Raw genomic sequence first — 64,904 nt, forward strand, 5'->3', positions numbered from 1 at the left:
AGTTTGGTTTCAGGAAAAATTTGTGCTGTAATCTACAACTCCTACACTGCAGAAACATTTGGACCACACAACTCAACCAGGGTAAAGCAATAGACAAAATTTACATAGACTTCTGCAAAGCCTTTGATTCAGTGGTACATGACAAACTACTGTTAAAACTACGCTCTTACGGCATTTCTGGAGCACTGCACAAGTGGATAGCCATGTTGTTGTGTACAGGCAACAAATAGTCAAAATAGGGAGGGCCCAATCAAATCCGGCACCTGTTAACAGTGGTGTCCCTCAAGGCAGCATTTTAGGACCCACTCTCTTTCTACTTTACATAAATGACCTTTGTGATCATATTACAAGCAGCTGCGTCCTCTTTGCTGATGACGTAAAACTATACAACATCACAGACAATACTGCTACCCTACAAAGCAACATTGACTATGTGTCAGAATGGTCGAACAATTGGCAACTCCAAATCTCAACCAACAAATGCTCTGTCTTACACATTGGCAACAAAAATCAGAATACCAAATACAAGCTGGATGGATACAACCTCGTAGACGATCCTCACTCTGTCAAGGACCTTGGAGTACTCATCTCAAATGATCTAAGCCCCAGAGCTCACTGTAGCAGCATTGCCAAAAAGGTATTAAGAGTTGTTAGCCTAACCTTGAGAAGTTTCTTCTCCGATAACATTGTACTGCAAACTAGAGCATATAAAACCTTTGCCAGACCAATTCTTGAATACAGCTCATCCACCTGGAATCCACACTGTATTTTGGACATTAACACAATTGTCCAGAGATATTTCACGAGAAGAGTCCTCCACTCCTCTGCTCACAACAGAATCCCTTATGCCACCAGGCTTGAAATTTTGGGTTTGGACAACCTTGAACTACTCCGCCTACAGTCAGAATGGAATGGAATGGAATGGAATTCAGAATAGAATAGAATAGATTTTGGATTTTGGATTTTGGATTTCAGATTTCAGATTTCAGAATGCAGAATGCAGAATGCAGAATGAAGATTTCAGATTTCAGATTTCAGATTTCAGAATCCAGAAATCCAGAAATCCAGAAATCCAGAATCCAGAAATCCAGAAATCCAGAATCCAGAATCCAGAATTAGAACAGAACAGAAGAGAACAGAACAGGTATAGGTCTTCTAGTCCAACCCTCTGCTCAGGCAGGAAATGTGTCGGGGATGGGGATGGTGAATCGGATTGAGAGCAAAGCTGCCTTTGAAGAAAAAGAGAAAAGGCAGCACACCTTCAAGTCTCACTTTATGAAACCAAATGTGTATTAGAATTTAAAGCGTAGCAACCACCAGGCCTAGGCTACAAGGCACTTACATCACCTTGCAATGAAGGTCAATTGGACAAGCGGTCAAGGGGTTGGCTTGAGGCCTGATTCCCTATCCAGCATTTCATCCTATACCTTAAAACCACAAGGCATGTGAGTTTCAAGATTCTGCCAATGTGTCCTAGCAGGAAGGGTGGTTTGCCATTCCTTTAACCACAATGTTACAACATGGTTATTTTCACGTCAACTTTCACCACACGCTTCCCCTTTGCCCACAACATCTTGCAAGCTAAGCCAATGCCAGTGTTGCAAAGCACAATGTTGAGCCACTGAAAAGTCACAAGGTCAGCACACAGATTAGCACTGATTTTATTTCAGGCCCTCCAGCCCTTCATATACGTGATCGTGCAGGTAAATAGGCCTTGATTAAAAAACAACCCAAATGTGCACGTTAAGATATTTCTTCTTACAAACCTATTCTGGAAAAAGGATGGTGTGAAGCAGCAGTCGTGCAGTACTTGTGGGCCTGTCCTCGGGTGGAGGAGGTGTCAACGTTTTGTCCGAAGTGCCTGAAAGCAAGAGAAGAAGAAGTAACACGTGAAGGCCCATCAAAGAGAGAAGCAACCTGGAACGAAGGGGAAATTTCCTGACAGTGAGAACAATTCACCCGTGGAACGGCTTGCCTCCAGATGTTGTGGGGACTCCATCACTGGAGAACTTCAACAAGAGATTGGTCAGCCATTTTCCCATAAGGGATTTCATTGAGGGCCGCATCAGGGTTGTGCTTGAACTTGGGGGGGGGGCAGGGGGGGCGTGGCCAGTTTGGCATCACTCATGTTGGGGGTGGCTGGGGTGGCCTTAACACTCTGCCAGCGAAATGGGTTCCCGAGCTGTGTTTTCGCTGGCAGAAGCACTGCAGGCCGGTCCTTCGCTGTTTCCAGAGCAGCCCCATGGGCCAGATCTAAGTACCCCACAGGCCGGATCTGAGCCCCGGGCCTTGAGTTTGACACCCTTGGCATAGGGTCTCCTGCTTGAGTATGGGGTGGGACTAGAAGACTTCCAATATCCCTTCCAATTCTATTGCCTATGGAGATCCTCAGTCCTTCAGGTCCTGGTTGCCCCAAAGGTGCTTTTTTCAAGAGGCAGCTGGACTTTCTGGTTTTTCTTTGGAGATGTTTCGCTTCTCATCCAAGAAGCTTCTTCAGCTCTGAGACACAGGCCATTCTTTTGAAGACAACAAAGGGCATATTTTGGACAGGCAGGATTGCTGGTTTGAAAGAGGGGTCAAAGAGGCCGTCTATGTCAAAACTGAACTTCCCTCTCTCAACAGAGGGGGAGGAATACAACATCATCCATCTCCAATCTACAACATAGTTCTTTCAGCAGTTCCAAGAAGGCTCCACACCAATTTCCACCACTCAGGTGTGCCCCTGAGGACACAAATGAACCTCCAGGTGACCTTAATGACTCACAAAAAGAATGCGAATGACCAGCTGTCTGCAAGGATTATAAATCCTTCCGTTCCCTACCTTTCAGTCAGAGCTGAAGAAAGCTTCAAGAGAAGCAAAACGTCTTCAAAGAAAAATCAGAAAGTCCAGTTGCCTCTTGGGGAAAAAAAAAGCACCTTGGGAACTTCCAATTCTATTGTTCTATTACTGTCACACCTGCCCCAACTTGGGTTCCTAGGTAAGAAAGACCCTTGACTCCATGTGTACAAAAGGTAGAGCCAAGTGGTTTCAGTACAGCGAAGCCAGAATGAAAAGTTTGCATACAAAGGATCCACAGTTAAATTTCCCTTTCCGGTTCTTCCCCCCTGTTAGATGGTACATGGAAGGTACATGGACCCTCATCTACATGGAAGGAAGGAAGCAGTGGGGTACCAAAAGTTTCCATCTTAAACTCAGTACTCTTCAATATCCTCGTAAACAACTTAGATGGGGGAATAGAAGGGTACCTTACCAAATTTGCAGATGATACTAAGCTGGCAGGAATAGCCAACACCCTAGAAGATAGGCTGAAGATCCAGATGGATCCTGACAGACTTGAACCCTGGGCCCTATCTGACAAAATGAAATTTAGTGTAGAGAAAAGTAAAGTCTTACACTTAGGCAAGAAAAATCCAAAGGACACATATAGACTGGGTGAAACCAGGCTTAATAGCAGTAATGTCAGCACTTCAACCTGCATTTACTCTAGTGCTGACATAAGAAGAGGGGCCAGCTGGCAAGAGGAGGCTTGGCACTTCACCTACTTATTTTCCTTGAAGATAATATCCCCTAGGAGATGAGAGGGAGGGGGGGCATTCCTGGGAGCTTAGGTAGTAGATATGGGGAGAGTGATTTGGAAGAAGGCCAATGAGATGCAGAGATTTGGGGAACGGAAAGGGAGGGTTTGGGGTCAGGAAGCCAGAGCTGGCTACGCCACGATTGGGGCCAGATTGTCGTGCTTAATAAAATGAAAGATTTCTTCAAAGACTATCTGTTTGGAAATGCAATTTATTTTATTTGAAGACGATATCAAAACCTGACAAGTAACTCTTAGAAGGATCTTGCAGTGTTAGTGGACAAACAACTAAATATGAGCCAACAGCGGGGCACTACATGGGGAAGAGTAGGACAAGGCAGTCCCGGGTCTCTCGGACTTGGGACGACTTCTCAGCAGGGAAGAATGGGGGCAGGACGACCGAGAGAGGGGGGAAGAGAGGGCAGGCAGTGGAGATGAGGAGCAATGGAGCTCAGGTGACAAGCAAGGACCGCCCCCTCCTGATCCCCAAGTACAGAGAGGGGAGAGGAGGTGGGAGCAGTGCAGGCCGACCCAACAGCTCAGGTGGAGAATGCCCCGCCCCTCTTCACAAGGCACACCCGGGGAATGAGACTTAAGGAGACACTGTGGGGAGGGAACAAGCACTTGTTGGGAACAAGCACTGAATTCATGGAATTTTGTGTGTCGTTGCCAATGTCTGGAGTTTGCTGGACTTCTTGCCTTACGATCACCTTGTTCCTTTGCTTTGTGGACTCATTGCCTTGTTCCCTTGCCTCGCTGGACTTCTTGCCTTGAAGCCGTCATGCTAATAGCATTTTACCGGACTATTTGCAGCCAGAGGCTGCTGGAGGTGTGTGTGTGAGTGCTTTGCTCCAGGACTTGCCATAAATGTGGGAGCATTTGGGGGAAAGTTGGAGCAATAAAGGGGAGGTTGAACTATCAGCTGATGGTGTTGCCTCCGTGCCTTGCCCTGGGTCATCACAACAAGGCTGAAGCTCAGAAGGCAGTTCCAACAGTTAAAGACCCTGAGGGTGGGTGGGACAAAGGACCCAGCTTTTTGGGTCCTGCTTTTCTTTGAAAAAGAAAGTTCCTATCAACAAGGACAACCGCCCTCCCCAGGGGTGAAATGTTACCAGTTCACTTCTGTTCGGATGAACCAGTAGTGATAAAAACTACCGATTCGGGCAAACCGAATGAACCAGGGTGAACGGTAGAAACCCACCACTGCTGAAGACTCTGTGATATTTCTCTACTACACTGTCCAGCTTCTAATCCTCGTCCACCCAGGGGCATTGGGATGATGACCCAGCTGCCCCAGAGTCCATTGGAAGTCACACAGGTGTTGTTTTGTTTCCCCCCAAAAGGACTTTCTTGGCCTTTTCTTTGAAAATGTTTTGCTTTTCATTCAAGAGAACTGAAGAAATGTCTTGGATGAGAAGTGAAATGTTTTCAAAGAAAACACCAAGAAGGTCCAGTTGCCTTTCGGTGGGGGGGGGAGGGAAGAACACCGTTGGGACAACCATGATCTGGACGATTGAACATCTCCATAGACATTTGGTCCATCAGGGACTGTTTTGGTTCTCCAGCAGCCCTAGATATGTCCGAGCCGCTCCCTGGGTCGTCTAAACCCCAGGTTCTCTGTTCTCCCAGTTTCTTACCTTTCAGAACTTCACAGTTGAAACGGTTGAAAACGCCTTGGGACTCCAGCCTGATGAAGACCCCCTTTGGAGTGTTCTGGTGGCTGCTCACGGTGAACATCTCATAGGGTGGGATGATGACTTCCATTTGGTACGGGCGCAATGAGAACTCAGAGATGGGCACACCGTAACAGATCCTGATGGAGGAGAAGGCGTCCTCGCCAAATCCTTGGGTCACTTCTTTGATCATGGACGAGGAAGCAAACTGTCCGAAGTGCACCACCTTGCTGGAGAAGGTGAAACGGACGCCTTTAATCCCGCAGAAGACTTCATAACAACTGGGCACCATCTTCTTGGCCTGAAGAGCCCTATTTAGGAGTAAGAAGTAGTCCTTGAAGGGAAATTGAAGGTAAGAGTGTTTGGATCCCCTGGCTTTGCGTACAGCGACATTGAAATCACGGTACAGGTGGTCTCTGATGGTGTAGCCATAATTGCAGTGCCATACATCGGGTTGAAATAGCTGAGACCGTAGCCGAGTTTGGCCACATGCAAGATGGCCGTTTTCCAGGTTGTAATGTATTTTTTCGGCACAGGAATATATCCCGGCTTCTGCAGTTTGAGCTCTCTTAAGGGGATGCAGCCAAGATATGGGTCATCCACAGAATTCTTGGCCATGCTGAGTTTGGAGAGACAAGACCTGTCCAAGAAAACAGAAAGTGTGAAAGGACATGAAGGAGAGTAAAGAGCCCAAGGCCTCAATGGGCTTGACCAATTTCCCTGTCCATGAAAATGCCCCTTTTTGTGAGAAATATTGGATCCTGAACTTACAACAGAGAGGCAGTGTGATGTACAATGTAGGGCAATGTAGTGAGACATGTACAGAGCTGTACAATGGAGAAACAAAACAACCACTTCACAAATGTGTGGCACAACATAGGAGAACAAACCAATCAGGACAAGATTCAGGAGGCCATCTGCATTTGAAAGACAAAGCTCACTCCCTTGAAGACAGCAAAGTCCACGTTCTGGTTTGAAAGAGGGGTCAAAGAGGCCATCTATGGACTTCCGGTCTGGAACCGTGGCGATACAGTCGGGGGAATGATGGGCTCTAACGAGCCCAGAAAAACACTGACTGACGATCCATCCTCCGATCGGTCTTGGACCGACCCCATCCTGTAGGGATGGGGGGAGAAGAGGAGCACCTCACTGGGCAAAGAGGAACAGGCAAGTTCCTTGGAGGCCAGAGGAAATCCTCTAAGTTGGAGATGGGGGGAGGCAGCCATGGCGGCTGTCGCAAAGCTGCGGTGGACCGGGAAAAAGATTGTGCTGGAGAGAAGAGGAGAGAGCAATACCTTGAAGCCAGGTGAGTGACACCAACCCAGGCAAAGCAACAGAATTAAATGGATTGAAAAATAAGACCCCAAACCTTAAATAGCGGCTGCAGATTTATGGGGCTTGAATATTAAGGAAAAAAAAACTTTTGGAGACAAAGACCCATGACAGACTTTGAAATTCGATTTGGAATAATTGGCACTTAATCATTTTAAAATTGGATTCTTTTTTTACTTATTTGGAGTTGATTGGAGAAATGTTTTTCTGGGAATTTACACCTTTAGAAAGTTAACGAGGCTAATGAAGAGTGACAGTCGGGTGGCTACATAATTGCCATGGAGTCTGCGGTGACTAAGCAGGAGAGTGGATTAAAGAGATTTCCCTTTCGTTTGGAAAAGAAACATTGTAAATGGCTTTATACCTTGGACTATTTTGAAATTAACATTAAATTTATGGATTTTGCAGATTCCTACTCTGTCCCTGGGTGAATCTATGAAGAAAGAAAAAATATTTTGGATTTTTCACAATGGAATTTAACAAGCCTAGCAAAAAAACTGGGTGCGGCGTAGGAACAAAGACAGGAAGTTGATGCATCACACATGGACTAGATATTCCAAAAGCATTAAAGTGACACACACAATTTTTAAATTGAGCAGATAGACTTTTTTTTATTGAAAAGTTTTATAAAAGATACAAAACATTTTCTCCCCCCCTCCCCCCTCACCCCCTCCCACCCCCTTGCCCACCCACCCACCCTTTCCCCCTCCCCCTTCCCCCCCACCCCCTCCCTCGACTTTCCAGAACAAGCACAGGGTATAGCATTCACAAACATATAACTAAAATAAGCTAACAATTTGTAGACTTCAAATTCTCCCTAGGTCTTTAACTTCTTATAACTCAAAACAATATAAACATAAACTAAAGATTAAAAATGTTTTATTCATAAACTATGAAACTTCTTAGTCTGATACTTGTTTTGAATATAGTCAATCCATCTTCTCCTCTCTGATATGTATCTTTCGTTTGAATGGTCTTTAAGATATGATGAGATTTTCGCCATCTCTGCCAAATGCACAACTTTTAGTGTCCATTCCTCAATGGTGGGTGGATCTTCTTTCTTCCAATACTGAGCCACCAGTAACCTGGCAGCTGTTATTAAATTTAAAACCAACTTAGTCTCTGTCACAGTACAATCCGTAACTATTCCCAACAAAAAAAAACCTGTGGTGTAAATTTGATCTTTTTCTTTAAAATATTTTGAAAAATCCACCATATTTTTATCCAGAAAACCTTAATTTTTTTACATGTCCACCATATATGAAAATATGTAGCATCTTCACACTCACATCGCCAACACTTAGATTGTAAGTTTGGATACATACAGGCTAGTTTTTTTGAATCTAAATGCCATCTATAAAACATTTTATAAAAGTTCTCTCTTAAATTTTGGGCTTGTGTAAATCTTACATTTCTAACCCATATCTTTTCCCATGTTTCCATCATTATTGGTTCTCCTATATTTTGTGCCCATTTTATCATACAATCCTTGACTAGCTCTGTTTCTGAATCTATTTCCACTAATACATTATACAACCTTTTTATATGCATTTGACTTTTGTCTCTTATTTGTTTTATCAAGTTCTCATCCTGTTGCAAAATACCAGTTTTCTGATCTTCTCCCCATCTGGCCTGCAGCTGTCCATACTGAAACCAAGTTCTAATTATTCCTTCTTCTCTTAATTGTTCCATAGATTTTAGTTGTAATCCAACTCCTTCTTTATAAAGGAGTTCCTTGTATGTAGTCTTATCCTGCTTTTGCTCCAAATTTATATTCTCTATCGCGTATCTGGGTACTGTCCATATTGGTAACTTATCGTTTAATTTGTATTGATACTTCTTCCAGACACGCAATAAAGCATTCCTTAATATATGACTTTTAAAAGTCTTATCTACTTTCTTATACAATAAATAAGCATGCCAGCTGTAGACCAGACTGCATCCCTCAATGTTTAATATCCTTTCCTCCGTTAAATTTATCCAATCAGTAACTGCTGAGAGGGCAGCGGCTTCATAATACAATCTTAAATTGGGCATTTTAAGACCTCCTCTTTCTCGTGTATCTTGCATTATCTTTTGATTTACTCTCGGTTTCTTCCCTGCCCACACAAACTTATTTATGCCCTTCTGCCATTCCTTCAAGTTTTCATCTTTTTTAAGTATAGGTATCATTTGAAAACAAAATAAAAACCTTGGTAAGACATTCATTTTTACTGCCGCTATCCTTCCCAGCAAAGACAATTGTAATTTTTTCCATTTTTCCATCTCTTTCGGTATATTTTGCCACAACGGTTCATAATTGTGCTGATATAGTTTCATATTTGTGGTCGTAATATAAACCCCTAAATATTTAACTTTCTTTACTATCTCAAATCCTGTTATCTCAAATCCCATAGAAGTTAAGAGGCCTACAGCTGAGGAGAAAAAGAGGGGTGAGGTTAACGTGGCAGCAAGTAAAATAGTCTCTTCTGCTTGCTTTCTAGTTCAGCCAAATGGTTGTCCAATCCTTGTTTGAAGATCTCCAGTGTTGGAGCCTCCACACCTTCTGCAAGGAAGCTGATCCACTGATTAATTGTCCTCAGTATCAGGAAATTTCCCTTTAGTTCCAGGTTATATCTCCCTCTGATGAGCTTCCACTCATTGCTTCTTGTCCTGCATTCTGGCTCTTTGGAGAATAAGCTGGCCCCCTCTTCCCGGTGGCAGCCCTTCAAATATTGGAAGGCTACTATCATGTCTCCCCTGAGGGGTGCAGTGACCTAGAGGGGGAGCTTTTGCCTCACAATCAGGAGACTGTGAGTTCGATCCTAGGTAGAGGCAGATATTTCTCTCTCTGGGCACAGTGAGAATATATCTGCTGCAAAAACTCCCCACTGGTGACAGGAAGGGCATCTGGCCAGTAAACACTTAGCTCCATTCAGTTGCCCTGACACAAGGGATTACAGGGTAATTAAATAATGAATGACAACAACAACAACAGCAATTCAGTGATGGGTTCCTCCCACCGGCTCAGTTCGGCCGAGCCAGTAGCGGTGATAATATGATGTCACCAAACCCGTTCTCTTTGTTTGGGAGCTGGGCCCTCCTGCCCCCCTCTGCCCCCCCACCCCCGGGTTATTCTTACCTTTTATTTGGCCCCACCCCCAATCTATTGCTGCCTCCCAAGTCTCAGCTGATCGGCTAGAAGGAAAAAAACTGTTTAAACTCTTGCCGCGGGACTTCAAAGGGCCGCCCTACAGCTGATCAGTGTTAAAAGGCAGTGTGGTGGTAAACTGGTGCCTCCAAAAATGAATGAGTAGACGGTGTCTCCAAAAACGAATGTGTAGACTGGTGCCTCCAAAAACGAATGAGTAGACGGTGCCTCCAAAAACAAATGAATAGACTAGTGCCTCCAAAAACGAATGAGTAGACTGGCGCCTCCAAAAACGAATGAGTAGACCGGTGCCTCCAAAAACAAATGAGTAGACCGGTGCCTCCAAAAACAAATGAGTAGACCGGTGCCTCCAAAAACGAATGAGTAGACGGTGCCTCCAAAAACGAATGAGTAGACCGGTGACTCCAAAAACAAATGTGTAGACTGGTGACTCCAAAAACAAATGAGTAGACCGGTGCCTCCAAAAACAAATGAGTAGACCGGCGCCTCCAAAAACAAATGAGTAGACCGGTGCCTCCAAAAACAAATGAGTAGACGGTGCCTCCAAAAACAAATGAGTAGACTAGTGCCTCCAAAAACGAATGAGTAGACCGGTGCCTCCAAAAACGAATGAGTAGACCGGTGCCTCCAAAAACAAATGAGTAGACCGGTGCCTCCAAAAACAAATGAGTAGACCGGTGCCTCCAAAAACAAATGAGTAGACCGGTGCCTCCAAAAACAAATGAGTAGACCGGTGCCTCCAAAAACGAATGAGTAGACGGTGCCTCCAAAAACGAATGAGTAGACCGGTGACTCCAAAAACAAATGTGTAGACTGGTGACTCCAAAAACAAATGAGTAGACCGGTGCCTCCAAAAACAAATGATTAGACCGGCGCCTCCAAAAACAAATGAGTAGACCGGTGCCTCCAAAAACGAATGAGTAGACGGTGCCTCCAAAAACAAATGAGTAGACTAGTGCCTCCAAAAACAAATGAGTAGACTGGTGCCTCCAAAAACGAATGAGTAGACCGGTGCCTCCAAAAACAAATGAGTAGACCGGTGCCTCCAAAAACAAATGAGTAGACCGGTGCCTCCAAAAACGAATGAGTAGACGGTGCCTCCAAAAACGAATGAGTAGACCGGTGCCTCCAAAAACAAATGTGTAGACTGGTGCCTCCCAAAACAAATGAGTAGACCGGTGCCTCCAAAAACAAATGAGTAGACCGGTGCCTCCAAAAACAAATGAGTAGACGGTGCCTCCAAAAACAAATGAGTAGACCGGTGACTCCAAAAACAAATGAGTAGACCGGTGCCTCCAAAAACAAATGAGTAGACCGGTACAGCTCTGCAAGCAGTTAAAAGCCTGGTAGACAACTTCCTGTGCTCTGCGAATGCCGATGGACGCTCCTTCGAGAGGTCCAGCCCCGTGACTCTGTTAGCCGCTAGAACAGCAAAAATCTGCTGTCTAGCGACTTAAAACTCTCCCCCGACCCCCGAGCAGGGGAAGAAGGGGGAGAGAAGAGCAGAAGGGTCTGGGTAGAGCTCCCCTAGACCCCCAGGTTTTTCTTTCTAAGCCTGGGATTTGCAGGGTGAGAGCTCCCTGAAAGCCCATCAGTTGCTCCGGATCCGGGACGAGTCTGCTTTATGCAGACCAAGGCGTTCGTGACCACACCAGCAACGCAACTTTAAGGATTACAAAAATTTTGACCATGGATGCTGGCAGAGCAAACTCAGGAGAACAAAAAAATGCAAGTATTTTGAAACTCCGTTTTAAAGGAGAAGAAATGGCGCCTGAGGGTATGGAGACGAGGGCTGGAAGATTACTGCTGGGTGAGTCAGCAAACTCACAAGCTGCGACTGTAAAGGGCTTTCAAGAACTTTTAAACTTCTTTACTTCTGCTCTTTTGGAATCAATTGATAGAACTTTTCAAAAATATAATTTGCAGCATAACAGGGATTTGCTGGTCGGGAAAGAGGCAGAAATTATCCAGCCTATTTTGGAAGACAAAGAAGTCGTTAAGACAAAGAATCTTAAAATGGAGGTTGATGGCGAAACAAAGGACTTGGCAGAGGTTTCCATACAACTAATTGAAAAGCAACAAGTAGATTCTTTATTGCTAACTGATAAATCTTATCGTGACAATCTTTGGTTCTACAGACAAAGGAATGGATTGATCGACCATACAAGCAAGAAGAGTCGATATGGGGGTTTCAAACCAGAGGAAATAAATCTAAGAAGGGAACGGGTTTTAAAGATTTTAAAGATACATCAATCGCAAATTAAAATTCAAAAACTCTCCAAAATAAAAGCAGAGGGGAAGAAGAAGGACTGGAAAAAATATAGAAAGAAAGGAATGAAGAATGTTTTATTGATGTATTAAGATTTTAAAATGTTTGAATCTTGAGAATAATAGCAGGAGGAAGAAAGGAAGAAGAGTAAAATGGTTAATTAAAATTTAATGGATAGTTTCCTGAAGGTTGTGAATTTATATTTTGAGAAACGAAGTAAGAATATTTTATTGATGTATTAAGAGATTTTTAGAACGTTTAATATGAGATTTTAGCATTTTAATTGTTGAAATAGACTGGCGTTTGAGGGTTTGAATGAAATTTATCAGTGTTTGTTAATGTTTCTAAAACTCTAAAAGTTATTGGATTATATGCTAAGAAAAAGGCTTTTATATTTAGGAAGAAAGAATTTAATTTAATTGATTTTCAGAATTTATAAAGGGAAGGTTGATGAATAATTTGTAAAATGTTATACCCTGTTTTTGCTCTGGGAAGTCGGGGGTGGGGGGTGGGGAGGGGGGGTTGAAGGTTGGGTTAGGATATAAAACAGAGAGACAGATAATTGTATTAACAGATAAGTAAATGTGAGGGAAATGTTACATTAAATGAAATGAAAAGATGTACGTAGACGATACACTGAATGATTGATTATATATTGTATATTTGTTTGTTTATGAAATAAAAAACTTATTTCTTAAAAAAAAAATAGCCTGGTAGACCAGTACCTCTGCTAAATCCTAAAGAATTGTCACTTGGGGACGGTGCTCATCTACTTTTCAAGGCTCTTGAGCCAGCATTGTCTGAAGAGATTATTGTGATCATGTGGCCAGCATGACATCACGGAGCACTGTCAACTTCCCACCGAAGTGGTACCTATTTATCTACTGTCAGGAACTTACACCCATGCAACACTCACAATGAATGATTGATTATATATTGTATATTTGTTTATAAAATAAAAAACTTTTTTCTTAAAAAAAAAAAAAGCCTGGTAGACCAGTACCTTTGCTAAATCCTAAAGAATTGTCACATGACCATCAGGCCAATTTAGCCTCCAGACTTCTGATCATTTTTGTTGCTCTTCTTTGCACGCTTTCTAGGGACTTATCATCTTTTTGGTATCGTGGTGAGCAGAATGGGACCTACTATTCCAAGGGTAGTCTTATCAGCACTTATCAGTGTAAAGCAGGGGTGTCAAACTCACGGTGTCACATTGCTGTCATGTGACATATAGCGATTTCTCCCCCTTCCCTAAACCAGAGATAGGCGTGGCCAGCGCATGACACCTCCAGCCTGTGGGCTGCAAGTTTGACACACTTGGTGTAAAGTGATACTATGACTTCTTGTTGTTTTGATACTATCGTTCTGTGGATGCAGCTGCAGCACTCTTAAGTGGTGCTCCACTAGAACACCTAGATCCCTCTCACAGTTACAGGTAGTCCTTCACCACAAGGACCTACAAGGTCCCTTCCAACTCTGCATGGAAGAATGGAAGAATTGAAGCTCCTGTCGAAGCTGAGGAACCTTCTTGGATGAGAAGCGAAACGTCTTCAAGAGCAAAAACAAGAAACTCCAGTTGCCTCCTGAAAGGGCACCTTTGGGACAACCGTGACCTGGATGACTGAGAATCTCCACAGACATTCGGTTCACCTGGAACTGACTTGGTTCTCCAGCAGCCCCGAGATGTGGCCTAGAAGCTCCCTCAGACCCCTGAACCCCAGGTTCTCCCTCCTTCCAGCCTCTTACCATTCAGGGCTTCACAATTGAAGCGGCTGGGAACACCCCGGGACTCCAGTTTGATGTAGACCCCGTTTTGGGTCCGTGTAGTTGGTCATGGTGAACATCTCATAGGGCGGGATGAGAACTTCCATATCCTTCTTGCTAAATGAGAAGTCATCAATGGACGCTCCATGACAGGTCCTGATAGAGAAGAGGGTGTCCTTACCATGTCTTTGGGCCACCTTTACGTCCAACGAGGAGGAAACAAACTGTCCGAAGCGCACCACCTTGTCGGAGACGTTGAAATGGATCCCCATTATCCCACGGAAGACCCCATAGCATCTGCCCTTGATCTTCTTGGCCTGAAGAGCTTTGGTGAGGAGGAGGTGGAAGTCCTTGAAGACATATCGGTCGTAAGAGCCTTGGGATTTCCCGGCTTCTCTTGTAGCTTTATTGAAATCACGGTACAGGTGGTCTCTAGTTGCATAAGCCACAATCGCGGTGCCATAAATTGGATTGAAATTGGTGACAGTTTGGCCAAGGTTGTGCCAGTGCTGTTTGGCGGTTTTCCAGGTTGCCATATATTTTTCCGGCAGGGGAATGTTTCCTGAGTTCTTCAGCTTGAGTTCTCTCTTGGGATTGCAGCCAAGATACTGGTCATCCACAGAGTTGTTGAACATGGTGAGGGGGATTTCTCGGAGATGCAACATCTGTCTGAGAAAAAGAGAAGGTGAGGAAGGACATGAAGGACAGAAAAGAGTCCAATGCAGGTGAAGCTAAGCTGGCCCAGGTGCCTTCTTCAACCCCCAAAGGAGCACATGGAGGTATGGAGTCCCTGCGGAGTTTACTCTACTACTCATGGCCGACACTTGGGGACGGTGCTCATCTACTTTTCAAGGCTCTTGAGCCAGCATTGTCTGAAGAGATTATTGTGATCATGTGGCCAGCATGACATCATGGAGCACTGTCAACTTCCCACCGAAGTGGTACCTATTTATCTACTCAGGTTTGCCTGCTTTTGAACTGCGAAGTTGGCAGGAGCTGAGGTGAGGACAGGAGCTCACACCATCTTGTAGTGCTCAGGTCTCGAACCTGAGCTGCTGGCTTTCCAGCTGAAAAGCCCAGCATCTTAACATACTGAGTCACTGCGCCAACCCTTACCATGGAAGATGACTCACACAAAAACTATTTGTTTTGACACCAGCACCCAAGAAACTGTCAGCGTCTTCCTTGAACCCTGATGTTTGCTCCAGGAAGATCTTTACAGCAAGTGTTTCAATTTCCATCCAGTATCTAATGTGAGTTACATTGGCTGGGGTTGTGTTAGCTGTGATCGCCTGTCTCTGGCTACATGATCTTGTTCCACTCAATCTGACAGAGAAGACATTGCGGATACCAACTGTCAGGAACTTACACCCATGCAACACTCACAATGAATGATTGATTATATATTGTATATTTGTTTGTTTATAAAATAAAAAACTTTTTTCTTAAAAAAAAAAAGCCTGGTAGACCAGTACCTTTGCTAAATCCTAAAGAATTGTCACATGACCATCAGCCAATTTAGCCTCCAGACTTCTGATCATTTTTGTTGCTCTTCTTTGCACGCTTTCTAGGGACTTATCATCTTTTTGGTATCGTGGTGAGCAGCATCTTAACATACTGAGTCACTGCGCCAACCCTTACCATGGAAGATGACTCACACAAAAACTATTTGTTTTGACACCAGCACCCAAGAAACTGTCAGCGTCTTCCTTGAACCCTGATGTTTGCTCCAGGAAGATCTTTACAACAAGTGTTTCAATTTCCATCCAGTATCTAATGTGAGTTACATTGGCTGGGGTTGCGTTAGCTGTGATTGCCTGTCTCTGGCTACATGATCTTGTTCCACTCAATCTGACAGAGAAGACATTGCGGATACCAACTGTCAGGAACTTACACCCATGCAACACTCACATCCACACATCCACACACTTATCCACATCCACACACACACACACAAACAGAGTCAGGTTAGCTCCATGCCTGTGATTGTTGGAAAAGTCCCTTAATGGTTACTATGATCATGATTTTTTCACTGATGGCTTTTATATACACTGAGAGTTTATGCCCCTTGTGTGTCCTTGGCCAATAAAGAATTCTATTCCATTCCATTCCATTCCATTCCATTCCATTCCATTCCATTCCATTCCATATCGTCTATTCTATTCTATTCTATTCTATTCTATTCTATTCTATTCTATTCTATTCTATTCTATTCTATTCTATTCTATTCTATTCCATTCCATTCCATTCCATTCCATTCCATTCTATTTCTATTCTATTCTATTCCATTTTCTATTCCATTCCATTCCATTCCCTATTCTATTCCCTATTCTATTCTGATCTGGTTAGATCACCAGTTGGTCAATTCTCCATCTATTCGATATGTTAGACTTGGACTTAGAACAACTTAATTGTCACCTTAAAGGCACACTAATCAGCATACATTAAAGTGAAACTTCGTTGCATACAGCTCTCAAAGGGTCACCACCTCCGATGTACACTACATAAACATGACCAAAACAAATTGTGCATATACCCACCTATGTTATATATAGACAACACAGTCTAGTTCGGATATCTAAGTCTGCATGGCTGATGGTTTTCTTGCAGACATTTCATGACCCAACTAGGGAACATCATCAGTGCTACAAGGGAGGGTGTTTGCTGGAGAGAAGAGGAGGAGGAGGAAAAGGAAGGTGGAGAGAAAAGGATTCCTTGGTGCTGGAGTCCTTTTCTCTTTTGGGCTATGCAAAAAGACTATGCAAGAGACCATCGCCCAGCCCAAGAGAAAGTGACTCCAATGCATCTCCACCAGAGACCAGTCCCTAGACCAGCATAGATCAGAGGTGTCACACTCAATTTCATTGAGGGCCGCATCAGGGTTGTGTTTGACCTCGGGGGGGGGGGGGCTGGAGGTGTGAGGCCAGGGTGGGTGTGGGCCTCCCAAGGTCCATTTTTGCTGGCAGAGATGCTGCGGGCTGGCCCTTCATCATTTTCAGGGCAGTCCTGCAGGCCAGATCTAAGCACCCCACGGGCCTTGAGTTTGACATCAATGAGCTCCGAGGTTAACTTCAGACCAACTATCAAGTAAATTAGTCCCCCGATCAAGAAACTGACAAAGTGTTACAGGATCCATGGATCAGGCCCAATAACAGACATGAGTCAATCAGTTAATTAAGTCTCGTTTATTTACAGGTTCATCATTACATCACATGCTGCAACTGGAAGTGAGCTACGTGGGAGAGAGTGTCTACCTTTTATACCTGTGGGCGGAGACTCGGGTAAGGAGTGGTCTGTGGGTGGAGCTGACCAGGTGGGTGTCAGTGTTAACCCCTGCAATACTGTATCACAGTTGACCCCTGACATGGGTAAGGCATTTATACTTGACAAATCCCCCTCTAAATGCCTGACCTGTGGCTGTGGACCTGACTGTTTAAGTGGCACCCAGGGGCGGATATTGAATTTGGATACTAGGTGTGAGTGTTGCCTACCCTGTAATGGTTTTGTGAGTATGTCTGCAGTCTGTTCTTCTGTGTCACAATGTATGGCCTTTCTGAACCCGATTTTGGAGAGCTGCCTCACATGTTTGTACTTTATGTCAATATGTCTTGATCTCTGTCCTACCGCGTCGGCCATGGATATTTCTATGGCGGCCTTGTTGTCTTCGTAGATGTTTATTGGGTACGCTGGTTCGCTCCACACACTGGCGAGTAGGTCGTCGAACCAGATGAGGCTGTTTGTGGCCTTGGATAGGCATATATACTCTGCCTCTGTGGTTGAAGTGACCACCAAGTTTTGTTTGCCTGTGTACCAATGCACCGGGCTATTGTTCAAGAAAAATACGTATCCTGATGTGCTTTTCCGGCTTTTGGTATCCCCGGCCCAGTCAGCATCAGCATAGCAGGAGAGAACGGGCCCATTGGATGGTTCTGGTTCTAGGACTAGGCACGCACTGGCGCTTTGTTTCAGATATCTCAGCACCCTCTTTACCGCGTCCCAGTGGTACATGGTAGGTTTGCCTACGTGCCTGGACAATAGATTAACTGATAAAGCAATGTCTGGCCTAGTCCAGTTGGCGATATATAAGAGCGAGCCTATGACTGACCTGTACAGTGTGTTGTCCTCAAATTAGGGTGATTCACCATGCATGTTTTTTAGGAAGTCCGGCTGCATGGGTGATTCACACCCCTTGGCATCTGCCATGTTGCATTTGTGTAGTATTTCTTCTATCTTTTCCTTTTGGGACAGCTGAAAACCTTTGGGGGTTTTGTTGACCTGCACGCCTAGGTATCTGTTTATTTTTCCAAGGTATTTTAATGTGAAGTGTTCACTTAGTTTACTGGCGAAGGCGTTGCGGTTCCCTTCGTGTTTACTGATGTAAAGTATGTCATCCACGTAGACTAGGATGTATTCTGGCGAGTCCCCCTCTCTCCTGGTGAAAAAACAGTTGTCGGCTACGGTTGCTGTAAACCCCATTGACTTCAGGACCTCAACCAGGCACTCATACCAGCGTTTGCCGGACTGTTTCAGTCCATATAGGCTTTTGTGGAGTAGCCAGGTGTCCCCCCTGTTGGTCTCTTTGCTGTGTGGTGCCCTAACGTATATTTCCTTATCTAGGTTGGCGTGTAGGTAAGCTGTCTGCACGTCGAACTGATGTACCTCTAGTCCTAGCAGAGAAGCGATGACCAGGGCACTCTTGATGCTCTCAGTCCTCATGGTGGGTGAGTAAGTGTCGGTGTAGTCCTCTGGGAATCTCTGGGCGAATCCCTGGGCAACCAGTCTGGCTTTGTATAAGTTTTGACCACCCTCCAGGTTCTTGATTTTGAAGATCCACCTGGTACCTATCGCACTTTTGCCCTCTGGGACCTTGGCTGGAGCGTAAACTTCTAGCTTTCTCAGACTGTCCATTTCTTTGGCCATAGCTGATTCCCATTTTGATCTCTCCTCCTGAGGTAGTCTCAATACCTCTTCATATGAGTTAGGCGTGACATGGTTCGTGTGAATGTGCATCATGTAGTCATTTAACCTTCTTGGTAATTGGTTCCTGGTTGATCTGACTGGTCTATCTGTCGTTTGTTCGGTGTCGTGTAAGTACCTGGCTTCCTTTTGTGTTAGTGAATCTACGCTTATCTTGGGGTGATTCCCTTTCCATTCCTCAATCTTGATGCCTTGGAGCTTGGGTTTGTGTTCCTTCCTTTCCTGTCTATCTGCCGTTTCGTGTTTGTCTTGTACTTGTTCGTCTGGCCTAGCCTCCCGCCTGGTTGATACCTCGTTGAGGTGTATCCTGGACCAGTTGGCTTGTTCATGGAATACCGCTGTCCTAGATACCTCGAATCTGTCGTTACTGTCCACAAATCTGAACCCTTTGGTACCTGGCTCGTACCCCATAAACCTCAGTCTCCTGGATACTTTGTCCCCCTTCCTGCGCAGCTGTTTGGGTATATGGACATCAGCGGTTACGCCGAATACATGTAGGTGTGCTATCTGAGGTTTTTTGTTGTACATGAGTTTGTATGGTGTTTTGTCTATTACACTGGACCAGGTTCTGTTTAGTGTGTAGTTTGAGTAAACTAAGGCCTCAGACCAAAAGTGTTGACCAATTCCCGCGTCCTCTAAGGCGCACCTGACCATTATCTGCAGTGTGGAGTTTCGTCGTTCTACTACTCCGTTCTGAAAGGCCGAGAACGGGGATGACGTAAAGTGAAGCACGCCTTTGGATCTGAGCCAATGGGAGAAATCCTTTGACAGAAACTCAGATCCTCTGTCAGTCATGATTTGTTTGATTTGGGTATTGTTTTGAGTCTCTACCCTCTTGTAGAACTCTTTAAATTTTTGGAAGGCCTCATCCTTTCATTTTAGGGTATAAACGAAGCCATAACGGCTATAATCATCCATGATGGTGAGGAAGTATCTTTTCTTGTATTTGATGGATGGCCTTAGGGGCCCCACCAGATCCATGTGGACTAAATTGAATACCTGTTTGGCGGCGCGTGAGGATTTCTTAGGTCTGGGTTTGACCTTTAACTTGGAACATTTGCACACCGAGCACTTGAGATAATTTTCACACCTCTTTATCTTGATGCCCTCGGTACAGTTGGCCATTTTTTGGACTACGGGGAAACTGGCGTGTCCTAGTTTCCGGTGTAGTAGGTGAGCACAGTCGTCGTGCATGGGCTTGCCTATCGATGGCCTTCTCTGGGTGTGTTTGGTGTGGTGTGTTTCATGTGTCATGTTCTCCTCGCTCTCTGCCTCTCCCTCATTCACCTGTTCTTCCTCAGCTCTGTCCTGGTTAGTGTCTTTCGTGCTTTCTGAGTTGGTGTATATGCTGGGTGTGTTACTCTCATAGAATGTTATATATGGTAGCCCTTGACTGACTGTCACTCTCCCTATATCCTTTCCGCCCTTGCTAACATGAGCCTTCCCTTCTGCGAAGGTTACCTTAATCCCTGATTCTTCACTGAGTTTTACTGTGGCCAATATGTTGTGGGGTATCTCCGGGACCAGCAGTACCCCCTCTATTTTTCCTATGTCTGGTAGCGTAACTACCCCCTTGCCTATCACCTTAACTTCGCTTTGATCTGCAACCTTGATTGAGAAGTTCTCCTCTGTGAATGAGGAGAGCAGTTTTTGGTTGTAGGTTGTGTGGTTGGAGGCCCCAGAGTCCAGAAGCCATGAGTTGGCCTCCCTGCCCTGACGTGTTATGTGGGTGCGCTCCCCTATCCCATATAATGATCCTGATCTGCTGTCACGTGAGCTATCTCTGTTCCCCCTCCTGTCTCTGGGGTTGGGTGAGTCCCTGCGTCTGTATCTTTCCTCAGAGGTGTGTCTCTCTGTCTGTCTGAACCTGTGTTCTGGTCTGCTTCTCTCCCTGTAGTTCTTGGGGCAGTCTCTCTTGAGATGTCCCTTTGACCCGCAGCTATAGCACTCTGTTGCGTTATGCTGCTTTTCTTGGAAGGCTACTTTCTTTTCGTACTTATGTTCCCTGGAGGAGCCAGAGCGGCTCCTTTTCAAATTGTCTTCAGCGATCAGTTTGTTGGACAGCTTCTCAATGGATAGTAGGCCTAGACTAACAGTATCTAAGTGTGCTAAGAAACTGTCCCATGAGTGATCTAAAGAGTTAATTATTACACTCTTCATGATCTGATCTGATATGACCTCTCCCCTAAGATGAAGTTCAGCCCTGGTAGCATTTAGGGACACCAGGTGCTCGCTTATGGAGGTCCCTGGTTTGACTCTAGCAGAGAAGAAATCTTTGGAAATCTGGGTGGTGGTTGACACACTTTCACTGTAAAACAACCCAAACATTTTTTGTATGATTTCCGACACAGTGAGATTATGACCAATGCTATGATAAATTGTGGGAGATATGCTAGCAATTAAAAGGTAAAATGCCCTGTGGTGCATACAGTCCAACTCTAAAGTCCATGGTCTCTCTGGGGGGTCATTAATAAAATGTGACATATTAAACTGTTGCATCAGCAAGCTATGTTACCCGATTATGGATGTTGGTTCTACCAATCCAGTGGCAAGACCTCAAAGAAGATACTATATGGATTATAAATTTAAAGTCATTGTCTTTTCTTTTTTTTTATTTAGATATAATGGAAAATATAGACATATATTTTTAAGTAGTGTGGGCAGTGAATCAAAGATATTAAGAAATGTTGTGTATGGTAATTTTATATGATAGTGGGTGAATAAGCTAGTTAGTAGATTGATTAGTCTAAGAAAAGGGATTTTTAAGTGATATATTTAGGGGAGTGGAGGAAATGGATAGAGTGGAATAAATGTTAAACTAGATTTTATGGGGAAGGCCGCTTTGAAATGTTATAGTAACATATATAGAAGATTAAATGTTAAAGTAGGACTTATCGTATAGTTTTAAAGTGGAGAAGTTATTCTATAATGTTATAGTATAATGTCTTTTTTTTTTCCTTTCTTTTCTCTTTTCTGAAATGTATGGATAAAGGAGGATGTTATAATATTAATAATATTTTTAGTAAGTAAAGGTCAATATCTAGAGGAGGGAGTAAGTAATCTGTTATGAATTAGGTTTTTTTTTTGCTATGAAGAAGTCACAGGGGGGATGGGTGGAGAGGGAGGGTTAGGGAGGGGGAGGGAGAGGGGGGGAAAAAAGGGGGGGAAATTTGTATTTGAAAACTTTTTCAATAAAAAAAATAAAAAAAAATAAAATGTGACATATTTTCTTTTAGGAACACCACCTGAAGCTGCTGTGACCACTTTAGGATGTTGCCCCCATCCATCCTTAACTTGGGAAAGTCACTTGGTAAGTTCCCAGCATTATTTGTAAAATTACTTACTGCAGGCTGCTGTCCATGGTTCTTTATGTGCCTATAGCAGCAGTACGGCATGGGAACGCTTGCCGGTAGTTTAAAAGTCCCGCTTTGTAATTTTTTTCTTTTTTCTTCCTCTAGGCGAAACAACGCATGTGCGAAGTCCATTCCTGCTCTGCCGTCGTCGTGGAAGGACCTGTTCATCGCGGCTCCGGCGTAGAAGTCTCCATCGGTCGGGTAGGCCTTGACTTCGGTCTTGGGGGTCCAGGTGTGCTCCGGATGGTGGCGACTGGCAGCGGCTTCTTCGGGGTGAAGATCCTGATGGCGCTGGAGTCTCGGCGACGAGAGTAAGTAGCTGCCCCAATCCCTGCGTTGTGGGGTGCACGGCCTGGGCGATCGTGGCGCAGTGTCCTTGGGGTGCGCAGGGGGGTTGGTACGCTGGCGTGGGCATCCTCGACCCTCGGGTGGGCATTCCGGTGCCCCTCTCCTCGCTTCCCCTTTCTCTTGGGCCCTTCCGGTTCCCCTCTGGTGACTTTGAGGCCTGGGCCGAAGGCAGCGGTAAGGGCCTTGTCGACTTGCCGCTCGGTTGGGGTGTATCCATGGTCCGAATCGGACTCTGCCCTCTTGCCCCAGTTGCTTTCATTGTCGCTTAGGGTCGGGCATTTTTCGCGCGCCAGCCATTTTAAATTCCGGCTTCCGATTGGGCCGGCCATTTTGTCCGACCATGTGGTCAAAGATGGCCGCCGTTTTGAATTTTGAGCGGGGCTGCGGGGCTCGGTGACTGCTGTGGGGTCATTTGGGGGTGATCCACTCACCGAGTCCAGCTCTTCGAGGTCCGGATCCGAGTCTTCCTCGCTCCTTGCCACCTCGTGGTCCATTATGAAGCTTCGTAGGTCCGCGAGGAGGTTTTTGTCGCTGGCTCGCTCCTTTAGCAGTCGTAGGACGTCGAGCCGCAGCCTTTCTTCCTCCTGATCACCGGGGTTTGTTATTTCTCCTTTCTTGGTCTCCCCTCTTTCCTCCGTTGCGGTGGCTTTGGGGTCTGTCTTGGTTTCTGCCTTCCCTGGCGATCCCGCTGGGTTGCCATCCCGTTGCTTCGGTGGGGTCACCATCTCGTAGGCAGTGATGTGTCCTCGTTGTAGGTTCGGAGGTTATTGGGCCATCCAACCATCCTCTGCTACCATATTGTTACAGGATCCATGGATCAGGCCCAATAACAGACATGAGTCAATCAGTTAATTAAGTCTCGTTTATTTACAGGTTCATCATTACAACACAAGCTGCATCTGGAAGTGAGCTACGTGGGAGAGTGTGTCTACCTTTTATACCTGTGGGCAGAGCTGACCAGGTGGGTGTCAGTGTTAACCCCTGCAATACTGTATCACAGTTGACCCCTGACATGGGTAAGGCATTTATACTTGACACAAAGAGCCATCAGTAAACAGCCCAATCAAACAGTGGTGGGATTTCATATTTTTTACTACTGGTTCTGTGGGTGTGGCTTGGATTGGTGGGCGTGGCTTGGTGGGCATGGCAGGGGAAGGATACTGTAAAATCTCCATTTTCTCCTGATCAGCTGGAACTTGGGAGGCAGAAAATAGATGGAGGTGGGGCCAATCAGAATTTTTACTACTGGTTCTCCGAACAACCCAAAATTTCCACGACCGGTTCTCCAGAACTGGCCAGAACCTGCTGGAACCCACCTCTGGTTGGACTAGATGCAAGGGTAAACCCTCCTTGGCAATCTTACACTCCCTTACATTTACATCAAAACAGACCCCCACCCTCCAGAGGATTTGCCACACAGAGCCAAACTCCAGTCCAGCCGAAATCTTGAAAAAAACCCCTCCCCATCAAACTAGCAGCACTAGCCAGGGTAGAGCGTTTTAACAAAGTTAGTATTGCAATGATGGCCCAGCAATTTCTCCCCGCCTGGTCTGTTATGACACCTAGTGTCGATTTGTGGCTCGAAGGAGCGAGCTTTAGCAAACAATTAAGATGGAAGTGACTCACAATATATGTTTTAGCCTATCGCCTAGTTGTTAGTCCTCTGTGCTTGCCATGTTTCCTCCTGCAGTCATGCCGCCGTTGTCTTCTGAAGACGAGTTCACAGTTGGAGGGAAACGTCCCTGCCTGAAAGGCTACCAGCCTCTCCCCCCACTCGCTATTCCCGTCACCCCAAATGTGGAGCCTCCCCCTCCAGCTATTCCCCCTCTTCCTCTAGTACGTAGACAGTCAATATATCAATTGATCCGATTAACAGAGTGGGAAGAGACCTTGGAGGTCATCTAGTCCAACGACCCCCCCTCCCCGCATCCAGGTGCATCCAGATTCTCCATCATCCAGGTCTTGGTTGTCCCATAGGTGCTTTTTTTCAGGAGGCAACTGGACTTTCTTGGGGATTTTTTCTTCTCTTTTGAAGACATTTCGCTTCTCATCCCAGAAGCTTCTTCAGCTCTGACCGAATGGTTTGGGAATGGAAGGATTTCCTAGCTCAGGGATGTGAAACTCAATTCCATTGAGGGCCACATCAGGGCTGTGGTTGATCTTGGGAGGCTGGGTGGGTGTGGCCAACTGGGTGGGTGTGGCTACTTTGACGCCACTCCCCAAACTGCTAATGTGTTTCCTCTTCGCATTGGTTAGACTCCCCGCGGACCAGATCCGACCACATTGCGGGCTGGATTTGGCCCACGGGCCTTGCGTTTGAAACCCCTGTCCTAGCTGGTCATTTGCATCCTTTGGGAGAGTTGTTGAGGCCACTTGGAGGTTTCTCTGTGTCCTCAGGTTCACCTGTGTGGTGCTCATGGTTCCCGTAGTCTGCAATTTTTATGTGTGTGTGTGTGGGGGGGCAACCATGACCTGGATGACTGAGAATCTCTACTGACTTTCAGCTATGCAATCTGGGATGAAGACCCTTCAAACAGTTGTGGGAGTAGGAACGGATTTCCAGAAAAATTGCAGACCACAGGAACCAGGAGTACTATTCAGGTGACCCTGAGGACACAGGTAAACCTTCAAGTGGCCTCAAGGACTGTCTAAAACAGTGTTTCTCAACCTTGGAAATTTGAAGATGGGTGGACTTCAACTCCCAGAATCCCCCAGCCAGCAGCGCTGGCTGGGGGATTCTGGGAGTTGAAGTCCATGCATCTTCAAATTTCCAAGGTTGAGAAACACTGGTCTAAAAGGATGCAAATGACCAGCTGTCTGCAAGGAGTATAAATCCTTCCCTTCCCCACCATCCAGACAGAGCTGAAGAAGCTTCTTGGATGAGAAGCGAAACATCTTCAAACGGAAACAACAAGAAAGTCCGGTTGCCTCCTGAAAAAAGCACCTTTTGGGTCTCTCCCTTCAGGCATCTCCAAAGATTGCAGTTGATGCCTATGACACCAGCCACCTCCGGTTTATGACACGGCCCTTTCGGTGGTTCCCAGAAGGCTCCGCACCCATTTTGCACTCCGATTCAGGTGAACGGATGAACAGATGAACCTCCGAGCGGCCTCAGTGACTCTCAGAGAGAGTACTAATGACCAGATGACTGCAAGGAATATCAATCTTTCCATCCTCCGCCATTCAGTCTGAACTGAAGAAGCTTCTGGGATGAGAAGCAAGACATCTTCAGGGAAAAACCAAGCCCAGTTGCCTTTGGGGTGGGGGAGCACCTTTGGGACAATGAGAAAAGGGTGATGGGATTTGGGGTAGCTTGCCTGGATTAGCCTCTTCTTGTGTGTGTGTGTAGCAAAGTTTGATGCTGCTCTGGGAAGAAATGAATAGAATAACAGAGTTGGAAGGGACCTTGGAGGTCTTCTAGTCCAACCCCCTGCTTAGGCAGAAGAAAATCCATCTATCCGGCTGTGCAGTGGCCAAGGGCACCAAGAGCCGAAAGGAGCCTCCCAGGCACCCAAAAACAGGGGGGAGAGAAGATGAGGGGGTCACCCCTTTGGTCTGAAACAGCATAATCAGGGTGCAAAGACAGTGGAAAAAGTATCAAGGAGGAGGGGCAAGATTTAGGGAAACGCCCAATGGCCTCATGGCCCTCTCTTGAAATGGACAAAACCTCCCTTTTTTCCCTCTTTTAACGGCCCCGTAATCCCTTGCACTGGGGTGGAGTCTGGGCAACTGAATGGAGCTGAGTGTTTCCTGGCCGTCTGCCATTCTTGTCGCCAATGCGGAGTTCACAGTTTCTCATTGTGCTGAGAGAGAGAAATATCTGCCTCTACTAGGATCGAACTCGCAGCCTCCTGATTGTGAGGCGAGAGCTCCACCTCCAGGCTGCCACATCACTTGGACAAAGCCCCCTTTACATAAATAAATTCAGGCCGAGAGCCATCCCAGCCCTAGAGGAAAGAAGGGAGAAGGCCCCAAGGCAGGACCCCCTCCCTGGCCTCGGCCTAGTTTAGATGCCCTCACCATGGCCCACGCGAGAGATATTCTTCCCTAGCCTCCATTTTTAGATGCAACCAAGATCTTAACAGCGGGAAGTGGTATTTTTGTCAAGCGGGGAGGGGATCACTGCGACCTGCTTGTCCAGCAGCGCTGCCCAATTTAAAGAGGAGGACACTTCTACCTGCGAAGGTCCTGTGAGGAAGCTGATCAGACACAACGCCTGGAACATCTGGATGTCTGGAGTCTTCATGGTGACTCCTGAGGAAAGAAAAAACAAGGAGAAACCACAGTTGCGTGTAAACCCCACCCACAATGAAACATGGATTAATTTAAGTCCTTCGGATAAAGGAGAATATTTCTAGCTTGGGGTTGGAATGAGGGGACCTCTTGGAGCTGGGTAGTTTTCTCAAAAACATTTCATTCTCAAACTAGAGAACATCATCAGGACTAGAAGGAAGTTGAGGGTTGTCATCATGCTCCTCCTCCTCTCCCCAAGCCCCCTCCCTTCCCTAGTTGGGTCATGAGTTGTCTCTAACAAAACCTCCAAGCTCAGAGAGCACCAAGGACCCCAGAGTCCTCCTCCTCCTCCTCCTCCTCCCCCCAAGCCCCCTCCCTTCTAGCACTGATGACGTTCCCTAGTTGGGTCATGAAACATCTACACGCATGCCCATTGATGAATTTAAGCCAGGACCACTATTAAAGGGGACCAGGGGGAAAGTGGGCCCAGTCCAAATCCAGCTGAAGCACCGGCTGCCCCAAGCTATCCCTCCTCAAAGCTCCTGAGAAGATAAATGGGACGGCTGGGGAAAGGGGAAACATTTCTCTCCTTTCCCCCAAAAAGGAATGGCAAGATTTGCAAGTGGGAAACCTTTAAGCCCGTATTCGTGGCCTGACAGACAGATCTGTGCAACACCCCATCCCACCCCACCCATCCCAGTAGACGGACGTGACAATTCCGATTATTTTTTGGACAATTCTTGGGCACTCCCTTGTGCTAGAAAGACCATTAAACTCCAGTCATATCGTTTAACTTCCAGGGTGGTTCGGTAATTATATGGGTGTCATATTTGTATGCTCTATCAATTATTGACTAAAGATACGAGGCTGTGGGAAGAGTGGCTGGAGCTCCCTTAGACGTTTTCAGGAAGACAACGAGGGTTGGGGGGGGGGGAAAGGGTGACCTACTCCCAAGTTTACTCCTGGGAGCAGCTCCGAAGGATAGCAGCTTGGCTGTTATGTGCTCTGTAAATAAAATAAACCAGGAGATTTGTCTGAAACCTTAGCTTGAAGCAGTTACGGTCTCAAAAACGAGGAGAAGATGGTGTTTAGCACAGGGGGTTGGACTAGAAGGCCTCCGAGGTGCCTTCCAACTCTCTTATTCTATTCTATTGTTGTCTTGGCCTCCATGGCACACTTTCCTCTGAAGGAGCCTCACGCAGGGAGCAGAAGTATAGAATTACAGAATCACAGAGTCGGAAGGGACCTTGGAGATCTTCTAGTCCAACCCCCTGCTCAAGCAGAAGGGCCTTGACCATTTGAAACAAGGGACTGTCCAGTCTCTTCTTAAAAACCTCCAGTGATGATGGAGCACCCAGAACTTCTGGTGACAAACCGTTCCTTTCTTTAATTGTCCTCATGTTTAGGAAGTTTCTTCTCACTTCTAGGCGGCTTCTCTCCTGGATTAGTTTCCATCCGTTGCTTCTTGTCCTGACCTCAGGAGCAACGTTCATACAAGCCTCGGCGAACCCCAAAGTCCAACCGAGGCTGTTGCTGCTTCCTTTCCGTTTCTGAGGTTTCTCCCCATCTTGGACAAAGGGAAGGGTGCAACTCCACTAGATTCCCCACCCCCCTAATTTTATGACCTGTGTGCTTAGGTTGGATGAGTCCTGGTAGAAATGTAATACATTTCTACAGCGCCCATCTCACCTAAGCAGATTTGGGAAGTTTGCGATAGCATAAATAAACAATAGAAACACCCGAAATCAAAGCGTAGATTTAAAAACCGGGCATTTTCAGTGTGCGTTCCACCCTAATTCACCCAGGTCTCCAACTTACGAGGTCGTGGGGTTGTCGACTCCGTTGCATGACTCCCTTGAGCTCTGAAGGAGAGTGGTCACCTCGTGTGAAGTGGATTCCCAAGAGGTGTTTCTGTAGCCCCTCCCTGGCTGAGTGGCTGCCAATGGATGATCAGCAACCTGGGTGTTGTGGCCTGTCGGCGGCCAGCCCTTCCAGCAGCCGAATCAGAGTCAAGGCAACCTGAGAGCTCCAAGGGGGAAGAGGGAATGGAGCTGTCAGAGAGAGAGAGGGGGGGGGGGAGAGAGAAGAGAGAGAGAGAGAGAGAGAGAGAGGGGCAGAGCCTGGGCCAGTCGTCCGTCAGCCCTCAGATGGAGAGTCAACAGCCCCCAGGTCTGGAGGTGGCTGATGAGGAAGAGGAGGAACAGCTGGGTCCAGTGCCTGATGTGCAGAAGGCAGAGGAGAGGAGAGCAGTGGAAATCTATGGGCCGGTCCTTGGGACAGAAGAGCCACCGCTGCTAACAAACTCCCACTCTAGCTCTGGGGATAAAAGGCAGGGGGCGGAGATGAATAGATGTGGCAGACAACTATTCATCTCCCTGCTGGACAGACTTGTTAGCCTGCAGTCAGAGAGAAACTTTTTGCTGGGGCTGCTGGTGCTCCTAATAAAGGAATCTTTGAGTTACCTTCAGAGGGTTTATCGTGTCTGGGGAACTGGGTCAGAATACTGGGCGATGTCATTGGGGCAGGATGGTCACCGTTCAAGAAGAAAATTGACAGGGGGAAGGAGGAGAACGGAGCAAGCCAGCAATTCTGGTGGGAAACCCCTGGGCTGGGGGAGGAAGGGAGCTCCTTTCAAAACAAGCAGGAAGTAAAATATAGAGAGGATGTATCAAAAACCACAATAGATTTTTTTTTAAAAAAAAAATCCATTCATTGTGAAAAGCGGAAGGGAAGAATAAAGCAGAGCTCTTCGATGCCAATCAAAAGTGAAAACGGGCTCTGAAGATGTAATAATCAGCCATCTACACAAGGCCCATCATGTTTGCCATCCATTCTTCCATCATGAAGAAAGTCAAATCTTCCGTCCTTTTGTGTAGGTGACAATCTCACAGTAGTTGTCATATGTAAAAACAAAGTTCTATTGTTCTTTTTCTAGGTGCAAAGAAGAACAACAAAAAAGTTAAGGGAACTACCAATAGCATTTAGACTTATATACCACTTCTCAGTGCCTTACAGCCCTCTCTAAGCAGAGTCAGCATATTGCCCCCAACAATCTGGGTCCTTGGAAGAATGGAAGGCTGAGTCAATCTTGAGCCTAGTGAGATTCGAACTGCCAAACTCCTGGCAGCCGGCAGTCAGCAGAAGGAACCTGCAGTACTGCTTTCTAACCACTGCGCCATCTCGGCTCTTAACTGCACGATGGCCCCAAAAGCTAAAATCTGAATTACCAGCCGATTCATGGTACAGGGACAACAAAGGGGTTGCTGACCCTCAGGGATGGACTAGCCTGAAAGCTTTATGCAGTGGTTTCTATTTTTTTTTACTACCAGTTCTGTGGGCGTGACTTGTTTTGTGGGTGTGGTTTAATGGTCATGTGACAATTCTTTAGGATTTAGGAGAGGTACTGGTCTACCAGGCTTTTAACTGCTTGCAGAGCTGTACCGGTCTACCCATTTGTTCTTGGAGCGTCCTGGTCTACCACCACACTGCCTTTTAACACCGATCAGCTGTAGGGCGGCCCTTTGAAGCACCGCGGCAAGAGTTTAAACAGTTTTTTTCCTTCTAGCCAATCAGCTGGGACTCAGGAGGCAGCGAATAGATTGGGGGCGGGGCCAAATAAAAGGTAGGAATAATGCGGGCAGGGCGGAAAAGCTCAGCTCCTGAACAAAGAGAACCGGTTCAGTGACATCATATCATCACCGCTACCGGCTTGGCTGAACTGGGCCGAACCGGGAGGAACCCACCACTGGCTTTATGTCCCCAGAAGTCTGCACCTCCAGGTGCTTCAGAGGAGCCACGACAACAAGCAGGGCAGGACATTTTGGCTTCCTGAAAACCTTACACCTGGCGAGGAGGCAGTTCTGGTGGCCGAAGACGAAAAGAGACATGGAGGGCTATGTCAAAAGCTGTGCAACCTGTGTTGCGATGAAAAAACAGCCAGGGGAACCCCCCCCCCCGGGCTGCTCCAACCAGTTGCTCTGACCCAGCCTCCACGAGCCCCACTCAACAGCCTACTTGTGAGGAGAAACCCCTTTTTATTTAGAAAGTCAGGAATACACGGCATTCATTGAAAAAACTCCAAGTCACAGATCCGTAGGTGATTCACAAGCCGTAACAGTCTCTGAGTTCCCTGCAGGGAGCCTCAATTGGCACTTCAATCCAGGGGTAAAAATCTAAAAATTTTCCCTATTGGTTCTGTGGGTGTGGCTTAATTGGTGGGCATGGCTTGGTGGTCAGGTGACTGAGTGGGCATGGCTTGGTGGTCAGGTGACCAAGTGGGTGTGGCCAATAATAATAAATAATAAAAATAATAAACAAAGTACGCAAAACAATAAGAGGTACCAAAACCCAACTTTTACACTTTACACACACACACAAAACAAAACAACACAACTGATTCACACACAATGTAAAAGCAGCCGCACTTCACCCAAAATGGCCCCTGCAAAAAGCAGGAACCTCACACAGCCACAAAAAGCTCAAAAATCAACATTCACACTTTTCCCACACAAAATGCCACATACAGCTTTGTGAGATTTTGTGTGTTTGTGTAGTTAGAGTGAAACATTACAGAAACAGACCAAATCTCAGAAAGCTGCACAAATATTTTATTTTATTTATATTTTTAGATAAAAACAGCTAAATTTAAAACTTCCTTAACTTTAAATTGCTATGTCTAAAAAAAAAAAAAAAAAACTCCTTAAAAAATCCCCAATTAATTTTTTTTAAAGCTCCTCCCCCCCAAAAAAAAATCCAGTTACCCAATTGAAGGTACAAGGCAGGCAGATTGAATTGCTCACTGATTGGATTGATTGCAGGCAGGCAGATTCAGCTGCTAGCTGATGCAATGGATTGCGGCAGCAGAAGCAAAGCAGGAAAAGCGAGCGAGCTTGAAAGAAGCAGCAAGTGGCCAAGCAGGCAAGTGGGCAACCGGGCGATTGGGTGGGCATGGGTGGGGGTGGGGCAGGGATTTTTGCTACTGGTTCTCCGAACAACCTGCCTCCATCGCTAACGGATCGGCCGATCTGGTCCAAAGCATTTCACCCCTGCTTCAATCCCAACACAAAGAGTCCTGACCAACCTGGATAGTGACAAGGAAATCCTGGCAAGGAATCCACTGGAGGGAACTCATCTGGGGCATGAACGGTTGTCTCCAACAACCACGCCTCCCACACCCCTCCTCCTTATATCCCAGCCAGGGAGGGGCTTGTTAACATCTCTTTTTCCTGGATAGCTGGCCCTCAGTCCTGCGTTGCTCTCCTCTCTGCACTTCTCTGTACATACGGGCATCTGGGACAGGCCCCAGCTGTTCCTCCCCCTCACTCAGCTCAGGCCCCAAAAACAGCTCCGCTTGAGCGTGAGTAGATGGGTCCTGCTCTGCATCTGGCTCTGAGACCTCCTGCTCCTCAGAGACTTCTGCAGGCCCCGATGGTAACCCAGGCACCCCCTCCATCTCCTCAACACAACATCAGTGGCTGATCTGTCCTGGCTGTGGGAAGAAATTGCCATGGACTTTATAGTAGAGCTCCCAGAGAGTGGGTGAAAAATGGTCATTTGAACCATGATTGACCTCTTCTCAAAGCAACCCCACTTTATAATCCTTTATAAAAGGACTAACCTTTTCTGGATGGAGTGTCCAAAGCCTGTGTGCGGGCAAACACGTGCATACCCAACCCCCTAAAATGCAATATGCACTTGCCCCTGTGCATGCATGCATGACCCCTCCGCAAGTACACCCGCGCAAGCATGTGCAACCCACTACACATGCCCCCCACACATGGGCGGCAGAGACCCGATGACCAGCTGGCTGGCAGGAGGTGCGTGTGCATTCACGGCAGAGCTGAACTGGGGTGACGGCTTGTGTACCCACAGAGAGGGTGCTGTGTGCCACCTGTGGCACATGTGCCATAGATTCACCATCATGGTTATAGCCTGTTCCAGTCTCCCATCAGCCCATAAACTAGCCAAACTATTCGTCAAGCACATTTACAGCCAACATGGTGTACCCTGGAGGATCATCTCTGACCAAGGGGCTCCAATTCATGGCTAAGTTCCGGAGGGAGTTTATAAAGTCCACTGGGTCCTCACAGGGGCTTAGTTCTGCATTTCATCCGAGTACGAACAGAGCCTCAGAATGCACGAACTCAATGGTTGAACAATATTTAAGATGCTACCAAAATTATCAACAAACTCAACTGGGCAGACTTGCCGCCCTTTGCTGAGGTGGCATACACTAACGCAGTGCACAGTAGCACCGGACTAACCCCTTTCCAAATCACCAGTGGCATGGAGTTCGTCCCCATGCCTGAACTCCTTAGGGAGCCACCCTCCTCCATGACCTCAAAGGAATGGATGGAGTCACTGAAGAAAGCGTAGGAGAACACCAAAAGAGCCCTTCAGGAAGCGGCAAAGACCCATAAAGTGCAAGCTGATAAGCATCGAAACCCCCCCTCCCCCCAAAGCCCTTCCAAACAGGGAGCAAGGTTTACCTCTCGACTAAGTACTTGAGGCTGAAACTCCCCTGCAAAAAGTTAGGGCCAAACTTCATAGGACCTTTCCCAATTGTGGAGGTTATTAACCTTGTCACGGTGGAGCTGAAGCTTTCCCGCCTGCTAGGAAAAGTGCATCCAGTCTTCCACAGCAGCTTGTTAAAGCCTGCAATAGACTCTCAACTGGGGCCAATCGATCAGGCAGCCCCAAACCCGACCGTAGTGCAAGGGGAGATGCATTGCAAAATAAAAAGAATCCTAGATTCCAGACTGTATAAGAGAAGTCTACAGGGCCGAGTGCAATGGAAGGGATACCCAATATCCAAGGCTACATGGATAAAGAGGCAGATAGATTAATTAGGCAATTTCACGATAAATATCCTCATAAACCAACAGCATCTCTGGGAGAGGATGGAGAGATGGTTGATTGAACACTAATTGACTTCCATTTGTATCTTCCAGGAACTTTTCTCAAGTTAAGGGGGAATGTCTGACTGTCAACTCTGAAGCGAACCTGGCTGAAGTCATCTTTTGCTGCCTCATAGTTGCCACAAGTCCTGAGACGGGGAAGGGAGAGGGAAAGTAGATAGACCTGCTTGGCCTTCGAAACAAAAAGTTTTCCTTTTGTGGGAACCAAGGTCGTCTGAGCAGGTGGCTGTGGGAGGAAGAGAGGAGTGACCAAGCATCCTGCCAGCACCTCTATTGGACCATGTGACTGATGACATCAGGGAGGGGGAACTTTTACTTTTCAATTAGGTGAAAACTGTGTAAATTTCCAGAGTTAGTTTTCACCAATATGCTGTATCCAATAAAAATGTTCTTTGAGGAATCTACCTGCCTTGGAGTTCTGCTTTCAATGGGTGCATTGCTTGGAACACTGACAGATCAGAAGACCTCCATTGTCCCTTCCAACACAGTTATTCTGTTAAAGACCCAGAGGGTCTATGGGATCCATGGATCCAGCTTTTTGGATCATGCTTTTGTTTCAAGAAGAAAGTTCCAATCAACTACGGCAACTCCCCCTCCCCCATTCAGGCCTGATTCATATTTAGGAAAGTGTCCCATCTGTCGAGTGTCAAATACCCCTTGAGGGTATTTGGGGGCTGAGACCATCTTTCATTCGAAGCCCCCAAAATATATCCCACATCTCCCACCTCCCTTGCAGAAACTGCCTCTTGCTCACATCGCACAGGATCCGGGCAGAGCTGTGGGAATTGATTTATCCCAGGGGAGTTGCATTCTGAATCTCTTCCTTCCTAGGGATCAAGAGGCCCTCTCCAGACACACACACACACACACACACACACACACACACACACACACACACCACTTCCATTCCTCTTTCTGGGCCGAAGATGGGTGAGAAATGAAACACGGGTGTTAAGTCAAATTTTAGGTTTTATTGTTAGCTTTTTAACATGCTGCATACACAATGTTATTTTAAGCTTTGGAGTCCCTTTGTGGTTGCCAAATTGTCAAGCGAATTGGTTCAGATCCGCTCTTTCTTCCAAGTGGCGAGCAAAAATCAAGACATGGGGCAAGCTTCTTACGGAAAGGAGGTTCTGTATATTTGCCAGGAGGGGAAAAAACAGCTTGCAAAGGTATTTTGCATGTTGCACTTGGTCTCCTTCCTAGGGATGCTCTCTCCCTAGATGGCCAGGTTGTCAGTGGCTTCCTATCCAGGTCAGAAGGAGGCCCCACAGAAGGAAGGGCATCCCCATAGGAGTTAAAAGGCCTGCAGCTCTGAAGACAAAAAAGGGGTGAGGAGTGGAGAAGTTAATGTGGCAGCAAGTAGGTCATCTAGTCCAACCCTCTTCCCAAGCAGGAGACTCTACACCATTTCTGACAGAGGACAGTTCAGTGTCTTCTTGAAAGCTTCCAGTGATGAAGCTTCCATACCTTCTGAAGGCAACTTTTGTTCCATTGGTTGATTATTCCCACTGTCAGAAAATGTCTCCTTATTTCTAGATTGAATATCTTCTTATGAGTTTCCATCCATTATTCCTTGTCTGGATCCCCTCCTCTCTGTGATAGTCCCACAAATATTGGAATATTTGATAAGTTCTCCTTTTATTCTCCCATCTAAGTAGTTTTATGAAGATAGTGAAGCATCCTGGGCCTAAGACAGAACCTTGTGTTACCCCACTGCTTACTTCCCTCCAATTAGATGTAGTACCATTAAGGACTACTTGTTGAGTACAATTTGTTAGCCAATTACAAATCCATCTGGTGGTGAGAATTGGTCCATCTGGAAGTGTCAGAGCTGGTTTTTTTTCTTTGCTGTTTTTTTTTCCTTTGGGGTTTTCTCTGAAAATGTTTTGCTTTTTATCCAAGGAAACTAAAGAAGCTCCTTGGATGAGAAGCAAAACATTTTCAAGGAAAACACCATGAAAGTCCAGTTGCCTTTTGGAAAAAGAACGCCTAAGGGACAACCGTTCACGAGATGATTGAGAATCTCCACGGACATTCAGTCCACCTGGAACTGACATGGTTCTCCAGCAGCCCCCTGAGAAGCTCCCTCAGACCCCTGAACCCCAGGTTCTCCCTCCTTCCAGCCTCTTACCATTCAGGACTTCACAGTTGAAGCGGCTGAAAACATTCAGGGACTCCAGCCTGATGAAGATGCCCTTTTGGGTCTTCGTGTAGTTGGTCACAATGAACTTCTCATAGGGTGGGATGAGAACTTCCTTTTCCTCCCTCTTGTATGAGAAGTCATCAATGGGCACTCCGTAACAGGTTTTGATAGAGAAGAAGGTGTCCTCACCAAATTCTTTGGCCGCCGTTTCGTTCTTCGAGGAGGAAGCAAACTGTCCGAAGCGGACTACCGCTTTGTCGGAGGTGTTGAAACAGATCCCATTTATCCCACGGAAGACCTCATAGCAGCTGGACATCTTCTTGGCCTGAAGAGCTTTGGTTAGGAGGAGGTGGAAGTCCCTGAAGGCATATTGGTTGTAAGAGTCTTGGGATTTCCCAGCTTCTCTTGCAGCGGTATTGAAATCACGGTACAAGCTATCTCCGACTGTGTAGGCCACAATCGCAGTACCAAAAATTGGATCGAAGCTGCCGACAGTTTGGCCAAGTTTGGCCCAGTGGTGTTTGGCGGTTTCCCAGGTTTTATTATATTTTTCCAGCAGGGGAATGTTTCCTGAGTTCCTCAGCTGGAGTTCTCTATTGGGGTTGCAGCCAAGGTATTGGTCATCCACAGAATCCTTGGACATGTCGAGGGTAATCTGTCGGCAATGCAACCCCTGTCCGGGAAAAGAGAAGGTGAGGAAGGACACAAGGGAAAGGAAAGAGTCCAACAGCTGATGAAGCCAACCTGACCCCAGTTGTCTTTTTCAACTCCCAAAGGAGGGGAAGGTAAAGGGGTCCCTGTGGATTTTACCCCACAACTCATGTCTGAACTCTTGGGGATGGTGCTCATCTCCGTTTTGGGGCCATTGAACCAGCACTGTCTGAAGACATTATCGTGGTCATGTGGCCAGCATGACATCAGGAAGCGCTGTTACCTTCCCATCTAAGTGGTATCTATTTATCTACTCATCTTTTCATGCTTTTGAACTGCTATGTTGGCAGGAGCTGAGGTAAGTACGGGAGCTCACCCTTGCTGTCAAAGTCCCTCAAGACCTGGTTAAACCACCAGGCACGGAGGTCCCAGGGAACACCACATTCTCAGATAATTCTACAGCAGTGAATATTTTTTACTGTCTCCATGTTTTCTGAATATTTTAATATATTTATAATATTTCCTTTCAAAATGTTTTTTTTTTCCCATATTTTTATAATGATTGTTTTTAATGTGCCTGTAGTTTTAATAAAATAATAGGGTCTGAAGGGACCTTGGTGGTCATCTAGACCAACCCCATGTCCGTGGCAGGAGATCCTATACCCGTGATGGCGAACCTATGGCACACGTGCCACAGGTGACACCTGGAGCCATATCGATGGGCACGCGAGCGTTGCCCTAGCTCAGCTCTGGCACAAATTCCAGGTTGCTTCTCTTCTTGATGAGTTTCCATTCATTGTCTCTTATCCAGCCTTTTGCTGCTTGGGAAAATAAGTTGACCCCCTTTTCTTTGGGGCAGCCCCTCAAATATTGGAAAACTGCCATTATGTTGCCCCTAATAATTCTTTTCATCAGTGGTGAAATCTGAACCAGTTTTTTTTTTAAAAAAAATTTTTTGATTTATATGCCGCCCTCCTCTGGAGACTCAGGGCGGCTTACAGTGCATTAAGCAATAGTCTTCCTGTATGTACCTGCTTAGTAGGGCCTTTGCTCCCCCCCCAAGCGGTGTTCTATTTTATACAAAGTCAGCTTATTGCCCCCACAATCTGGGTCCTCATTTTACCTACCTTAGAAAGGATGGAAGGCTGAGTCAACCTTGAGCCTGGTGAGATTTGAACTTGCAGTAATTGCAGGCAGCTGATGTTAATAACAGTGCTTTAGTCTGCTGCGCCACCAGGGCTCTTGCTACTGGTTTGCTACTGGTTTGCTGGCTGCACATGCGCATGCACACCAAATGTGCGCTGCATGAGCATGTGCAGTACGCACCAAACGTGCACTGCGCATTTAAAAAGCTACCGGTTTGGGCAAACTGGTAATTAGCTTCCAGTTCAGTTGAACTGGTAGTTTAAAAAAAGCTATGATATGACGATCAGCTGTGCCGTGCAGTTTAGCTTTGCCAGAAAGAAGGATTTCCTTCTTTCTAGTGAAGCTAAACTGCGTGATACATCTGATCCCTCCCTCACTGTTCTATTTACCTTCCCAAGCCTCCTTTTGGCACATACTATGCATGCTTTTTTTACTACCGGTTCGTCTGAACCGGTAATTTTTATCGCTACTGGTTCATCCAAACCGGAGAGAACCGGTAGCATTTCACCCCTGCTTTTCATTAAACTAGACCTACCCAATTGACTTACGAGACCGCCTTCTGCTACCGAGAGCCTCCCACCGGCCAGTACGCTCCCACAGAGAGGGACTCCTCAGGATGCCGTTGGTCAAACAATGTCGACTGGCGACCCCCAGGGGGAGAGCCTTCTCTGTGGGGGCACCCGCCCTCTGGAATGAATTGCCCCCGGAGATACGGATGATCCCTGACCTACGCACCTTTCACTGTGTGCTCAAGATGTTACTGTTCCAACAAGCTGGGCTGGCCTAAACATTAATTTTAATGGGTTGTTTTAGTTTTTTTTTTTTAATGATATCGGGGCCAAATTATTTAATATGTTTTTAAAATTGCTTTTAATTTTATATATGTGTTTGTTTTATTTCTTGGCTGTGCACTGCCCTGAGTCCTTCGGGAGAAGGGTGGTATAAAAATTAGATTAAATAAATTAAATAAATAAATAAATAAATAAATAAATAAATAAATAAATAAATTCCTGCAACCGTTTTTCATTTGTTTTGCCCTCTAGGCCCCTAATCATCTTTGTTGCTCTTCTCTGTACTCTTTCTGGAGTTTCAACCATTTTTTTAATATAATGTGGTGACCAAAATTGGATGCAATATTTCAAGTGTCTTCTTACCGAGGTGCTATAAAGGGGTAATAACCCTTACTGTGACCTTAAGAGCCAAGGTGGTGCAGTAGTTAGAGTGCAGTACTGCAGGGCTACGTCTGCTGCCTGCCGGCTGCCTGCAATTTGGCCGTTCGAATCTCACTGGCTCAAGGTTGACTCAGCCTTCCATCCTTCCGAGGTGGGTAATATGAGGACCCAGATTGTTGGGGTCAATATGCTCTGTAAACCGCTTAGAAAGGGATGTAAAAGTAGTGTGAAGCAGTGTATAAGTCTAAGTGCTATTGCTATTGCTAACCCTAACTCTTGATTCTATCCCTCTATTAATGCAACCTCATCTCCCTTTGCAAATAAATTCACGGCAAGGGCTATCACGGTCCTAGAGGAGAGATGTGCTGGTGGGGAGGAGAAGGAGGGGGAAAAGACCCCAAGGCAGGTGATCTTGTGACTTCTGTGGCCTAGAGGGACCCTCTCCCTGGTTTTGTGGCCTGTTGGCTGCTGGTCCCTCCAGCAGCCGAATCAGAGGAGGAGGAGGAGGCGTGGGAGTCAGGGTCAGCATCAAAGCAACCTGAGGCTCCGATGGGGAGGAGGGAATGGAGGTATCAGAGAGAGAGAGAGGCAGAGCCTGGGCTGTACATCAGCCCTCAGATGGAGAGTCAAAAGCCCCCAGGTCTGGAGGTGGCTGATGAGGAAGAGGAGGAACAGCTGGGTCCCGTGCCTGATGTGCTGATGCACAGAAGGCAGAGGAGAGGAGAGCGGTGGAAATCTATGGGCCGGTCCTTGGGACGGAAGAGTCACCACTGCTAGTGAAGCCCCTCTCTAGCTCTGGGGATCAAAGGCAGGGGGCGGAGAGGAATAGCTGTGGCAGACAACGATTCTTCTCCCTGCCAGATGGACTTGTTAGCCTGCGGTGAGAGGGAAAATCTGCTGGGGCTGCTGGTGCTTCTAATAAAGGGATCATTGATTGAACTGCAGAGGTTTGTCTTGTCTGGGGAGCTGAGTCTGAACACCTGGCCAAGTTTAGCTGCCCCACGTGGGAGCTTTTCTTCTTCACCCTCTCTCCTTTTTTAGACACAACCAAGATCTTAACAGCAGGAAGTGGCTTTTTTCTCAAGTGGGGGTGGGTGGGAACAGACTACTGCCTGCCTGCCTGCCTGGAAACCCCTCCCCACTTAAAGAGGCAGACACCTGCTTGGTTTGCATCAGCACAAGTCCTACGACCAATGCGATCACACACAACGCTGCGACAATCGCCAGGATGATGGCCTTCTTCATGGTGACTCCTGAGAAAAGAAAAACAAGAAGAAACTACAGTTGGGTGTGAAACCCCATCCGGGATCTTAGTAAAATGTGGATCAGTTCAAGTCCTGCCAATAAAGGAGAATCTTTGTAGCTCAGGGTTGAAATGAGGGGGTCCGTGGGGGCTCTCTGAGCTGGGTGGGGTTTTTTGGGGAGACTTTTCATGACCCAACTAGGAAAGCTCATCAGTGCTAGAAGGGAGGGGGATTTGTGGGGAGGAGGAAGAGGAAGAGGAGGAAGAGGAGGGGGAGGGGGAGGAAGAGGGGGATTCTGGGGTCCTTGGTGCTCTCTGAGCTGGGTGTTTTTCTTGGAGACATTTCACAATTGAACTAGGGAACAACATCAGGGATAGAAGGAATTTGTGTTGGCAGGAAAGGAGGAGGAAGATGACTGGGGGGGGGGGAGTCTGTGGATTCTTCTGAGCTGGGTGGGTTTTCTTGGGAGACTTTTCATGACCCAACTAGGAAAGCTCATCAGTGCTAGAAGGGAGGGGGAGTTACCCCCACACTTTCAATCCTGAGCCCCAAAGATGATGCAGGGTGACCGTCTGTAGAAATGAATTTGGTGGGCATCCATGTTGAATTACTTTAAGCCAGAACAACCATTCAACCACGGGGGTGGGGAGGAGGGGGAAGAGGACAGGGCCCAAATCCAGCTGAAGCTCCTCCGGCTGCCCCTCTTAAAAGCTCCTGAGAAACCAAAGCGGTCCTTGCGATTCTGCGACAGGGAAGGAAATGTCTGTCCTTCCCCAGAGAACGAAGCTCAGCCCAGCCCAGTGGAGGGAAGGTGAAAGCTTTAAGCTGGGTGTTTGTGGGTTAAGCTTCATGGGCCTGAGGTACAGCTTTGTGGCCCCGAATCGACCGATGTGAATATTTGCCGTTTATATGTTTGTTTCCTTTTGCACTCCCATGGGCTGCTTCCTCCTGCTAATATCTGTACGTCGCTTGTGCGACCATGAAACTCCAACCCTGCCTCTAAACTTCTGAGCCATGTCAGCAATGCTCTCCGTGCCATCTTCATGTGCTGCATTAAATATTGGTTAAATACAATCATGGCTGGAGATTTCTAAGACGTTTCCAGGAAGAAGAAGAAGAGAAAAAAAAAAGGGAGGGGGGAAATATATCGGCTCAAAATAAGTTGCTCCTCTGGCAAACATGTAAATAAAATCAAAGGGAAGATTAGCCTGAAAATTAATTGAAAGAGTGATTGTTTCAGACATGAAGAGAAGATGGCATTTTTCCAGGCTCACTCTCCGCTGAAGGAGCCCCATGGAGGGGAGCAGAATTAAAGAATTACAGAATAACCAAATTGGAAGGGACCTTGGAGGTCTTCTAGACCAACCCCCTGCAGGAAACACCCATACCATTCCGGACAAATGGCTGTCCAGTCTCTTCTGAAAAACCTCCAGTGATGGAGCCCCCACAACTTCTAGTGGCAAGCAGTTCCTCCCTGTTAGGATATTCCTCCTTAGTTCTAAGTTGCTTCTCTCCTTGATGAATTTCCATCCATCGCTTCTCATCCTGTCCTCAGGAGACGCGTTCATATAAGCCCCAAATTCCCACCAAAGTCTCTCTCTGCTTCTTATCCCTTTGTGAGTTTTGTCATCTGTGTCGTGAACAAAAAGGAGGGGGCCATTTCCCCGATTTTATTGATGACTTTGTTCAATTTCTACAGCCCCCATCTCACCTAAGCAGCTCCGGGCAGTTTGCAGTCACGTCATAAAACAACAGAAACAGCCGAATCAAAGCATAGATATATATAAAACAGACATTTCTCTTTTGCGTTCCACCCCACCCCACCCAGGTCTCCGACTTACGAGGTGGGGATGATCTTGACTTGAACTTGTGTGAGTCCCTTGAGCTCTGCACGATTGTGGTCACTTACCACAAAGTGTTTGCTAAGAGTTGCTTCGGTGGCCCCTCCCTGAGTGAGTGGCTGCCAATGATTGAGGAGCACCTTGGAGGGGGTCATTGGGGCGGGGATGTTCACCGTCCAAGAAGAAAAATGACAGGGGGCAGAAGGAGGATGGAGGAAGCAAGCAATTCTGTGGGACCTCTCCAAGCCTGGTGGAAAACCCCTGGGCTGGGGGAGGAAGGGACCCCACCTTTCAAATCAAGCAGGAAGAAAAATATAGAGAGGATGTATAGAAAACCACAGTGGATTTTTTTTTAAATTCAGTCGTTCACTGTGAAAAAAGGAAAGGAAGCTCTTAAATACAAATCAAAAGTTAAGACGTGCTCTGAAGACGCAACACTCCGTCATCTCCACGAGGCCCATTATGTTCACCATTCGTTTCTCCATTGTGGATAAAGTCACATCTTACACATGCAGCCTGCATGTAATAATCTCGCTGCAGTTGTCATTTGTGAAAACAAAGTGCCGTAATTTTTTCCTAGGTGCAGAGAACAATGACAAAGAGGATAGGAGGTCCGGAGGTTAAACTGCACAATGGACACTTAAGAGAACTAGGCAGCGATGAAATCCGGCTGGATCTATCCGGCTTGCGCGAACCGCTAGCGCTGGTGGCTGGAGGCTCCACCCATTCGCCGGGATGTCATTACGTCCCATCTTTTGCCCTCTGTGCATGCGCTCCTGTTCCTGAACTGGTAGCGAAGGTAAGTGGATTTTACTGCTGGAACTAGGTATACCTAGGTGAACAAACAGAAGCTGTAACAGAATAAAGAGAATAACAGAATAAAAGAATAACAGAGTAACAGGACAACAGAATAGTTGGAAGGAATCTTGGAGGTCTTCTAGTCCAACCACTGCTCAAGTAAGAGACCATCTACCATCCTGGAAAAATGGCTAACTAAGGGGTCTTCCAGTCACTGTGAGGCTATCTTAGGGGGAGGTGGTCAACTTTTTCTCCAAAGCAGCTGAAGGCAGGAGAAGAAACAATGGATGGAAACTAATGAAGGAGAGAACCAACCTGGAACTAAGGAGAAATTTCCTGACAGTGGAATGACTTTGCCTCCAGAAGTGGCGGATGCTCCATCACTAGATGTTTTCAAGAAGAGACTGGACAGCCATTTGTCCAGAATGGCATGGGGTCTCCTGCTTGATCAGGAGGTTGGACTAGAAGACCTCCATTGTCCCTTCCAATGCTGTTATTCTGTTAAAGACCCCGGGGGGGGGGATGGGAGCCAGGACCCAGATTTACGGTCTTGCTTTTGTTTCAGGAAGAAACTTCCAGTCAACAATGGCAACCCCCCCACCCCCATTCAGATGTGATTCATATTTAGGAGGGTGTCCAATCTTTCATTTGAAGCCTCCCCCCCAACACACACACACACACACACACACACACTTCCATTGCAGAAACTCCCTCTTACTCACACAGAGGCTGGGCAGAGCTGTGGGAATGGATTCATCCTGGGAGAGTTGCATTCTGAATCTCTTCCTTCGTAGGGATCAAGAGAACCTCTCTAGACACACACACACACACACACACACACACACACACACACACACACCCCTCTCTTCCATTCCTCTTTCTGGGCTGAAGATGGGTGGGAAATCAAACATGGGTGTTTAAGCCTTTATAATTAGCTTTTTAGCATGGCGCCTACGCTGCCTTTTTAATCTTTGGAGTCCCTTTGTGGTTGCCAAATTGTTAAGCAAATCGGTTTGGATCTGTTCTTTCTTCCAAGCTGGGAGAGAAGCGATGAGTGAAAATCAAGACGTGAGGCAAACTTCTTATGGAAAGGAGGTTCCGTTTATTTCCCAATAACAGCAACAAGGGTGTTTTTGGGAGCAGCTAGCAAATTGGGTTTGTTGGTGAGTGAATTTTTATATGTTTCTGAGTTCTTTGTTATGAATATGTGTTCTTTCCGTGTCCTTTGGGCTGGAGACAATATTCTAATTGCCTTTATAGGTTTTCTTTTTGTGTGTATGATGTTATGGCTAATCCTTGGGACTAAGGTAAATATAATTGTTTTTGTTTTTCTAATTTGGCCCTAGCCTGCCTAATCAGTTTCAGTCCTTTATCTAGTTGGTCCATCTTTTCGGAGATTGTTGTCAGCTTCTATGATGCTTGCTTGCCATAGTAATGTGGGGGGGGGGGGAGAAGGTTGGCATTTGGGTGGGGGGATTGTGAGCTGGAGAGAGATGCCCTATGTGAACAAACAGGGAGGATTGCTCCTCTATTCTACTGCTCAGCTGTATGAACTTATTTATGCCCAGTCAAGGTCCACGTCTCGGAATACCAGATGGACAAAAACAGCTGAAGATGCTGCCCACATGACACCAATTGGGATGGGGATTGCACATTTACCCTGGGTCCTTGGGGGAGGGATTTTGGGATTTCTTTCAGTATGTAACTTTTGCTTGAGGTCTTGTTTTTCTTTCATTGCTACCAGTTCAAATTCAGTAAAAGTACCTTTCTCTACAAACATGGAGTTGGGGTTTTCCTTTCTTGAGTTTTGAACGGAGGCACGCCTGACAATTGCTTTGTTATGCAATATTTTCTGAATACGAGTTTTTTGAATGGGTGACATTGCACCTGTTGAATGAAACATAGTTTCCTGCCTATTCTTGAGGGAATTATCTTTTCTTCTCTTTTGGGAGATCATCCTTAGGGAAATATGTTATTCTGGGGAGGGGTCCTCTTTACACTATTTTTTTCCCCTTTGGGTCAGAGCCATTTACTTCAGTAGGACAAAACTAGCCTTTTCATCAACCAAACAATAGGGCTGCCTTCCGAACTCCCTGATTAAGGCGGCAAAGCATCTAGAAAGAAGCAAAGCTGAGTGGAAAGGAGCAGGTGTAATTTATGATGGGGGGGATATGTCTTTTCTCCCAATAACAAAAAAAAAAAAAAAAAGCTTTCATTTCAACTCAGAGACTTTTTTTTTTGCTTGATTTCTTGATAACTGATACAACCACCCTACATATACACAATCCCTGATCTCAGCACCTTAGAGAAAGACTTCACCTTCTATGAATAAACACCTTTTTTGAATTACGTGAAATTCGTGTGCTTTGTCTTGTCAGGCAGGGGAGCGGAGCCACATTGCAAAGGTATTTTGCATGTCACACTTGGTCTCCTCCCCCTGGGAGACCCTCTGTCCTTAGATGACCATGTTGTCAGGAGTGTCCGTTTTGGAAGCCATTTTTCCTTTCTAGCTTCCTAACTGCCACATGTTTGAGCCTGGGAAATCGGGATGGTTTTTTTTGTTGTTGTTGTTTTTTTTGGGAGCAGTGGACGATTAGCCGTAACAACATTCCTTATTCTGGGAGTCAAGGGCATTTGCCTGCATCTGGATGGGAGTGACTGGGGATTGTCTCCAGTTGAGTCTGAAGAGTTGATTGGACCATGTGATGAACTTGTGGGTGTGGGGCAGAGTTGTGGACTTTCAGCTGGGTGGGGAAAACCTGGAAGCTTTCAGATTCAGATTTTCCCAGATGTGCTAACATGACATCTCTAATAATAATAATGCCTGAAAGATGGCTGAGACTTGCTGTGTTCCCCACCCACCCACCCACCCCAAGGAAGCCCTTCGGCTGAGCGCAGCAAGCCTGCAGCGGATCTTCCTTCCCTGCCGTCAGCCTTACTTTCCAGCCCATGGCGCTTGCACCATTCTTACAGCGGTGGGCAGGAGAGGGAGGGACAGCTGACAGAGGGGTGATGCAGGAGGCATAGCCCTCCCACCCCCTGCCCACTGGCAGGTGAGGCCAGCAACTGTGGAGAATCTGGGTGGCGTTCGAAATGCGGGCTGGTGGGGAGCCGAGTGGTGACAGCTCACCCCTGGCTTGCCTTCCCCTCTGCCACCAGTCACGGGAGGAAGGTAAGGTCACGGCTGCATCCAGCCAGGAAAACCAAACCGCTGCCCAGCCCGGAGCTGCTGGTGGGGGTGGGCAAGGCTGTAGCACACGCCTCACTTGAAGTTCCCAGCCCTTTGTTTGAAAATCTCCCCAAAAGCGGGAGGGGAGGAAGTCCCGACCCCAGCCCCTTTGTTGGACCCAAAAGCCTTCCCTGGCGGCCTTTCCAGGCAACATGGGGCCAGGCACAATTGTCCCTCCACGCCTGGTCCCCGGGAGACTGGCCAAGAGCACCTGGCAGGCTCTGGCTAGGCAGGCTGGCTGGCTCGCGAGGCGGTGGTGGGCGCCAGACGGGTGCTGGGATCGCTGCTCGGAATGAAGCAGTGCCTCAATACATTAGGCTGCCCTCGCCCAGGTGGCTCCAAAATTAAATACTTCCTTTTCTTTCTTTTCTTTTTTTTAAATAATATTTATTAAATTTCCAAAGATTAAAATACACAGTCCAAACATGATACACAAAAAAGCAAGAAACACACACACACAGAGTCATGAAACAAAAAAATATAAACAACCCAAAACAAACAGAAGTTGTTATTAGTATTGAAATTTTGATAGGTTTGTTTCAATGCTTCCTTTTCTTGCAAGTACGTACAAACGTCAATAAAGGGAGAAATGATGGGTGAAGGAGAAGGGAAGTTCTGTAAGCAGAAAAACTGAGAATGAAAACAAAATCTTCCAGTGAAATTAGAAGTGGTTCTTTGTGAAGGATCTGTGAAAGTTTTGGAATATTGCAATAGGGCCCATGGGGAAAAAAAAATAAAGCAGAAAGATTTAATTAAAGGAGAAGAGAAAGAATGGTAAGACATCCACTAACTGACTGCTTTGAAAATGCCTTTCAAATGTGTTTTCAGTTACAATGGATTGGAAATATTTGCTTGACTATATGCTTTAATGTTCAAAAAGAATAATCTTGATCAGTATACGCAGAGATGTATTCTTCAAGCGTTAGTGCATTTTGCAAAAATCATTATGAATGCCACTGTAGAACATCATTTCTCACCAAAAATGCAACTGAATGGAAAGTAAAGTAAGATTTTACACTTAGGCAAGAAAAAAAAAACCACAAAACCACAAAAAAACACCAAGTGCACAGGTATAGAATAGGTGGCGCCTGGCTCAACTGGAAGTAACTGGAAGTGAGACGGATCTGTGAGATGGAAACTTGTCAAACGGATCCAGCCAAGGAATTTCCTGACAGTGAGAACAATTAATCAGAGGAATGGGATGCCTTCAGAAGTTGTGGGTATTCCATCACTGGAGGTTTTTAAGAGGAAATTTGTCCATAATAGTCTAGGGCAGAGGTCTTTAAACTTGGTAGGAGCTGGCTGGAGAATTCTGGGAATTGAAGTCCACAAGTCTTAAAGCTGCCAAGTTTGAGGACCTCTGGTTTAGGGTCTCATGCTTGAGCAGGGGTTGGACTAGAAAACCTCCAAGGTCCCTTCCAACTCTGTTATTCTTTATAAATCTCCCCACCCAGCCTTACCAAGAGAATGATGATAAACAATACTTGAATATGTACATCAGGTCTTCTGAGAGCAAAATCTCATCTAATTGGGTAGCATCAAGGGGAAGATGACTTTGAAAAAGATTCCTCTCTCACCATAACATGCAAGACGAGGTGAGGACTGGCTGGGAGGGGAGGGGAGGGGCAAGGAGAGGCCAGGTGAGGCACCCCTCGCTGTGAGTGACATTGAGTTGGCTACACCCACATGACCACCCAGCCATGACCACCCAGCAGCCATTAGGGCAGAGAACCAGTTGTTAAATTATTTGAATCCCACCACTGGATACAGTGGTTAGAATGCAATACTGTAGGCTACGTCTGCTGACTGCTGCCTGCCTGCAATTTCGAATCTCACCAGGCTCAAAGTTGACTCAGCCTTCCATCCTTCCAAGGTGGGTAAAATGAGGATCCAGATTGTTGGGAGTAATCCTCCCTGGCCTCCAGCAGAACTTTGCCCGACAAAAACAGGCTGCATGCAGGTCCTGCAAGGCCCACCACATGGCCCGTTTTTGGCCTCCATGGCCTCCAGCAGCACTCTTCTGGCCAAAACGGGCTGTGCAGAGGGCCCTCAAGGCCGCCGCAGGGCCTGTGGTTGGCCTCCCCAGCCTACAGCCACAATCTACCTGCCAAAACGTGTCAAACACCCAACACGGCCCCAACCCCCCCCCACACACCCAGCCCTCTGAGGTCAAACACAACCCTGATGCAGCCCTCAATGAAATGGAGTTTGACGCCCCTGGTCTAAATGCTATTGCTAACCCTAAGCCTTGATTCTATCCCTCTGTTAATGCAGCCTCATTTCCCTTTGCAAACAAATTCACGGCAAGGGCCATCACAGCTGTAGAAGAGAGGTAGGTTGGTGGGGAGGAGAAGGAGGGGAAAAAGACCCCAAGGCAGGTGACATTGTAGCTTCCGTGCCCTGGAAGGACCCTCTTCCTTGGCCTTGGCCTAGTTTAGATAGGCTCACAGTGGCCTATGTGGAAGCTTCTCTTCTTCACCATCTCTCCTTCTTTTTAGACACAACCAAGGGCTTCGCATCAGGACATGGCTTTTTGACAAGTGGATGGGGGTGGGGGTGGGGTGGGGAACAGATTGCCGCCTGCCTGTCTGGCAACCCTTCGTCATTTAAAGAGGCGGACTCCGCTGCTGCCGATGTTTCTTGGTTTGTACAAGCACAACTCCTACGACCAATGTGATCACACATAACGCTGCGACAACTGCCACGATGATGGTTAGCATCTTGGTGGTGATGCCTGAGAAAAGACAAACAAGGAGAAACCACAGTTTTGTGTGAAACCCCACCCACAATCTTAAAACATTGACTACCCAATGAAAGAGAATCTTTGGAGCTCAGGGTTGATGTGAGGGGTCCTTGTTTGCTCTCTGAGATTGGTGGCTTTTTTGGCAGATGTTTCATGACCCAACTATGGAAGTCCATTAGTGGTAGAAGGGAAGGAGTTTGCAAGGAGGAGCGGGGAGGGGAGGAGGAGGAGGGGGATGGGGAGTAAGAGGCCTATGGGATCCCTGGTGTTGTCTGAGCTGGGTGATTTTCTTGCAGTTGTTTCATGACCCAGGTAGGGAACATCATCAGTGTTAGGAGGAAGGGAGGGAGGGAGGGAGGGAAGGAAGGAAGGAAGGAAGGAAGGAAGGAAGGAAGGAAGGAAGGAAGGAAGGAAGGAAGGATGGATGGATGGATGGAGGAAGAAGAGGAAGAGGAGGAGGACTATGAGATTTTTGCTGTTCTCTGAGCTTGAAGGGGGAGGAGGAGGAGGAGGAAGGACTGTAGGGTCTTGGTGCTCTCTGAGCTTGATGGTTTTCTTGCAGATGTTTCATGACCCAACTAGGTAACGTCATCAGTGAACAACCTCAAGGAGGTCTTGCAGTTTTCTTTGATAATGTTTTGCTTCACATCCAAGGAAACTGAAGAAGCTTCTTGTCTGAGAAGCAAAATGTGTTCAGAGAAAACACCATGAAAGTCCAGTTGCCTTTTGGAAAAAGAACACTTATGGGACAACCATACATCAGATGATTGAGAATCTCCACGGACATTCAGTCCACCTGGAACTGACTTGGTTCTCCAGCAGCCCCCTGAGAAGCTCCCTCAGACCCCTGAATCCCAGGTTCTCCCTCCTTCCAGCCTCTTACCATTCAGGACTTCACAGTTGTACCGGCTGAAAACATTCAGGGACTCCAGCCTGATGAAGATGCCCTTTTGGGTCTTCGTGTAGTTGGTCACAATGAACTTCTCATAGGGTGGGATGAGAACTTCCTTCTGCCCTTCGTGGTATGAGAAGTCATCAATGGGCACTCCGTAACAGGTTTTGATAGAGAAGAAGGTGTCCTCACCAAATTCTTTGGCCACCGTTTCGTTCTTCGAGGAGGAAGCAAACTGTCTGAAGCGGACTACCGCCTTGTCGGAGGTGTTGAAACAGATCCCTTTTATCCCATGGAAGACCTCATAGCAGCTGGACATCTTCTTGGCCTGAAGAGCTTTGGTTAGGAGGAGGTGGAAGTCCCTGAAGGAATATTGGTTGTAAGAGTCTTGGGATTTCCCAGCTTCTCTTGCAGCGGTATTGAAATCACGGTACAAGCTATCTCCGACTGTGTAGGCCACAATCGCAGTACCAAAAATTGGATCGAAGCTGCTGACAGTTTGGCCAAGTTTGGCCCAGTGCTGTTTGGCGGTTTCCCAGGTTTTATTATATTTTTCCAGCAGGGGAATGTTTCCTGAGTTCCTCAGCTGGAGTTCTCTATTGGAGTTGCAGCCAAGGTACTGGTCATCCACAGAGTTGTTGAACATGGTGAGGGGGATCTCTCGGAGACACAACACCTGTCCAAGAAAAAGAGAAGGTGAGGAAGGACACGAAGGAAAGGAAAGAGTCCAATGCAGGTGAAGCCAACCTGACCCCAGTTGTCTTTTTCAGCCCCCCAAACATACACGGGGGAAGGAAAAGTAAGGGGGTCCCTGTGGATTTTACTCCACAACTCTAGCAGAACTCTATTGCAGAAAATACGACTTCAGTAACAGAGTGGTTAATGCCTGGAATGCACTACCTGACTCTGTGGTTTCTTCCCCAAACCCCCAAAATTTTAACCTTAAACTGTCTACTGTTGATCTCACCCCACTCCTAAGTGGTCTGTAAGGGGCGTGCATAAGAGCACCAGCGTGCCTACCGTCCCTGTCCTAAAGTTTTCTTTTATCCATATCCATTTCATGTATTCATAATCATGTTTATACTTATTCCTGTTATCTAATACATGCTTGACAAATAAATAAATAAATAAATAAATAAATAAAAACTCATGTCCGACTCTTGTGAACGGTAATCATCTCCGTTTCAAGGCCGTTGAACCAGCACTGTCCAAAGACATTTCTGTGGTCATGTGGCCAGCATGATGTCAAGGAGCATTGTTACCTTCCTACCAAAGTGATACCTATTTAACTACTCACATTTGTCTGCTTTCAAACTGCTAGTTTGAAAGGAGCTGAGGTGAGGATGGGAACTCACCCCACCACGTGGCACTCGGGTCTTGAACCTGAGTTGCTGGCTTTCCAGCTGAAAAGTCCAGCATCTTAATCAGCTGAGCCCCTTACCATGGGGGATGAATCACACAAAAACTATTATTTTTGATGCCAGCACCCAATAAACTGTCTGCACCATCCTTGAACTCTGATGTTTGCTTCAAGTCCAGGCAGATCTTTACAACAACTGTGCCAATTTCCATCCAGTATCTAAGGTGAGTTACATTGGCCACTGATCTGCTTCTCCAAAACTGAGGAATGTGATATATGCAATACAATGCAGCAAGGTATATACTGATCTGTACACTGGAGAAACAAAACAGCCATTTCACAAACGCATGGCACAGTGTGGGAGAGCAAACCCATCAGGAGAATTTTCAGCAGTCCATCTGCATTTGAAAGATAAAGGCCTGTCAGATCCCAAAAAGTGATACTGCCATTCAATCAGAGGAGGGGGACACTTGGATTCGATTCACTAGCATTGCCTGTGTCAACAGATATTTTACAACCTATATCCTGGTGCCAAAGAGCCCTGAGATCCCCTTTACCTGCAGGAATTTTTATGATAGCCATGTGGGTTGTTTCACTTTAAAAGATAATGGTGGGAATGCATGTTTGTTCGGGTGCTCAGAGAAACTAGGAAAGAAAACATCTTCACACTTGTGTGTTGGCTAAAATCTACATTCTGACTTAAAGGGAGGGGTCTCTACCACTTTAATCCTACAGCCTTGCCTAAGGGTACTCAGATCTTGCTTTAACTGGATGGCTGTCACTTCTGCTTAATAAAAGAAATCCTTTTGAACAACCACGTTTCAAGAGTTCTCACTTTCTTGAGTTGGAAGGAGAGGCGATCCTTACAAGGCCATTCTTCTGGACAGGTCTTTTGAAGTCCACATTCTGAACAGAGAAGACTGCTGGTTTGAAAGAGGGGTCAAAGAGGCCACCTACATTAAGATTGAACAGCCTTCCAGGCGGGGCCTTACTAAGGGTTTACAAAATGGAACTAAGACGTCCCGTGATTTTGATTCTCTGCCTCTGTTTATACAAACCCCCTTTGCATAAATACATTCAGAGCAGGAGCCATCCCAGCCCTAGTGGAGGTGTGGCCTGTGGGGGGGGAGGACCCCCCCCAAGGTAGGTGATGTTGTGGCCTCTGTGGCTCTGGAAGAACCCCCCCTCCCTAGCCTCGGCCCAGTTTAGATGACCTCACAATGGCCCATGTGAGAGAGTTTCTTTTTCATCCTCTCTCCTTTTTTAGATCCAGCTGCAATCTTCACAACAGGAAGTGGGTTTTGTGCCAAGCGGAGAGCAGGGTGGGGGGAGTGAAGCCCACGGGGATCCTGCAACCCCCCCCCCCCATTTAAAGAGGTGGAAAGTCCCATTCCTACCTGCAAAGGTCCCATGAGGATGGCCAATAGACACAAGCCCTGGACCGCCTAGATGGTCTTCATGGTGTCTCCTGGGAAAAGAAGAGCACGAGGGAACCACCGTGGCATGGGAAACCCACCCACGGCCTTCAGAAAACATTGAGCAAATTGAAGTCCGACCAATAAACGGGAATCTTTGGAGCTCAGGGTTGGAATGAGGGTGTCCTTGGTGCTCTCTGAGCTTGGGGGTTTTCTTGCAGATGTTTCATGACCAAACTAGGTAGCATCATCAGTGCTAGAAGGGAGGGGGGTTTATGGAGAGGAGGAGGAGGAGGAGGAGGAGGAGGAGGAGGAGGAGGAGGAGGAGGAGGAGGAGGAGGAGGAGGAGGAATACTGTGGAGTTGTGGGTGCTTCATCACTGGAGGTTTTTAAAGAAAAGATTGGACAGCCACTTGTCGGAAATGGTATAAGGTCTCCTGCTTGAGAAGAGGGTTGGACTAGAAGACCTCCAAGGTCCCTTCTAACTCTGCCATTCTGTAATTCCAGAAGGGTGTCCTGCTTCTAATTGCCACAGCTTCTTTAGAAGTTTCCAGGAAAACAAAAAAGAGAAAAAAAGTGACTGACACGCCCAATTCTAGTGACAGTGAACAACAAGAGATTGACAGTTACATACCATGAAAATAAAAGCAAATGGGAATAATGATATAACAGGGTTGGAAGGGACCTTGGAGGTCTTCTAATCCAGCCCCGCTGCTCGAGCAGGAGACCCTGACAGAATCACAGAATGATAGAGTTTGGAAGGGACCTTGGAGGCCTTCTAGTCTAACTCCGTGCTGAAGCAGGAAACCCTAAACCATTTCAGGAGATCTGCCTGAAAATTCGAAGCATTCTTGTCTTACAAACGAAGAGAAGCTGGCGTTTAGCACTGGAGACATGTCTTTTCCTCTGTGGCTCACTTCCCTCTGGAGGAGCCCCATGCAAAGGAGCAGAATGACAGAATTACAGAACAACCGAGTTGGAAGGGACTTCGGAGGTCTTCTAGCCCAGCCCCCTGCTTAAGCAGGAAAGCCTAAAACATCTCAGACAAATGGCTGTCCAATGTCTTCTTGAAAACCTCCAGTGATGAAAAACCCACAACCTCTGGTGGCAAGGTGTTCCACTGGCTCTTTATCCTCCCTTTCAGGAAATTCCCCCTTATTTCTAGCTTGGATTCCTCTTTCTTAAGCTTCCATCCATGATGTCTTGTCTTTCACTCAAGGGCAGCATTCACAAAAGACTCGATGAACCCCAAATTCCAACTGAGGCTGTCTCCGCTTCCTTCCCACTTCTGAGTTTTCACCCCCGTCTCAAACCAAAGGGAGGCTGAGACTTCCTCAATTTTACTCGTGACTCATTTGTTAAATTTCTGCAGCATCCATCCCACCTTACGTGGCCCTGGGCTGTTTGCAACAATGGAATAAAACCCTAGAAGCCCCCCTCCCCCGAAAAAAAGCATAGATTAAAAAAAAAAAAACAACAGAGTTGAAATGGATGAGTTTTATGCGTTTCAGCCGAACCCATTCAGGCCCCCAATTTACAATTTGGTGGTGGTGTCGAGTTGAACGATGCGAGGTTCCAAAGGGCTCTGCAGGATTGTGGTCACCTCCTGCGAAGCAGGGCAAAGAAATGTTTGATTTGCCCCTCCCCGGCTGAGTTGGTGCCAAATAGTTGAGGAACCATCTGGGCGATGCCATTGGGGCAGGACGGGCACCACCCAAGAAGAAAATTGATGAGGAGGATAGAACAAGCAAGCTATTCCCATTGGGACCCCTCCCCATGGTCTGAAAATAGAGAGGAAAGGGCTGAGCTGAGGGAAGAAGGGACCACTGAAGTCCCTTCTTCCCTCAGCAGGAAGAATAGAATAGAATAGAATGGAACGGAACGGAACAGAACGGAACAGAGCAGAGCAGAGCAGAGCAGAGCAGAACAGAACAGAACAGAACAGAACAGAACAGAACAGAACAGAACAGAACAGAACAGAACAGAATAGAATTCTTTATTGGCCAAGTGTGTTGGGACACACAAAGAATTTGTCTTTGGTGCATACGCTCTCCAAGGCACAACACTTAATGATAGTCAAAGGGTACAAATAAGCAATCAGGAAGAGAGAGAGAGGAGATGTATCGAAAGACACAGGGTCATTTCATTTTTTCATTTTTTAAATTTGTCGTTCACTGCGGAAAGAGGAAGTGAAGAAGAAAGCACAGTTGTTTGATGCCAATGAAGAGTCAAGACATCCTCTGAAGATGCAAGACTCAGCCATCTCAGCAAGGCCAACGGAGAAGACAATTGAATCTTCACCCTCCCTTCTTCCCTATTCAGAATAGACGATAGAACCGAGAATCATAGGGTTGGACTAGAAGACCTCTTGAGGTCCCTTCCAGCCCTGTGATTCTGTCTTCCTGAAATCAGAAAGAAACCAAACGGAAGACCACACCTGGAATCCTGCATCCAGTTTTGGTCGCCACATTAGAAAAAAGATGTTGAGGCCTCAATGATATATTACATACCCACCATCTACTAATAAAGTTTCCCTATCAAAAATGTAGTAAAGTAATCTATCTTTACTTTAGGAGAAGAGGAGAGGAGAGGAGAGGAGAGGAGAGGAGAGGAGAGGAGAGGAGAGGAGAGGAGAGGAGAAGAGTCATAGAGTTGGAAGAGACCTTGGAGGTTTTCTAGTCCGATCCCCCTGCTCTGTACTTGTACCTTTGGTTTTTCCTGCCCAGGTGTATAAACATTGCTTTTCTCCATATTAAATTTCAGATACACTCATTCTATCTGACTCCCTTTTTGTAGTGGAAAGCCACCGAAGTTCTACAAAAGAAAAAGGAACCAGGCTCAGGAAGACTTTTCCTGAAAGAAACGTCGCTTTCTATGCTTCCCCATCGACGGGACACTGAGACAGGTCTTCGTCCCGCAGATATGGGAGCTGTTTGGTGACCCCCTCGGTCGAGCCAAGCCAGCTTCCTGGCATAACAACCTTCCCTACTTTCGGTTTCCAGGATTAGCAGATATTTCTCAGAAATGCTTCAGCTTCAGCTGAATGGCAGACTTCACTTTCTTTTTCAACTTCCTGTTTTTTAATTCCCCTAGGGGGAGGCCAGATGCTCAAGCTGACCTCAGAAAAGACCAAGCAAGAAGAGACAGGATAGCTGGTGCCCACTGGGTCTCTTGAGGAAGCCAAGAAGACCCAAAGGAAGTCAAGATCTAGAAAGACAAGCTTGGATTGTGTGGAGCTTCTCAAACCACGGAAGGTCCTTAAGAAAATGGAAATCAGAGACCTTCTTGATGTTCTGGTGTGAAATCCATGTTCAAGGCTGGAAGGAGAGGCTGGAGCAAAGACAAGAAAGTAACTGAGATGCCTACAAGAGGGAGAGAGGTTCAATTGCTCCATGGTGGCACCATCTCAACTTCTGACCATGTCCTGCAAACATTCCTGAAAGTTAGTACAATTTCTGAGATCGTCATCAAAGTCTAATTATTTTCCTACGTAACCAAGTTTTCAGCCATAGCTCAGTGAAATTGGACTGATATATATATATAAAGAAATAAAGAGAGACTAGTATAGATCTATTTCAAGCTTTTTAGCTTTCATTAGTAGCCATACCCTTACTCGGATTCGAACTTGGGCTTCCTGCATGTTAGGCAGTTGAATTAACCTTCTGAGCCACAGGTTCTCCTCCCTTCATCAGCTTGAGCCAGGGGAAAGATTAAGTGTTTTTCTATCGAGACACCTGGTCTAGCCCAACAAGTTCGAATCCAAGTAAGGGTATGGTTAGCTGATGAAACCTAAAAAGCTTGAAATAGATCTATACTAGTCTCCCTTTATTTCTTTATCAGCAAAATATCAGCAAAATATAAATTTGGTATAAAATGGTATGTTGTGAATGGGACATTGGAGCTGCGATTGGAGCTGAAAGGCAAAAGGGAGCAGAATGCCCCCTCCCACATGTTGGGGTAGACTAGGTGTCTCGATAGAAAACCACTTTTTATATATATATAAAAATTTATCTATCTCTATCTCTGTTTTTCTATCTATATACATATATATCTATATATCTATAACTGTCTGTCTGTCTACCCACCCATCCCTATCTTTCTATCTGTCTATCTATCTATCCATCCATCCATCCATCCAGCTATCATTAAACTCTATTATTACTAAATTAAAAGTTCTAAAGTCGGTGCTTTTCCAAAACACAACTGGCCTTTCTTGGATTTTTTTTTCTCTTCCTTTCAAAACATGTCGCTTCTCATCCAAGAACTGTAGAAGCTTCTCGGACGAGACGTGAAATGTTTGGCTGGGGCACCTAGAGGACAAGAAGAGGACAGCTGCTGGGTTGAAAGGGAGAATGAAAATGGGGACGTTCAGGGAACCCTTTGGAGGCAATAACAAACAAAAAAAATCACACAACCAGCCAGCCAGAAACGCAGGCTGACTCAAAGGGTTTTTTGCAATCTCTGAATCTCTTGAATTCTTCCCCACCAAGGCTCCCAGACAGGAAGTGAAAGGGAGGAAGAGAGCCAAAGAGAAGAGATCCCATGGAGATTCCTCATGCCTCCAACCAGGTGAGCCCCCCCCACACACACACACATCTTCCAAAATACCACGACCTCTGAGTGGCCATATGTTGTGGCCCGTACACGGCCTGTGCAGATTGTATCTGATTCCGACAGCGAGGAGGCTGGTGTGGTGCTGCGCCAGCAGCCTGTGCAGCTGGTGCTCGAGTCGGACAGTGAGGAGGCTGGAGAAGATGTGGTGCCAGAGGCGGGAATTGAGCCAGGGCCTTCAGAACCTCCAGAAGCTCCCATAAATGAATCGGAAGAAGAGGAGGAGCCTCTTCTTCTTCTTTTTTCTTTTTTTAAAAATAATCTTTATTTACATTTTTCATTAAAAAACAGAAAACGACAGCACACCATATAAATAACATACAAGACAACATAACAAATAACAAACATATCTGCAAGTAATATCTTAACAACTAAATATTCGATACTCTATATCTACATCATATTCCGAGGGAGATAGAACAACTTATATCCCTTTATATATCAATTAGGTCTATCCGATCTCACTTTATTTATATATTATAGGTTTCTCAATAAATATCTTTCCTCTTTTCGATTGAGTTATGATTTTCTCTTTGCTAGCCAAGTATATAGTTTTTCCCAGGATAAACATGTTTGTGTTTGATCTTTATCTTTTAATTTTTTAGTCAATTTATCTGCTTCCGCACACTCCAAAATCTTTTTTATAATTGCTTCCTCTGATGGGATATTTTTGTTTTTCCAAAGTTGCACGTATATCAATCTCGCCGTTGTGATAATGTGTAGGGCCAAATACCATAAGTCTTTTTTAATATTATCCGGTTTGGAGCCGAGCAAGCATGTCTCTGGTGCCCAATCAATCTTTTGATTTAAAATCTCATTAAGCCATTTTTTTATTTTTCCCCAAAACTTAACTGCTTCCGGGCATGTCCACCATTAATGATAGTAAGTGCCTCGTTCCAGCCCACACTTCCAACATTCAGCAGATTGTCCAGTGAACATTTTAGCCAATCTATCAGGGGGAAGGTGCCACCTATATATCATCTTATAAATGTTCTCTTTGTATGCCGTGTATACTACTGATTTCATATTCTCCCACCAAATCCCTTGCCATTTGTCTAGGTGGATTGAGTAACCAAAGTTTTTCCCCCAGGCGATCATTGTGTCTTTGATTATCTCATCACCTATCTCTAATCTCATTAACAATTTATAACTTTTCAAAATCATGCCTTTTTCTTGGCCCATCAAAATTTTATCTAATTCTTGTAGGTCCATGTATATGCCTTTCCCATCTCTATCTTTCTTGAATTTGGATTGAATCTGTAAGTAGGTCCACCAATCCACTTGTATTTTTTGGTGGGTTATGCAAAATGTCTTGAAGAAAAAAATTCAATTTTCTCCTCAATTGTTTTTACTGGGTATAGTTAAGGGTTTTTCAGTGGGGGAAACAAAATTGATACTGTATATGGTGACAGCAGCTAGGTTATTGATTGGTCAATATTGGAAAAGGGATGATATGCCTACTATTCAAGAATGGACTTTGAAGATGGCCAGTTTTGCAGAAATGGCGAAGATATCAGCATACTTAAAAGATCGGACTCAAGAGACCTATGCATGGGAGTGGAAGAAATGGATAGATTATCTGCAGAATAAATATCAAACTAGGAAGCACCAGATAGCTTTTAGCTAAATGTTGTATAGAAATGTATAGTTTATAGGGGGCAAAATAGCTTATTATTATGAAGAATTGTATAGTACACAGGGGGGAGAATAGAGGGGTGGTAAACTCTGATATAATAAATACGGATGGATTTCACCTTGGGGAAATCATGGGGGGTGGGGAGGGCTTGGGGGTTAAGGGAGGGATGGGGAGGGGAAAAATGGGGGAAAAATTGATGTTTGTAAAACTTTTTCAATTAAAAATTTTTTTTTTATCTAATTCTTGTAGGTCCATGTATATGCCTTTCCCATCTCTATCTTTCTTGAATTTGGATTGAATCTGTAAGTAGGTCCACCAATCCACTTGTATTCCTAGAGAATTCAATTCCTGTTTAGATTTTAATTTTCCCTGTGCATTCAGTAAATCCTTATATATTAATTTCTTTGTCGGATTGTAGAGTTTGGGGTATGTCAGTGCTTCCACCGGTGATATCCAGCACGGTGTTTTAATATAATATTTTTTGCTGACCTTTTCCCAATTTCAAATTAGAATATTTCTTATGTAATGTCTGGTAAACCATTTACTTTGTGGGATACTATCTCGCCAGAGTGCCATATGCCAGCCCTGTTGTAGGTCATAACCTTCTATTTTAAGAAGACAATTGTTACCCAAGATAATCCATTCTTTTACCCATACTAACAGGGCTGCTGAGTAGTAATTCTCCCAACATGGTAATTTAATTTAATTTAATTTAATTTCCAATTTATATACCGCCCTTCTCCCTGAGGACTCAGGGCGGTGTACAGCCAAGATAAAAAACATAGAATACAAATATTAAAACATTTAAAAATATGTATAAATTTTGGCCCGAAGTTAAGAATCACAGACTAATTAAAAGAATTTAAAAATTTCTTCTTAAGCCAGCCCGGCTTGCTGGAAAAATGGGTTTTAAGGGCACGGCAGAAGGCACTGAGGTCTTGGATTCTCCTTATCTCTGGGGGGAGCTGATTCCAGAGGGTGGGTGCCCCCACAGAGAAGGCCCTCCCCCTGGGGGTCACCAGCCTACATTGTTTGGCTGATGGCACCCTGAGGAGGCCCTCTCTGTGGGAGCGCACGGGTCGATGGGAGGTCGTCGGTGGCAGCAGGCGGTCTCGGAGATAGCTAGGCCCTATGCCATGGAGCGCTTTAAAGGTGATAACCAACACCTTGAAGTGCACCCGGAAGACCACCGGGAGCCAGTGCAGCTCGCGCAGGAGCGGTGTTACATGGGAGCGCCATGCTGCTCCCGTCACTACCCGCGCTGCTGCATTCTGGACCAGCTGGAGCCTCCGGGTGCTCTTCAAGGGGAGCCCCATGTAGAGAGCGTTGCAGTAGTCAAGGCGAGAGGTGACGAGGGCGTGAGTGACTGTGCACAAGGAATCTCGATCAAGAAAGGGCCGCAACTGGCGGATCAGGCGAACCTGACAAAAGGTCCCCCTGGTAACAGCCGTCAGACGTTCCTCCAAAGACAGCTGCCTATCCAGGAGGACTCCCAGATTGTGAGCCCTTTCAGTGGGGGCCAAAGACTCGCCCCCAATAGTCAGTGATGGAGTCAACTGACTATATCGGGATGCCGGGAGCCACAGCCACTCAGTCTTAGAAGGGTTGAGCCTGAGCCTGTTCCTCCCCATCCAGATCCGCACAGCCTCCAGGCACTGGGACATTACTTCAAGGGCATCGTTGGGGTGGTCTGGGGTGGAGATGTACAGCTGGGTATCATCAGCGTACTGGTGGTATCTCACCCCAAAGCCACGGATGATCTCGCCCAGCGGCTTCACATAAATGTTGAACAGAAGGGGCGAGAGGACCGATCCCTGCGGCACTCCACAAATGAGAGGCCTCGAGGTCGACCTCTGCCCCCCTGCCAACACAAACTGCGACCGGTCGGTAAGCCCAGGCCACCTCTTTCTTTTATCTCCTGCATCGTCTTTCTTTTAATCCGTGGCTTTTCCCCCTGCCAAATAAATTTAGTTATAATTTGGTTTAATTCCATAAAGAATTTTTTGGATAGGTTCGCTGGTGCAGTTTGAAATAAGAAATTAAATTTCGGTAAAATATAGGATTTAACTGTTGTTACTCGTCCCAGAAGTGAAAGCTGTATTTTACCCCATTTATCTAAATCTTTCCTTGTTTGGATTAATAGTTTATTATAGTTGTCTTCTTGTATGCTCGAGCATCTACCAGATAACCAAATTCCCAGGTATTTAATTTTGTTAACTATTTTCAATCCAATCACTTCCTGTAGGCTCCTCTTATCTTCCTCTGAGATATTCTTCCTTAATAAATTTGTTTTTTTTTTTATCAATCAATAATCCTGCTACTGCCCCAAATTCCTCAATCAACTCTAGTAAGTATGGGCAGGATTTTATAGTTCCTCTAGAATGAAAACCATATCATCCGCAAAGGCCTGGGTTTTATATACCTGTTGTCCAATTCTAAGGCCTTTTATTCTTTCCTCATTCCTTATTTATCGCAATAGAGTTTCTAGTGATAGAATGAATGGTAAGGGGGATAGGGGACAACCCTGTCTTGTGCCTTTGCTGATAGAGAATTCTTCTGTCAAATCCCCATTTATCAATAATCTGGCCGTTTGTTTGGAATAAATCGCTTTGATTGCATTTATAAATCTCTGTCTGAAACCCATATATGCTAACTGTAATAATATAAACTCCCAGTTGACCCTGTCAAATGCCTTCTGGGCATCTCTAAAAACTAGTGCAACCTGTTTACCAGGATGATCTTTGTAATATTCCAGTATGTTTAAAATGACTCTCAAGTTATCTCGTAATTGGCGTGATGGTAAAAACCCATTTTGGTCAATATGTATAAATTCATTCAGGAAGCCTTTTAATCTATTTGCTAAAATTGTTGTGAAAATTTTGTAATCGGAGTTCAGGAGAGATATTGGTCTATAATTTTTTATATCTGTCGAGGGGGGGTCTTCTTTTGGAATTAAACTAATATTGGCCTCTCTCCATGAGTGGGGAATTTCTGCTTTCCCCAAAACTTCATTAAATAAGTCTTTCATATGTTCTCCCATTACCTCAAACATTGTTTTATATAACTCCGCGGGGAGTCCATCTGTACCAGGTGTTTTCAAATTCCCTTGTTTCTTCACTGCTTTTTCAATCTCTGTTAAGGTAATTTCCTCTTCTAATAATCCTTTCATTAGATTGGGTATTTTAGGTAAATCCGAATTCTCTATATAATTTTTGGTCACACCTGCTAAAGTCTCTTCTTTTTTGTATAATTCTTTATAAAAATCCACTGCCATTTTTTCCTTTCCTCCTTTATCTTTTATTAAGTTTCCCTCCTTATCTTCTAACTGATCCATTCGTCTATTTTGTTTTTCTTTTTTAAGTCTATATGTAAGCTATCTTCCTAACTTATTAGCTGATTCAAAGTGTTTTTGCTTTGCTGCTTTTATCTTATCTTTCAGTTTATCCAACTCTAAAAGGTTAAGCTGATGTTTTAGCAATATTATCTGTTCCTTCGCTTCTCTAGATAGTGGGTTATCTTGTAGCTGTTCTTCAGCTTTTATTAGTTTATTTATTAGATCACCCCTTCCTTGCTCTTCTTTTTTATGTTTAATGGCCATATGTTTTATAATAAGACCTCTTATGAAGGCTTTAGCAGCATCCCAAATTATTTGAAGTGGCATTCCTGGTGTCTTATTTTCTTGAAAGAAAAGGGTTGTTTCTGTCTTAAGCTTTTGTGTGAATTCAATTTCGTTTAAAATCTCTGGTCTCATCATCCATCTCTTTCTATTTTTCCCAGGAGGAGCCTCTTCTTGATGCATGGGTGCGCAGTGCTGCCAAAAGGCAGGAGTGGCTCCTCAGGAGGAGGTCTCCTCAAGAGTAAGGCTTGGGGCTAATTGGCCACTCCCTTAACCTATTTAAGGAGGAATGCCGACTGAAGCAATTTGCAGGAAACAACTTCGTTCACATACCTTCGTGTCTTGTCTAGCTTATTTTATCAGTTTCCTGCAAATTGCTTCTGGGCATTCTGCCAACCATAGGAAGTTTTCAGTTATTCTTCTTTGAATTCTTGGTGGCTGTTAATGCACTTAATTAACAGCTGTTGTTATAAAAGACTGATTTAATTTATTAAACTAAGGTTTGAATGGACTTTGTGTGTGCTGCGTTCTTTGGGGTCCGTAGCTGGGGCAGAACACCATAGTTGGGGCACCCAGGTGGAACTGGGTGAGGGTGGGGCTCTTCCTGGGCATCAGGTGTGTCGGAAGGAAAATCCATCTGGTTTGGTTCCAGGCTGGGAGAAAGATATCGGAAACAACAGGGAGGCCGATTGGAAAGAAGGTCTGTTGATTGACGAAGAAGAATCACCAGGGTTTGTGGTTCTGGGGCAGCTGACCCACTGGTTGAATGAGTGGGTGGATCTTTATCAGTTTTGGTGACTTTAGACTGTTGTGGGGGTGAGTGGTTGTGCAATGAAGGGACTTGTGTTCTGCTAGGGTGTCAGACAATTCCTCTGGTGGCTAACCGAAGCCCCAGGGGGAGTTGATTCCAAAGAGTGGGCCCGCCCATAGAGAAAGCTCTACCCCTGGGGGCCGCCAGCCGACACTATCTAGCTGACGGCACCTGGAGAAGGCCCTCCCTCTGAGAATGCACCAGGCGATGGGAAGCCGTTGCCGGCTGCAGATGATCCGACAAGTATTCTGGGCCTAAGCCATGTAGGTCTTTATAGGTCATCACCAGCACCTTGAATCTCACCCGGAGGGCAACCGGTAACCAATGAAAATCGTGCAGGAGAGGTGTAACATGGGAGTATCGGGACCCTCCCATCACTACCCGTGCAGCCACATTCTGCACCAGCTGAAGCCTCCGAGTGGTCCTCAAGGGCAGCCCCAGGTAGAGAGCATTACAGTAGTCAAGACGGGAGGTGACTAGTACATGAGTAACTGTGCATAGAGCATCTCGGTCCAAATAGGGGTGCAACTGACGCACCAGACGAATCTGGTCATATGCCCCCCTGGTCACAGTTGTTATGTGATCATCTAAACTCAACCGTGAATCCAGGAGGGCACCCAAGTTGCGTGCCCTGTCTACGGGGGGTAAAACTTCACCCCCTATAGCCAACGATGGAACCTCTCCTTCGTATCGAGATGCCGGTACCCACAGCCCCTCAGTCTTGGCAGGGTTGAGCCAAAGCCTGTTCCTCCCCATCCAGACCCGTACCACTTCCAGGCACCGGGACATCATGTCGAGGGCATCACTGGGCTGGTTCGGGGTGGATATAAAAAGCTGGGTATCATCAGCGTACTGATGGTATCTCACCCTGAAACCATGGATGACCTCCCCCAGTGGCTTCATATAGATGTTGAACAGAAGGGGCGAGAGAACTGACCCCTGAGGCACCCCACAAGTGAGGGGCCTCATGGTTGATCTCTGCCCCCCTGCCAACACCGTTTGCATCCGACCCGAGAGGAAAGAGGAGAACCACCATAAAACGGTGCCTCCCACTCCCAACCCCCCGAGGCGCCGCAGCAAGATACCATGGTCGATGGTATCAAAAGCCGCCGAAAGATCTAATAGGACCAAAACAGAGGAGTAACCTCTGTCCCGGGCCCTCCAGAGATCATCCACCAGCGCGACCAATGCCGTCTCCATGCTGTATCCGGGCTTGAAACCCGATTGGTATGGATCGAGGTACTCCGCTTCATCCAGCGGATGAATAAGACAGGATCTTATTTTGGGGGAAACATGGTAGAAGCAAGAGGGGAGCACATTCCATGCATACCTTCTTCCAATGGGGAATCTCAGATTACCAAAACCGGGGTGTGAGGCGTGTCTCTACAGTCCGTGGGGGTGCCTTGTTGGAGAATGTGATTTATGACACAGACTGAAAGGAGGGGGGAAACAGGGTCAAAGGTGGGCCGTAACTTACATGCGGCAGAGCAAACCTCATTGAAGTAGATGCCAGCATGTTGCTCCTAATAAATCAGACTACACTAGACTAGACTAGACTAGACTAGACTAGACCAGACCAGACCAGACCAGACCAGACCAGACCAGACCAGACCAGACCAGAACAGAACAGAACAGAACAGAACAGAACAGAACAGGAGTCAAAGTCACCTTCTTCAGTGGGCCAAAATTAGCCTTTTGATCAACCAAACAATAGGGCTGCCTTCCAAACTCCCCGATTAAAGCAGCAAAGGATTCATGAAGAAGCAGAGCTGGGTGGGAAAGGAGCAGATTCAATCTACAGTGGGATGGGGTGGGGGGTGGGGGAGGGTATGTGTTTTCTCCAGTCTAATAAAACAAAGCTTTTGTTGTACAGCAATGACTTTTATTGCCCGATTTGTCAATTTCTGATACAATCATCCCATATCAAATAGAACCCTCCTTGGTCTCTGCATCCTTCTCCAATTAAATGCCTTTTTTTTTTTTTTTTGAGTTGCCTGAAAT

General features: G+C 46.1%; 2 protein-coding genes and 1 pseudogene across 2 annotated transcripts; all 3 read right to left on the minus strand.

Annotated features, from left to right (window-relative positions):
- Positions 1-1,766: 1,766 nt before the first annotated feature.
- Positions 1,767-5,866, minus strand: LOC148114428 (erythroblast NAD(P)(+)--arginine ADP-ribosyltransferase-like; annotated as a pseudogene).
- A 28,681-nt stretch (positions 5,867-34,547) lies between these two features.
- LOC117656365 (erythroblast NAD(P)(+)--arginine ADP-ribosyltransferase-like) lies at positions 34,548-41,870 on the minus strand. The gene is made up of 4 exons (XM_034404528.3): positions 41,793-41,870; positions 39,866-39,960; positions 35,727-36,411; positions 34,548-34,906 (listed from the first exon to the last, which is right to left on the minus strand). The coding sequence occupies exons 2-4, from the start codon at positions 39,950-39,952 to the stop codon at positions 34,890-34,892; spliced, it is 789 nt and encodes a 262-aa protein (XP_034260419.2). The 5' UTR covers positions 39,953-39,960; positions 41,793-41,870; the 3' UTR covers positions 34,548-34,889.
- A 6,555-nt stretch (positions 41,871-48,425) lies between these two features.
- Positions 48,426-52,241, minus strand: LOC117656360 (erythroblast NAD(P)(+)--arginine ADP-ribosyltransferase-like). The gene is made up of 3 exons (XM_034404525.3): positions 52,212-52,241; positions 49,446-50,130; positions 48,426-48,553 (listed from the first exon to the last, which is right to left on the minus strand). The coding sequence occupies exons 1-3, from the start codon at positions 52,224-52,226 to the stop codon at positions 48,426-48,428; spliced, it is 828 nt and encodes a 275-aa protein (XP_034260416.3). The 5' UTR covers positions 52,227-52,241.
- Positions 52,242-64,904: the final 12,663 nt, after the last annotated feature.

This window comes from Pantherophis guttatus, chromosome 4, assembly GCF_059756535.1.
Source record: "Pantherophis guttatus breed Tessera chromosome 4, ASM5975653v1, whole genome shotgun sequence".
Classification (NCBI taxonomy): Eukaryota; Metazoa; Chordata; class Lepidosauria; order Squamata; family Colubridae; genus Pantherophis; species Pantherophis guttatus.

Excerpts from the sequence above, each read along its gene's own strand:
- LOC117656365 (XM_034404528.3), bottom strand. The coding sequence starts at position 39,952 with ATGAAGAAGGCCATCATCCTGGCGATTGTCGCAGCGTTGTGTGTGATC. Across the intron at positions 36,412-39,865 it reads TGCTGATGCAAACCAAGCAG|GGGTTGCATTGCCGACAGAT; the intron begins GTGTCTGCCTCT and ends TTTCCCGGACAG.
- LOC117656360 (XM_034404525.3), bottom strand. Across the intron at positions 48,554-49,445 it reads CAACTGTGAAGTCCTGAATG|GCATCACCACCAAGATGCTA; the intron begins GTAAGAGGCTGG and ends GTCTTTTCTCAG.